The 72,089-nt window shown below is 40.6% G+C and overlaps 3 non-coding genes across 3 annotated transcripts; 1 reads left to right on the forward strand and 2 right to left on the reverse strand.

The window, feature by feature from the left end:
- Nucleotides 1-6,532: 6,532 nt before the first annotated feature.
- LOC130983455 (small nucleolar RNA R71) lies at nt 6,533-6,640 on the reverse strand. Its single transcript, XR_009087444.1, has one exon. It is a non-coding gene; the product is annotated as a small nucleolar RNA R71 (small nucleolar RNA).
- A 12,229-nt stretch (nt 6,641-18,869) lies between these two features.
- Nucleotides 18,870-18,973, reverse strand: LOC130983892 (small nucleolar RNA R71). The gene has a single exon (XR_009087861.1). It is a non-coding gene; the product is annotated as a small nucleolar RNA R71 (small nucleolar RNA).
- A 16,058-nt stretch (nt 18,974-35,031) lies between these two features.
- On the forward strand, nt 35,032-35,139 carry LOC130984099 (small nucleolar RNA R71). Its single transcript, XR_009088055.1, has one exon. It is a non-coding gene; the product is annotated as a small nucleolar RNA R71 (small nucleolar RNA).
- The last annotated feature ends 36,950 nt before the right edge of the window (nt 35,140-72,089 follow it).

The following is a 72,089-nucleotide window of genomic DNA, read 5'->3' on the forward strand; positions in this document are numbered from 1 at the left end:
ATTCTCTTTAATTTCTGCCATTTACTTTTATGAGCATTATCCCAATTCCCTATTTAAGATTCTGCACTTTAATTTCTGCTATTTAATTTCTAGTCATTTAAATTTCTACATCTCAATCTCAATTCTGTTTAGCTCAACTAGCATATTCTTCTAATTAAAGTTGCTTGACCAATCAATCCTTGCGGGATTCAACCTCACTCTATAGTGAGTTTTACTTGAGGATAATTCGGTATACTTGCCGAAGGAAAATTTGTTGAGAGACAAGTTTCCATGCATCAAGTTTATGGCGCCGTTGCCGGGGATTGATTTTGAATTAACAATGATTAAGCTAGAAGATCACTAGATTGAGCAATTTTTTTTATTTTTCGTTATTCTTTTTTGTATTCAGTAATTTACCTTAGTTTGTTTTTAATTTCTTCCTCATCCCCTTTACCCTCTCTATTTTCTGTTCTCTTTTTCTTAGTTTATCATAATTCAGCTCACTAACCCACTAACTGTTTGATAAATTGTATCACTCACACTAACAATCATTCTAACAAAAATAGTCTTCACTATATCTCCTATTGTGCATTCTGTTTGTTGTATGACAGGGAGAAGAGAAGGAATCTCAACATCCTTTGATTCAGAACCTGAAAGAACCCTTTGGAGACGAAAAAGGGATGCAAGAGGAAAAAGAATTATTGGTGCTGAGGAAGAGGAAGAGTATTTTGAACCCAACATGGAAGAGAATTTGGAGAACAATCATGAAGAAGAAGCTCATAATCATGCCAGAGGAGGCCATGCAAACCAGGCTGGGCATGAAAGGAGGGTCTTAGGATCCTATATCAATCCCAATCCAGGAAATTGTGGAAGCAGCATTCAGAAACCCACCATACATGCCAACAATTTCGAGCTAAAACCTCAGCTCATCACTTTAGTGCAAAATAATTGCTCATTTGGAGGATGTGCTCAAGAAGACCCTAACCAACACTTGACCACCTTCTTGAGGATTTGTGACACGGTGAAGTCCAATGGAGTCCACCCCGATGTCTATAGGTTGCTCTTGTTCCCCTTTTCACTCAGGGACAAGGCAACAAAGTGGCTTGAATCCTTCACAAAAGAAAGCCTGACAAATTGGGAGGAGGTAGTAAACAAGTTTTTAGCAAGATTTTATCCTCCTCAAAGGATCAATAGGCTAAGAACTGAGGTGCAGACTTTCAGGCAACAAGATGGTGAGACACTTTATGAAGCATGGGAGAGATTCAAAGACTTGACAAGGAGATGTCCACCAGAGATGTTTAATGAGTGGGTTTAACTTCACATCTTCTATGAAGGTCTTTCCTATAAGGCAAAGAAAGCTGTAGATCATTCATCAGGAGGTTCTTTAAATAAGAAGAAAACCGTTGAAGAAGCCATAGATGTCATTGAAACAGTTGCTGAGAATGATTACTTCTATGCCTCTGAAAGAAGTAACACTAGAGGAGTAATGGAGCTGAACCACATGGATGCACTGTTAGCCCAAAACAAGATGATCACCAAGCAGATAGCAGATCTTACCAAGAAGGTGGAAGAGAACCAAGTTGTAGCAGCCATCACCTCATCACCAACTCATGAAGGAGTAAACATGGGAGAAGAAGATGACTAGGAGCAAGCCAACTATGTGGGAAATTCACCTAGACAAGTCCATGATCCATATTCTAAAACCTACAACTCTGGATGGAGAAATCACCCAAACTTTGGATGGGGAAACCAACAAGACCAAGGACAAGATCAGAGACGTTCCAACTTCAACTCCAACAACAATGCCACTCATCAAAACACTTCACAGAGATATTACCAACATCCATCTAACCAACCTTCTCAACCACCTAATCTCAACCCACCATCATCCACAGATGATAGGCTTTCAAAGATTGAGGCTCTACTTGAAAACATATGCAGAGAAGTCCAAGACAACAAAGTGTTTAAGGAAGAAGTGCGAGCCAACATTAAGAACCAAGGAGAAAACATCAAGAGATTGGAGTCCCAAGTAGGTTATCTATCTCAACAAATTCCCAAACCCACTGATGGATTCCCCAGTGATACAGAAAAGAATCCAAGAGGAGAACCAAAGAAAGTGAGATAGGAAGAATGCAAAATGATAACCACAAGTGATGAGGGAAGTATGAATGAAGTAGAACACCTCCAAAATAACCAAAATGAAAGTCAAGAGGAAGGAAGCTATGCAACTCCACTCACATCCAAGGAAGAGCTAAAGAAGAAGGAGGTATTGAACCCATATGCACCTTTTCCCCACAGGCTTAAAGGTGGTGTAGCAGGGAGAATGTATTCAAGGTTTCTTGATATGTTTGCATCTTTAGATGTAAATATACCATTCATTAAAGCCCTCCAACAGATGCCCTTCTACATTAAGTATATAAAGGAGCTACTAGCCAGAAAAAGTCCATTGAAGGGTGGACAAACAATCAAGATGAACAGAGATTGTAGTGCTCTCATTCAACCAGGACCACCCACAAAGAAGGAGGATCCAGGAAGCTTCCACATTCCTTGTGCCATAGGAGAAACAATGATTGACAAAGGGCTTTGTGACTTGGGAGCAAGCATCAACTTAATGCCTCTCTCTCTCCTGAAGAAGCTCCAAATCAATGAACTAACTCCCACTGATGTAATTATCAGATTAGCTGACAAAACCCAAAAACAAGCAGTAGGAGTAGTTGAAAATGTGCTGGTGAAGGTTGGGAGCTACTATCTTCCCACAGATTTTGTCATTCTGGAAATGGATGAGAATCCTATTTACCCCATCATTCTGGGAAGACCATTTCTAGTCACAGCTAGAGCACTCATAGATGTAGAACGAGGAGAGTTAGTGCTGAGAATTGATGAGCGGATAATTTGTACCCTTTTTGGCATTGTTTTTAGTATGTTTTTAGTATGATCTAGTTAGTTTTTAGTATATTTTTATTAGTTTTTAGTTAAAATTCACTTTTCTGGACTTTACTATGAGTTTGTGTGTTTTTCTGTGATTTCAGGTATTTTCTGGCTGAAATTGAGGGATCTGAGCAAAAATCTGATTCAGAGACTGAAAAGGACTGCAGATGCTGTTGGATTCTGACCTCCCTGCACTCGAAGTGGATTTTCTGGAGCTACAGAAGCCCAATTGGCGCGCTCTCAACGGCGTTGGAAAGTAGACATCCTGGGCTTTCCAGCAATATTTGATAGTCCATACTTTGCCCAAGATTTGATGGCCCAAACCGGCGTTCAAAGTCACCCTCAGGAATTCCAGCGTTAAACGCCGGAACTGGCACCAAAATGGGAGTTAAACGCCCAAACTGGCATAAAAGCTGGCGTTTAACTCCAAGAAGAGTCTCTACACGAAAATGCTTCATTGCTCAGCCCAAGCACACACCAAGTGGGCCCGGAAGTGGATTTTTATGTCATTTACTCATCTTTGTACACCTTAGGCTACTAGTTTTTTATAAGTAGGACCTTTTACTATTGTATTAGACATCTTGGTAGCTATCTTTGAGTTTTATGCTATCTTAGATCATTTGGGAGGCTGGCCATTCGGCCATGCCTAGACCTTGTTCTTATGTATTTTCAACGGTGGAGTTTCTACACACCATAGATTAAGGTGTGGAGCTCTGCTGTACCTCGAAGTATTAATGCAATTACTATTGTTCTTCTATTCAATTCCGCTTGTTCTTTGTCCAAGATATCACTTGTTCTTCAACTTGATGAATGTGATTATCCGTGACACTCATCATCATTCTCACTCATGAACAAAGTGACTGACAACCACTCTTGTTCTACAAGCATACGAGGCTCTAGTGAATATCTCTTGGATTCCTGATACACGATGCATGGTTGATCGCCTGACAACCGAGTGCTCGCCTGACAAACGAGCCAGCCATTCCGTGAGATCAGAGTCTTCATGGTATAGGCGAGAACTGATGGCGGCATTCAAGAGAATCCGGAAGGTCTAACCTTGTCTGTGGTATTCTGAGTAGGATTCAATGATTGAATGACTGTGACATGCTTCAAACTCCTAGCAGGCGGGGCGTTAGTGACAGACGCAAAAGAATCACTGGATTCTATTCCGGCCTGACCGAGAACTGACAGCTGATTAGCCATATGCTGTGACAGAGCATAGGAACATTTTCACTGAGAGGATGGGAGGTAGCCACTGACAACGGTGAAACCCTTGCATAAGCTTGCCATGGAAAGGAGTAAGAAGGATTGGATGAAGATAGTAGGAAAGCAGAGAGACGGAAGGGAAAGCATCTTCATACGCTTATCTGAAGCTCTCACCAATGACATACATAAGTATCTCTATCTTTATCTTTATGTTTTATTCATCATCTATACCCATTTGAGTCTGCCTGACTAAGATTTACAAGGTGACCATAGCTTGCTTCATACCAACAATCTCCGTGGGATCGACCCTTACTCGCGTAAGGTTTATTACTTGGACGACCCAGTGCACTTGCTGGTTAGTTGTGCGAAGTTGTAGTGATCACAATTTCGTGCACCAAGTTTTTGGCGCCGTTGCCGGGGATTGTTCTTGTGTATGGACAACTGACGGTTCATCTTGTTGCTTAGATTAGGTATTTTTCTTCAGAGTTCTTAAGAATAAATTCTAGTGTTTCATGATGATCTGTTGAAGTCTGGCTGGCTGAGAAGCCATGTCTAATCTTTTTGGACCGAGGTTTTAACTTATCATCACAAGAGCTTGTTGATTTCTATCAATCTTGCTATTGGAGCAATGATCTGCTAAGGCTTGGCTGGCCATTGGCCATGTCTAGTGTTTTGGACCGAAGCTTTCTCTGAAAGCTTGGCTGGCTGTGAAGCCATGTCTAATTCCTGGACCGGAGTCTTAGACTAGCATTGCAATGATTCCTGGAATCCAAATTGAGAATTCTAAAACCTTTATTTTCTATTTTCATATAATTTTCGAAAAAAGCACAAAAAAAATTTTCAAAATCATAAAAACCAAAAATATTTTATGTTTCTTGCTTGAGTCTAGTGTCTAATTTTAAGTTTGGTGTCTTGCATGCCTTGTTTATTTGATCTTGGTTCTATTTTCAAGTCAATAGTACAGGGGACTGAAGATTCAGAACATGCAGCAGAGGAATTACACAGAAAAAGCTGGGCGTTCAGAACGCCCAGTGAAGAAGGACAGACTGGCGTTTAAACGCCAGCCATGGTACCTGGTTGGGCGTTTAACGCCCAAAAAGGTAGCATTTTGGGCGTTAAACGCCAGAATGGATACCATTCTGGGCGTTTAACGCCAGGATGGCAAAAGGGGGAAGATTTTGTTTTCAAAATCAATTTTTTTCAAGTTTTCAAAGTTTTTCAAAATCAAATCTTTTTCAAATCATATCTCTTCAATCAAATGTTTTCAAAATCAATTTCTTTCCTTTTTCAAAGATACTTACTAACAATTAATGATTTGATTGAACATCTCAAGTATGTTGCCTTTTCTGTTGAGAAAGGTTTAATGTTTGAATCATATCTTTTCTTGTTAGGCAAGTCATTAATTTTTAAAATCATATCTTTTAAAATTGTTTTCAAATCATATCTTTTAAAATTGTTTTCAAATCATATCTTTTCAATCATATCTTTTTAAAACCATAACTTTTCAATCATATCTTTTTAATCACATCTTTTTCAAAATGAGTTTTCAAATCATATCTTTTTAACTTCTAATCTCAAAATCTTTTCAAAAATTACTTGATATTTTTTCTTTCACTCTTGATTTTCGAAAATCAATTAAAGTTTTTCAAAATATTTTCAAACTTCTTCACTTAATTTTCGAAAATTTCCTTCCCCTCTTCCCACATCCTTCTATTTATGGAGTATCACTCCTTCTCAATGCACAATTCGAACTCTATCTAATTAAGTTCGAATTCTTCTACCTCTTCTTTCTATTTTTCTGTTCCTCTGACACCTCAAGGAATCTCTATACTGTGACATAGAGGATTCCACATTCTCTTGTTCTTTTCTCTTTCATATGAGCAGGAACAAAGACAAAGGCATTCTTGTTGAAGCTGACCCTGAACCTGAAAGGACCTTGAAGCGAAAACTAAGAGAAGCTAAAGCACAATTCTCTGTAAAGGACCTGACCGAATTCTTCAAAGAAGAAGAACACATGGCAGCCGAAAACAACAACAATGCCAACAATGCAAGGAAGGTGCTGGGTGACATTACTGCACCTACTCCCGACTTCTATGGGAGAAGCATCTCTATCCCTGCCATTGGAGCAAACAACTTTGAGCTTAAGCCTCAATTAGTTTCTCTAATGCAACAGAATTGCAAGTTCCATGGACTTCCATTGGAAGATCCTCATCAGTTTTTAGCTGAGTTCTTGCAAATCTGTGACACAGTCAAGACTAATGGGGTTAACCCTGAGGTCTACAGACTGATGCTATTCCCTTTTGCTGTAAGAGACAGAGCTAGAACATGGTTGGACTCACAACCTAAAGAAAGCCTGGACTCATGGGAAAAGCTAGTCAATGCCTTCTTGGCAAAGTTCTTTCCACCTCAAAAATTGAGTAAGCTTAGAGTGGAAGTCCAAACCTTCAGACAAAAGGATGGAGAATCCCTCTATGAAGCTTGGGAAAGATACAAAAAATTAATCAGAAAATGTCCTTCAGACATGCTTTCTGAATGGAGCATCATAGGTACTTTCTATGATGGTCTTTCTGAACTATCCAAGATGTCTTTGGATAGCTCTGCTGGAGGATCTCTTCATCTGAAGAAGACGCCTACAGAGGCTCAAGAACTCATTGAAATGGTTGCAAATAACCAATTCATGTACACTTCTGAAAGGAATCCTGTGAACAATGGGACAAGTCAGAAGAAAGGAGTTCTTGAGATTGATGCTTTGAATGCCATTTTGGCTCAGAACAAGATATTGACTCAACAAGTCAATTTGATCTCTCAAAGTCTGTCTGGAATGCAAAATGCACCAAGCAGTACTAAGGATGCTTCATCTGAAGAAGAAGCTTATGATCCTGAGAACCCTTCAATGGAAGAGGTGAATTACCTAGGAGAACCCTATGGAAACACCTATAATTCTTCATGGAGAAATCACCCAAATTTCTCATGGAAGAATCAAGAGAAACCTCAACAAGGTTTCAACAACAACAATGGTGGAAGAAACAGGTTTAGCAATGGCAAGCCTTTTCCATCATCTTCTCAGCAACAGACAGAGAATTCTAAGCAGAACCCCTCTGACTTAGCAACCATGGTCTCTGAACTAATCAAAACCACTCAAAGTTTCATGACTGAAACAAGGTCCTCTATTAGGAATTTGGAGGCACAAGTGGGACAGCTGAGCAAGAAAGTTACCGAACTCCCTCCTAGTACTCTCCCAAGTAATACAGAAGAAAATCCAAAAGGAGAGTGCAAAGCCATAACCATGGCCGAATCTGGAGAGGAAAGAGAGAAAGTGGACGCCACTGAGGAAGGCCTCAATGGGCGTGCACTAGCCTCCACAGAGTTCCCCAATGAGGAACCATGGGAATCTGAGGCTCAAAATGAGACCATAGAGATCCCACTGGATTTACTTCTGCCATTCATGAACTCTGATGAGTATTCTTCCTCTGAAGAGGATGAGTATGTCACTGAAGAGCAAGTTGCTAAATACCTTGGAGCAATCATGAAGCTAAATGACAAGTTATTTGGAAATGAGACTTGGGAGGATGAACCTCCTTTGCTTACCAAAGAACTGGATGACTTGTCTAGGCAGAAATTACCTCAAAAGAGACAAGATCCTGGGAAGTTTTCAGTACCTTGTACCATAGGCACCATGACCTTCAAGAAGGCTCTGTGTGACTTAGGGTCAAGTGTAAACCTCATGCCTCTCTCTGTAATGGAGAAGCTAAGGATCTTTGAGGTACAAGCTGCAAGAATATCACTAGAGATGGCAGACAACTCAAGAAAACAAGCTTATGGACTTGTAGAGGATGTATTGGTGAAGATTGAAGACCATTACATCCCTACTGATTTCATAGTCCTAGAGACTGGGAAGTGCATGGATGAATCCATCATCCTTGGCAGACCCTTCCTAGCCACAGCAAAGGCTGTGATTGATGTTGATAGAGGTGAACTGATCATTCAAGTGAATGAAGAATCCTTTGTGTTTAAGGCTCAAGGATATCCCTCTGTCACCATGGAGAAGAAGCATGAAGAGCTTCTCTCAAATCAGAGTCAAACAGAGCCCCCACAGTCAAACTCTAAGTTTGGTGTTGGGAGGCCACAACCAAACTCTAAGTTTGGTGTTGAACCCCCACATTCAAACTCTAAGTTTGGTGTTGGGAGGTTCCAACATTGCTCTGAGTATCTGTGAGGCTCCATGAGAGCCCTCTGTCAAGCTGTTGACATTAAAGAAGCGCTTGTTGGGAGGCAACCCAATGTTATGTTTTATCTATTTTCTTTTGTTATTTTTGTTATTTTGTAGGTTGATGATCATAAGAAGACACAAAATCAATTGAAAAAACAAAAACAGAATGAAAAACAGGAAGAAAAACAGCACACCCTGGAGGAAGAACCCACTGGCGTTTAAATGCCAGTGAGGCTAGCAGTTGGGCGTTTAACGCCCAGTCTGGCACCATTCTGGGCGTTTAACGCCAGAAAGGGGCACCAGACTGGCGTTAAACGCCAGAAAAGGGCAAGAACCTGGCGTTAAACGCCAGAAATGGGCACCAGCCCCGCGTTTAACGCCAGAAATGGCTCAAAACGTGATTTTGAATGCCATTTGGTGCAGGGATGACTTTTCCTTGACACCACAGGATCTGTAGATCCCACAGGATCCCCACCAACCATTCATCAATCACCTCAACTCCTCTTCCCCAAAAACCATTCACCTATCAAATCCCATCTTTCTCCTCACCACTCACATCCATCCTTCATAAAACCCCACCTACCTCACCATTCAAATTCAAACCACTTTCCCTCCCAAACCCACCCATACATGACCGAACCATGTGCCCCCCTCTCCTATATTAACCCTTCTTCACCCCTTCATTTTCACACAACCTAAACACCACCTCTCCCCCTCTTTGGCCGAACACAAAGCCATTCCCTTCTTCCTCATTTTCTTCTTCTTCTACTCTCTTCTTTCTTCTTTTGCTCGAGGACGAGCAAACCTTTTAAGTTTGGTGTGGTAAAAGCATTGCTTTTTGTTTTTCCATAACCATTTATGGCATCTAAGGCCGGAGAAACCTCTAGAAAGAGGAAAGGGAAGGCAAAAGCTTCCACCTCCGAGTTATGGGAGATGGATAGATTCATCTCAAGGGTGCATCAAGACCACTTCTATGAAGTTGTGGCCTTGAAGAAGGTAATCCCCGAGGTCCCTTTTTCACTCAAAAAGAGTGAATATCCGGAGATCCGACATGAGATCCGAAGAAGAGGTTGGGAAGTTCTTACCAACCCCATTCAACAAGTCGGAATCTTGATGGTTCAAGAGTTCTATGCCAATGCATGGATCACCAAGAACCATGATCAAAGTGTGAACCCGGATCCAAAGAATTGGCTTACTATGGTTCGGGGGAAATACTTGGATTTTAGTCCGGAAAGTGTAAGGTTGGCGTTCAATTTGCCCATGATGCAAGGGGATGAACATCCTTACACTAGAAGGGTCAACTTTGATCAAAGGTTGGACCAAGTCCTCACAGTCATATGTGAAGAGGGCACACAATGGAAGAGAGATTCAAGAGGGAAGCCAGTTCAATTGAGAAGGCATGACCTCAAACCCGTGGCTAGAGGATGGTTGGAGTTTATCCAACGCTCAATCATTCCCACTAGCAACCGGTCCGAAGTTACTCTAGACCGGGCCATCATGATCCATAGCATCATGATTGGAGAAGAAGTGGAAGTTCATGAGGTTATAGCCCAAGAACTCTATAAGGTGGCGGATAAGTCCTCTACCTTAGCAAGGTTAGCCTTTCCTCATCTCATTTGTCACCTCTGTTATTTAGTTGGAGTTGACATAGAGGGAGACGTCCTTATTGATGAGGACAAGCCCATTACCAAGAAAAGGATGGAGCAAACAAGAGACCCCTCTCATCATGAGATCCTTGAGATGCCTCAAAGGATGCACTTTCCTCCACAAGACTATTGGGAGCAAATTAACACCTCCCTAGGAGAATTGAGTTCCAACATGGGACAACTAAGGGTGGAGCACCAAGAACACTCCATTCTCCTCCATGAAATTAGAGAAGATCAAAGAATCATGAGAGAGGAGCAACAAAGACAAGGAAGAGACATTGAGGAGCTCAAGCACTCCATAAGACCTTCAAGAGGAAGAACAAGCCGCCATCACTAAGGTGGACCCGTTCTTTAATCTCCTTGTTCTTTAATTTTCTGTTTTTCGAATTTTAGTGCTTTATGTTTGTCCATGTTTGTGTCTTGTGATCATTAGTGTCTTAATGTCTATGCCTTAAAGTTATGAATGTCCTATGAATCCATCACCTTTCTTGAATAAACAATGTTCTTAATTGAAAAAGATAAGAATTGCATGAATTTTGAATTTTATAACAGTTTAATTATATTGATGTGGTGGCAACACTTTTGTTCTCTGAATGTATGCTTGAACAGTGCATATGTCTTTTGAATTTGTGGTTCATGAATGTTGGCTCTTGAAAGAATGATGAAAAAGGAGACATGTTACTGAGGATCTGAAAAATCATAAAAATGATTCTTGAAGCAAGAAAAAGCAGTGAATACAAAAAAAAAAAGGAAAAAAAAAAGAGAAAACGAAAAAGAAAGAAATAAAGTTGTGATCCAAGGCAATAAGAGTGTGCTTAAGAACCCTGGACACCTCTAATTGGGGACTTTAGCAAAGCTGAGTCACAATCTGAAAAGGTTCACCCAATTATGTGTCTGTGGCATGTATGTATCCGGTGGTAATACTGGAAGACAGAGTGCTTTGGGCCACGGCCAAGACTCAATAAGTAGCTGTGTTCAAGAATCATCATACTTAACTAGGAGAATCAATGACACTATCTGGATTCTGAGTTCCTAAAGAAGCCAATCATTCTGAATTTCAAAGGATAAAGTGAGATGCCAAAACTGTTCAGAGGCAAAAAGCTAAAAGCCCCGCTCATCTAATTAATACTGATCTTCATTGATGTTTTTGGAGTTCATTGCATATTCTCTTCTTTTTATCCTATTTGATCTTCAGTTGCTTGGGGACAAGCAACAATTTAAGTTTGGTGTTGTGATGAGCGGATAATTTGTACCCTTTTTGGCATTGTTTTTAGTATGTTTTTAGTATGATCTAGTTAGTTTTTAGTATATTTTTATTAGTTTTTAGTTAAAATTCACTTTTCTGGACTTTACTATGAGTTTGTGTATTTTTCTGTGATTTCAGGTATTTTCTGGCTAAAATTGAGGGATCTGAGCAAAAATCTGATTCAGAGACTGAAAAGGACTGCAGATGCTGTTGGATTCTGACCTCCCTGCACTCGAAGTGGATTTTCTGGAGCTACAGAAGCCCAATTGGCGCGCTCTCAACGGCGTTGGAAAGTAGACATCCTGGGCTTTCCAGCAATATATGATAGTCCATACTTTGCCCACGATTTGATGGCCCAAACCGGCGTTCAAAGTCACCCTTAGGAATTCCAGCGTTAAACGCCGGAACTAGCACCAAAATGGGAGTTAAACGCCCAAACTGGCATAAAAGCTGGCGTTTAACTCCAAGAAGAGTCTCTACACGAAAATGCTTCATTGCTCAGCCCAAGCACACACCAAGTGGGCCCGGAAGTGGATTTTTATGTCATTTACTCATCTTTGTACACCTTAGGCTACTAGTTTTCTATAAGTAGGACCTTTTACTATTGTATTAGACATCTTGGTAGCTATCTTTGAGTTTTATGCTATCTTAGATCATTTGGGAGGCTGGCCATTCGGCCATGCCTAGACCTTGTTCTTATGTATTTTCAACGGTGGAGTTTCTACACACCATAGATTAAGGTGTGGAGCTCTGCTGTACCTCGAAGTATTAATGCAATTACTATTGTTCTTCTATTCAATTCCGCTTGTTCTTTGTCCAAGATATCACTTGTTTTTCAACTTGATGAATGTGATGATCCGTGACACTCATCATCATTCTCACTCATGAACAAAGTGACTGACAACCACTCTTGTTCTACAAGCATACGAGGCTCTAGTGAATATCTCTTGGATTCCTGATACACGATGCATGGTTGATCGCCTGACAACCGAGTGCTCGCCTGACAAACGAGCCAGCCATTCCGTGAGATCAGAGTCTTCGTGGTATAGGCGAGAACTGATGACGGCATTCAAGAGAATCCGGAAGGTCTAACCTTGTCTGTGGTATTCTGAGTAGGATTCAATGATTGAATGACTGTGACGTGCTTCAAACTCCTAGCAGGCGGGGCGTTAGTGACAGACGCAAAAGAATCACTGGATTCTATTCCGGCCTGACCGAGAACCGACAGCTGATTAGCCATATGCTGTGACAGATCATAGGAACATTTTCACTGAGAGGATGGGAGGTAGCCACTGACAACGGTGAAACCCTTGCATAAGCTTGCCATGGAAAGGAGTAAGAAGGATTGGATGAAGACAGTAGGAAAGCAGAGAGACGGAAGGGAAAGCATCTTCATACGCTTATCTGAAGCTCTCACCAATGACATACATAAGTATCTCTATCTTTATCTTTATGTTTTATTCATCATCTATACCCATTTGAGTCTGCCTGACTAAGATTTACAAGGTGACCATAGCTTGCTTCATACCAACAATCTCCGTGGGATCGACCCTTACTCGCGTAAGGTTTATTACTTGGACGACCCAGTGCACTTGCTGGTTAGTTGTGCGAAGTTGTAGTGATCACAATTTCGTGCACCAAGAATACATGATGAGCAGCTCGCTTTCAATGTTTACAACCTCTCACAAGGAGCAAATCACGAAGATAATAAGATGATAGAAGAGCGAAACGAGGAAGCACAAAAAACACAATTGAAAGCCCCATTGGTTGGGGAGCCATATAGTCAGGAAGAACCATGTTCAAAGGTGATCCAAGAGGAACCAGAACCACCAAATTCATGCAAGATCAATAACAAGAATCTCCTAGAGAAAGAATCCATAGAAAACAAGAAAACATCAATGGAAACAAGGAAAAGAATTCCAAGGGGATGGAGAAATAAGAAAATTCCTACAGACAATTTCTCACCAGGTGATGAAGTTACTTCTACATACTTTCCATCTATACCACCTCACATAACCACTATTCCATCTCAGTTACCTCCTGTGTATACTATCAATAAAATCTTATCCTTAGAATATCTGGAGCTCGTCAACAAAGCTAACGGATATAGATTCACTGCAAGAGGAGAGGATTTCAAGCACTATCAACCACCTTGACAAAGAACTAATCGTCGAGCTAGCGACGCTAAAAGAGCGCTCTGTTAGGAGGCAACCCAACCTGAGGTAGTTTCCTTTTCATCTTCACTTCAATAAAGATCACAAGTTGTTTCCCCTGTATTGCGAGGAGCTAAGTTTGGTGTTCCACACCAAAACAATCCAAGAGCGAAAGTGTAATTCTAAGTTTGGTGTCCCACCAAAGATATTAGTTAGAATCACACTACACCCCCAAAACACATTGCTAGCTCCAACCAATCAAGGGAACCACTTAGCTGTAGTTTAGTTTCCAGTTAAGATTGTTTTGTTAACAACATGATATAAGGTTCTCTGCATGTATGCAAACTTTTGTACTGGGCAAGGAACTAAGTTTGGTGTTCACACACCAAATTCAGTTCAGAAGTTCACAAGCATACATGCAAGCTAACTATTTCTCAAGTGCTTTGGGAACAAGCATCTTCTAATAACTTTGCAGGAACCTTATGAGGAAATGGTGCACCTTCATCCAAGGAGGTAAAGTATCGAAGACTATGGATGATGACAAAGAAGAGGACAACTAGAAACCATCACCCGAAGGTTGTATTGTTACTTAATTCCATATGCTGAGAATGTTAAAATTGGAAGTCTAAATGCACCTTTGATTAATAGTTGCTCGTTAGTTGCAACCTTTTCAATTCTATCTGAAATTCTCATTGCTTAAGTCTATGTTATTGAGCCTATTGTCTTGAATGTTCACTTGCACCTTTCTTACTTGTATGCTTGTCCCTTTAAGTTAATCAAAAAAAAATGTTATGAAAAGAATGAGAGTGGAGTTATTTTGTAAAGTGCATTCTGAATGTTTGTGGTAGGATGATTAGTAAGCTAAGTTGGTTCACCAAGAAAGGAAAGAAAGCAACTATCCATCCTAAGTCCTAAGTTTGAGACACATTCCTTGAGGCTAGCTAAATAATAAAATCCTAACAAGAAAAGAAAAAGAGTAATACAAGTGAAAATAAGAAAGGAAACACAATAAGAAACAATGCTAGGCACCAAGGGTTTTGAAACTGAGGCATGTGTCTGTGGTGTTTATGTACAAGGGATATACTTGGGTGAATAAGCTCTTAGGGGTGCCTTATCACTTGGTAACTTGGATTAACTAATCCGGGATTATCAGCTGAAAGTCCACTATCAAGAGTAACCCTTGTTACAGAGCACTTAGTAACCCAAAGAGGTGCTGGACACCAAGGTCTCAAGAAAGAAAGAATAACAAACCATGTGCCTGTGGTGTGTATGTATGAGGGAAAGAGACTCGAGGGAGTAAGTCCTTAGGGGTGTCTTAACACCTAGCACCTTAAAACCAACTGGTTTGGGAGTGTTGGCTGAAAGCTTATCATAAAAAATCGCCCTCTTACAAAGCACCTAGCAAAAAAAGAAAAATAAACTTTGAAAAGAAAAAAAGAAGGATCAATAAGAAAGAAGCCTCAAGGGATGCAATCAAGAGAGTGACTAGGGATTTGATAAAGGCTTGAAACCTAAAAGGAAAGAACCTAAGTTGCTATGCATGAAACTCCATGAACCATGAATGCTATTTACCATCTTATCTTCTTGTTCTTTCATTTCATTTTTCTTATGCTTCAGTACTTGCTTAGGGACAAGTGATGAGCGGATAATTTATACGCTTTTTGGCATTGTTTTTATATAGTTTTTAGTAAGTTTAAGCTACTTTTAGGGATGTTTTCCTTAGTTTTTATGTTAAATTCACATTTCTGGGCTTTACTATGAGTTTGTGTGTTTTTCTGTGATTTCAGGTAAATTCTGACTGAAATTGAGGGATTTGAGCAAAACTCTGAAAAAGGCTGACAAAAGGACTGCTGATGCTGTTGGATTCTGACCTCCCTGCACTCGAAATGGATTTTCTGGAGCTACAGAACTCTAAATGGCGCGCTCTCAACGGCGTTGGAAAGTAGACATCCAGGGCTTTCCAGCAATATATAATATTCCATACTTTATTCGAAGAATGACGACGCAAACTGGCGTTGAACGCCAAGTACACGCTCCTTTCTGGAGTTAAACGCCAGAAAAACGTCATAATCCGGAGTTGAACGCCCAAAGCACATCATAACTCGAAATTCAACTCCAAGAGAAGCCTCAGCTCGTGGATAGATCAAGCTCAGCCCAAGCACACACCAAGTGGGCCCCGGAAGTGGATTTATGCATCAATTACTTACTCATGTAAACCCTAGGAGCTAGTTTATTATAAATAGGATGAATTATAGATGTATTAGACATCTTTGGTCTCAGTTTTGTTTTATTCTTCATCTTAGGAGATCATTGATCACGTTTAGGGGGCTGGCCATTCGGCCATGCCTGGACCTCTTGCTTATGTATTTTCAACGGTGGAGTTTCTGCACACCATAGATTAAGGGTGTGGAGCTCTGCTGTACCTCAGAGATTAATGAAGTTCTATTTTCTTTTATTCAATTCTCTATCTTATTCTTATTCCAAGATATTCATTCGTACCCAAGAATATGATGAATGTGATGAGCTAATAACTCTCATCATCATTCTCACTTATGAGCGCGCGTGATTGACAACCACTTACGTTCTACATGCAACACAAGCTTGAATGTGTATCTCTTAGATTCCCCAACAGAATCTTCGTGGTATAAGCTAGATAGATGGCGGCATTCATCTGGATCCGGAAAATCCAACCTTGTCTGTGGTGTTCCGAGTAGGGTCCTGGGAATCCGGAAAGTCTCACCTTGTCTGTGGTATTCCGAGTAGGATTCCGTTCATGAATGACTGTGACGTGCTTCAAACTTTAACCTGCTGGGCGTTAGTGACAAACGCAAAAGAGGGATTCTATTCCAGTAGGAGCGGGAACCAACCGGTGATTGGCCGTACTGTGACAGAGTGCGTGCATTAGCTTTCACTGCGAGGATGGGATGTAGCTATCAACCATGGGTGATGCCTCCAGACTGGTTAGCTGTGCGAGTGACAGCCGTACAGGTTATTTCCCCGAGAGGAATGAAAGTAGCCACAGCTGATAGTGAACCCCTATACAAAGCTTGCCATGGAGAGGAGTAAGAAGGATTGAGTAGAAGCAATGGGATAGCAGGCGTCCGAGAGCTCTACAGCATCTCCATTCCGCTTATCTGAAATTCCTACCAATGAATCTGCATAAGTATCTCTATCCCTTTTATTATTCCTCTTTATTAGAACAATCCAATTATCACTATTACAAATGTTCAATCCGCCTAACTGGGATTTGCAAGGTGACCATAGCTTGCTTCATACCAACAATCTCTGTGGATTCGACCCTTACTCACGTAAGGTTATTACTTGGACGACCCAGTACACTTGCTGGTTAGTTGACGGAGTTGTGAAGAAAATAAACAGTGCCATAAGAGTATACATCCTTTATAAACAAATAACAAGTGATCACAATTTTGTCCACCAAGTTTTTGGCGCCGTTGCCGGGGATTGTTCGAGTATGGACAACTGACGGTTCATCTTGTTGCTCAGATTAGGTAATTTTCTTTTCAAAAATCTTTTTCAAAATTTTTCTTTTTATTTTTCGTTTTTCTTCACATTATTTTCGAAAATAATTAATAAAAATCCAAAAAAATTAGAAAATCATAAAATTCAAAAATATTTTGTGTTTCTTGTTTGAGTCTTGTGTTAATTTTTAAGTTTGGTGTCAATTGCATGCTTTTAAAATTTTTTCTTGCATATTTTTCGAAAATTCATGCATTCATAGTGTTCTTCATGATCTTCAAGTTGTTCTTGATAAGTCCTCTTGTTTGATCTTGATGATTTCTTGTTTTGTGTTGTTTGTTGTTTTTCATGTGCATTTTTGCATTCATATTTTCCATGCATTAAAAATTTCTAAGTTTGGTGTCTTGCATGTTTTATTTGCATCAAAATTTTTCAAAATTATGTTCTTGATGTTCATCATGATCTTCAAAGTGTTCTTGGTGTTCATCTTGACATTCATAGCATTCTTGCATGCATCTTGTGTCTTGATCCAAAATTTTCATGTTTTGGGTCATTGTTGTGTTTTTCTTTAAAAATTCAAAAATCAAAAATATCTTTTCCTTATTTCCCTCCACAATTTCGAAATTTTGGGTTGACTTGGTCAAAAGATTTTTAAAATTAGTTGTTTCTTACAAGTCAAGTCAAAATTTCAATTTTAAAAATCTTATCTTTTCAAAATCTTTTTCAAAATCATATCTTTTTCAAAATTTTTTATTTATTTTCGAAAATTTCAAAAATATTTTTCAAATATTTTCAAAATCTTTTTCTTATCTTTATATGTAATTTTCGAAAATTCACTAATAATTAATGTGAGTGGTTCAAAAATTTGAAGTTTGTTACTTTCTTGTTAAGAAAGGTTCAATCTTTAAGTTCTAGAATCTTATCTTGTAGTTTCTTGTTAGTGAAGTAAATAATTTTTAAATTTTTGAATTAAATCTTTTTATCTTTTATGTTATCTTTTTCAAAAATTTTATCTTTTTTCAAAATTTGATTTTAAAATATCTTATCCAACTTACTATCTTCTTATCTTTTTAAATTTTGATTTCAAATCTTTTTCAATCAACTAACTAACTTTTTGTTTGTTTCTTATCTTTTTCAAAACCACCTAACTACTTTTTCCTCTTCTATTTTCGAAAATATCTCTTTCTTTTTCAAAAAGTTCTTTTTAATTAATTAATTGTTTCATGTTTTAATTTTAATTACATTTTATCTCTAACTTTCGAAAATCACTAACTCCTTTTCAAAATTATTTTCGAAATTTCTCTTCTCTCTTCCTCTTCTATTTAATTATTTAATTACTAACACTTCTCTTCACCTCTCTTCATCCATAAATCCGAACCCATTCTTCATTCTTCTACCCCCCCTTTTTTTTTTCTACTAACATAAAGGAATCTCTATACTGTGACATAGAGGATTCCTTCTTTCTTTTTTTGTGTTCCCTTTTCTTTCATATGAGCAGGAACAGGGACAAAGGCACTCTTGTTGAAGTTGATCCAGAACCTGAAAGGACTCTGAAGAGAAAATTAAAAGAAGCTAAATTACAACAATCCAGAAGCAACCTTTTAGAAAATTTCGAACAAGAGGAAGAGATGGCCGAAAATAATGATAATAATGCAAGGAGAATGCTTGGAGACTTCACAAAGCCAACGTCCAAATTTGATGGAAGAAGCATCTCCATTCCTGCCATTGGAGCCAATAACTTTGAGCTTAAGCCTCAACTAGTTGCTTTAATGCAACAAAACTGCAAGTTTTATGGACTTCCATCTGAAGATCCTTACCAGTTTTTAACTGAGTTCTTGCAGATCTGTGACACTGTAAAGACAAATGGAGTTAATCCTGAAGTCTACAGACTCTTGCTTTTCCCTTTTGCTGTAAGAGACAGAGCTAGAGTATGGTTGGATTCACAACCTAAGGATAGCCTGGACTCATGGGATAAGCTTGTCACTGCATTCTTAGACAAGTTCTTTCCTCCTCAAAAGCTGAGCAAGCTGAGAGTGGATGTTTAAACCTTCAAACAAAAAGATGGTGAATCCCTCTATGAAGCTTGGGAAAGATACAAGCAGCTGACCAAGAGATGTCCATCTGACATGTTTTCAGAATGGACCATATTAGATATATTCTATTATGGTCTCTCTGAATTTTCGAAAATGTCACTGGATCATTCTGCAGGTGGATCTATTCACCTGAAGAAAACGCCTGAAGAGGCTCAAGAACTCATTGACATGGTTGCAAACAACCAGTTTATGTACACCTCTGAGAGGAATTCCGTGAACAATGGGGTACCTCAGAAGAAAGGAGTTCTTGAAATTGATGCTCTGAATGCCATATTGGCTCAGAACAAAATGTTGACTCAACAGGTCAACATGATCTCTCAGAATCTGAATGGATTGCAACATGCATCCAATAGTACTAGAGAGGTAGCTTCTGAAGAAGCTTATGATCCTGAAAACCCTGCCATGGCAGAAGTTAATTACTTAGGTGAACCTTATGGAAACACCTATAACTCATCATGGAGAAATCATCCAAATTTCTCCTGGAAGGATCAACAAAAACCCCATCAAGGTTTTAACAATGGTGGACGTGCAAGGCTGAATAATAGTAAGCCATATCCATCATCTTCTCAGCAACAGACAGAGAACTCTGAACAAAACAATTCTAATTTAGCCAACATAGTCTCTGATCTGTCAAAGGCCACTTTCAGTTTCATGAATGAAACCAGATCTTCCATTAGAAATCTGGAAGCACAAGTGGGCCAGCTGAGTAAGAAAGTTATTGAAACTCCTCCCAGTATTCTCCCAAGCAATACAGAAGAGAATCCAAAAGGAGAGTGCAAGGCCATTGATTTAATCAAAGTGACCGAATGCACTAGGGAGGAGGAGGACGAAAATCCTAAGGAGAAAGACCTCCTGGGACGTCCTTCAAGCATGAAGGAGTCTCCTATTAAGGATCCAGAGGAATCTGAGGCTCATCTAGAGACCATAGAGATCCCATTAAATCTCCTTCTGCCATTCATGAGCTCTGAAAAAAATTCATCCTCTGAAGAGGATGAAGATGTGATTGGAGAGCAAGCTGCTTTATATTTAGGAGCTATCATGAAGCTGAATGCCAAACTGTTTGGTAATGAGACTTGGGAAAGTAAACCTCCCTTACTCATTAGTGAACTAGACACTTGGATTCAGAAAACTCTACCTCAAAAGAAACAAGATCCTGGCAAGTTCTTAATACCTTGTACCATTGGCACCATGAGCTTTGAAAAAGCTCTATGTGATCTGGGGTCAGGGATAAATCTTATGCCACTCTCTGTAATGGAGAAGATGGGGATCATTGAGGTACAACCTGCCTTGTTCTCATTACAATTGGCAGATAAGTCCATAAGACAAGCTTATGGATTAGTAGAGGACGTGCTAGTAAAGGTTGAAGGCCTTTACATCCCTACTGATTTCATAATCCTAGATACTAGGAAGGAAGATGATGAATGCATCATCCTAGGAAGACCTTTCCTAGCCACAGCAGGAGCTGTGATAGATGTCAACAGAGGTGAGTTAGTCCTTCAATTGAATGGCGACTACCTTGTGTTTCAAGCACATGGCCATCCCTCTATGACAAAAGAGAGTAAGCATGAAGAGCTTCTCTCAGTTCAGAGCCAAGGAGAGCCTTCACAGTCAAACTCTAAGTTTGGTGTCGTGAGGCCACAGCCAAACTCTAAGTTTGGTGTTCAAACCCCATATCCAAACTCTAAGTTTGGTGTTGGGAATACCACACTTAAATTGACCTGATCACCTTGTGGTTCCATGAGAACCACTGTCAAGCTATTGACATTAAAGAAGCGCTTGTTGGGAGGCAACCCAATTTTATTTATCTAATTTTATTTTATTTTGTTTCTTTGTTATTTTTGTGTTTTATTAGGTACATGATCATGAGGAGTCACGAAAAAATCAAAAAAATTAAAAACAGAGTCAAAAACAGAAGAAAAAAATTTTTCACCCTGGAGGCGCACGGGCCGGCGTTCAACGCCCAGAAGGAGCATCTTTCTGGCGTTCAACGCCAGAACAGAGCATCTTTCTGGCGTTGAACGCCCAAAACAAGCAACAACCTGGCGTTTAACGCCAGGATGCGCACACAGAGGACAATCTGGCGCTGAACGCCAGAAACAAGCATGAAACTGGCGTTCAACGCCAGAAACATGCATAACATGGGCGTTTAACGCCCAGAACTAGCATCAATGGGCGTTTGAACGCCAGAATGATGCATCAAGGCATGTTACATGCCTATATGGTGAAGGAATGGTACTTGTTTTCACCTCAGGATCTGTGGACCCCACAGGATCCTCACCTCAGGATCTGTGGACCCCACAGGATCCCCACCTACCACATTTCTTTTAATCCTAATCACATTCTTCTAATCCAAATCTCATTCTCAATGTCACACTTCCCAAAAACCTTCACCTATCACCTCAATTCCTCTTCCCAATTACCCCATTCACCACTCACATCATCCTCCTCTTCCCCATACATCCCACCTACCCCCACTACTTTCAAATTCAATTTCCCACCCTTTCCCACCCAACATGGCCGAACCTATACCCTCCCCCCTCCCTATAAATACCCTTCTTTTCTTTTACATTTTCACACAACACAAACCCACATTCTCCCACATAACCGAACCCTCTCTTCTCCCTCTCTCCATATTTTCTTCTTCTTCTTCTACTCTTCTTTTCTTTTTGCTTGGGGACAAGCAAATTTTAAGTTTGGTGTGGTAAAAAGCCTAAGCTTTTTATTTTTTATTCACCATCAATGGCACCCAAGGCCGGAGTTTCCTCAAGAAAAGGAAAAGGGAAGGCAAAAGCTTCCACTTCCGAGTCATGGGAGAAGGAGAGATTCATCTCCAAGAGCCACCAAGACCACTTCTATGATGTTGTGGCAAAGAAGAAAGTGATCCATGAGGTCCCTTTCAAACTCAAAAAGAATGAGTATCCGGAAATCCGACTTGAAATTCAAAGAAGAGGTTGGGAAGTCATAGCCAACCCCATACAACAAGTTGGAATTTTAATGGTTCAAGAGTTCTATGCCAATGCATGGATCACTAGAAACCATAACCAAGGTATGAACCCAAGTCCGAAAAACTATATCACCATGGTTAGGGGGAAATACTTGGATTTTAGTCCGGAGAATGTGAGGTTGGCATTTCATTTGCCTATGATGCAAGGTGATGAACACCCCTACACTAGAAGGGTCAACTTTGATCAGAGGTTGGACCAAGTCCTTAGGGACATTTGTGTGGAAGGCGCCCAATGGAGAGTAGACTCCAAAGGCAAGCCAGTCCAACTAAGAAGACTGGACCTCAAGCCTGTAGCTAGAGGATGGTTGGAGTTCATTCAAAGATCCATCATCCCTACAAGCAACCGATCTGAAGTTACTGTGGATCGGGCCATCATGGTTCATAGCATCATGATTGGTGAAGAAGTAGAGGTTCATGAAGTCATAGCCAATGAACTCTACAAAATAGCTGACAAGCCTTCATACATGGCACGGCTAGCATTCCCTCACCTCATATGCCATCTATGTTATTCAGCTGGAATTATCATAGATGGAGATGTCTCCATTGAAGAAGACAAGCCCATCACCAAGAAAAGGATGGAGCAAACAAGGGAAGTTCCTCACGGCCCTCAAGAAGAACATGAGGAAGTGCATCATCAACAAATGCCTCAAATGCACTTTCCTCCCAACAACTACTGGGAGCAACTTAATACCTCCTTGGAAGATTTGAGCCATAATGTGGAACAACTAAGGGTGGAACACCATGAACACGCCCTCACTCTTCAAGAAATAAGAGAAGATCAAAGAGCAATGAGGGAGGAGCAACAAAGGCAAGGAAGGGACATAGAAGAGTTGAAGAACATCATTGGTCCTTCAAGAAGAAGACGCCACTAGAGGTGGATTCATTCCTTGTTCTTTATTTCTTTCTGTTTTCGGTTTTTAATTATTGTGTTTATCTATGTTTTGTGTCTTTATTTCATGATCATTAGTATGTAACCATGCCTTAAAGATATGAATAAAATCCATTAGTCCTTCACCTCTCTTAAAAGAAAAATGTTTTAAATTCAAAAGAACAAGAAGTACATAATTTTCGAAATTATTACTGAATTCAGTTTAATTATATTGATGTGGTGACAATGCTTTTGTTTTCTGAATGAATGAATGAACAGTGCATATGTCTTTGGATCTTGTTGTTTATGAGTGTTAAAATTGTTGGTTCTTGAAAGAATGAGGAACAAAGAGAAATGTTATTGATGATCTGAAAAATATCATGAAATTGATTCTTGAAGCAAGAAAAAGCAGTGAAAAAAAAAAAAGGCGAAAATTCCAAGGCAAGGATCCAAGGCTTTGAGCATCAATGGGTAGGAGGGCCCAAGGAAATTTAATCCGGGCCTAAGCGGCTAAATCAAGCTGTCCCTAACCATGTGCTTGTGTCATGAAGGTCCAAGTGAAAAGCTTGAGACTGAGTGGTTAAAGTCGTGATCTAAAGCAAAGAGTGTGCTTAAGAGCTCTGGACACCACTAATTGGGGACTTTAGCAAAGCTAAGTCACAATCTGAAAAGGTTCACCCAGTTATGTGTCTGTGGCATTTGTGTATCTGGTGGTAATACTGGAAGACAAAATGCTTAGGGCCACAGCCAAGACTCATGAGTAGCTGTGTTCAAGAATCAACATGCTTAACTAGGAAAGTCAATAACACTATCCGAAATTCTAAGTTCCTAGAGAAGCCAATCATTCATAAACTTCAAAGGAAAAAGTGAGATGCCAAAACTGTTCAGAAGCAAAAAGCTACAAGTCCCGCTCATGCAATTAAATTAATATTCATTGATATTTTGGACTTTATAGTACATTCTCTTCTTTTTATCCTATTTGATTTTCAGTTGCTTGGGGACAAGCAACAATTTAAGTTTGGTGTTGTGATGAGCGGATAATTTATACGCTTTTTGGCATTGTTTTTATATAGTTTTTAGTAAGTTTAAGCTACTTTTAGGGATGTTTTCCTTAGTTTTTATGTTAAATTCACATTTCTGGGCTTTACTATGAGTTTGTGTGTTTTTCTGTGATTTCAGGTAAATTCTGACTGAAATTGAGGGATTTGAGCAAAACTCTGAAAAAGGCTGACAAAAGGACTGCTGATGCTGTTGGATTCTGACCTCCCTGCACTCGAAATGGATTTTCTGGAGCTACAGAACTCTAAATGGCGCGCTCTCAACGGCGTTGGAAAGTAGACATCCAGGGCTTTCCAGCAATATATAATATTCCATACTTTATTCGAAGAATGACGACGCAAACTGGCGTTGAACGCCAAGTACACGCTCCTTTCTGGAGTTAAACGCCAGAAAAACGTCATAATCCGGAGTTGAACGCCCAAAGCACATCATAACTCGAAATTCAACTCCAAGAGAAGCCTCAGCTCGTGGATAGATCAAGCTCAGCCCAAGCACACACCAAGTGGGCCCCGGAAGTGGATTTATGCATCAATTACTTACTCATGTAAACCCTAGGAGCTAGTTTATTATAAATAGGATGAATTATAGATGTATTAGACATCTTTGGTCTCAGTTTTGTTTTATTCTTCATCTTAGGAGATCATTGATCACGTTTAGGGGGCTGGCCATTCGGCCATGCCTGGACCTCTTGCTTATGTATTTCAACGGTGGAGTTTCTGCACACCATAGATTAAGGGTGTGGAGCTCTGCTGTACCTCAGAGATTAATGAAGTTCTATTTTCTTTTATTCAATTCTCTATCTTATTCTTATTCCAAGATATTCATTCGTACCCAAGAATATGATGAATGTGATGAGCTAATAACTCTCATCATCATTCTCACTTATGAGCGCGCGTGATTGACAACCACTTACGTTCTACATGCAACACAAGCTTGAATGTGTATCTCTTAGATTCCCCAACAGAATCTTCGTGGTATAAGCTAGATAGATGGCGGCATTCATCTGGATCCGGAAAGTCCAACCTTGTCTGTGGTGTTCCGAGTAGGGTCCTGGGAATCCGGAAAGTCTCACCTTGTCTGTGGTATTCCGAGTAGGATTCCGTTCATGAATGACTGTGACGTGCTTCAAACTTTAACCTGCTGGGCGTTAGTGACAAACGCAAAAGAGGGATTCTATTCCAGTAGGAGCGGGAACCAACCGGTGATTGGCCGTACTGTGACAGAGTGCGTGCATTAGCTTTCACTGCGAGGATGGGATGTAGCTATCAACCATGGGTGATGCCTCCAGACTGGTTAGTTGTGCGAGTGAAAGCCGTACAGGTTATTTCCCCGAGAGGAATGAAAGTAGCCACAGCTGATAGTGAACCCCTATACAAAGCTTGCCATGGAGAGGAGTAAGAAGGATTGAGTAGAAGCAATGGGATAGCAGGCGTCCGAGAGCTCTACAGCATCTCCATTCCGCTTATCTGAAATTCCTACCAATGAATCTGCATAAGTATCTCTATCCCTTTTATTATTCCTCTTTATTAGAACAATCCAATTATCACTATTACAAATGTTCAATCCGCCTAACTGGGATTTGCAAGGTGACCATAGCTTGCTTCATACCAACAATCTCTGTGGATTCGACCCTTACTCACGTAAGGTTATTACTTGGACGACCCAGTACACTTGCTGGTTAGTTGACGGAGTTGTGAAGAAAATAAACAGTGCCATAAGAGTATACATCCTTTATAAACAAATAACAAGTGATCACAATTTCGTCCACCAACAAGCAAGCTTTAAGTTTGGTGTTGTGATGCCAGGGCATCTAGGCCAGTTTCACTGACCTTTTCTTTACTGTTTTAGGGTAGTTTCATGCATTTTCCTAGTAAATAAAGCAAATTTTGGGTGAAAATACACTTACACCTTCATTTAAGCAACTATTGTGACTTTTGCAGGATTTCATGAGATTTTTGCCAGAATTGCATGATAATCTAATGATGCATAATCTCATGACTTTGGCTAGAGCTTTGATGCACTTTAATTGCTTTGATTTCAGGACAAATGAAGCATGAAAGAATCATGTTAGCATTCACGTTAACTTAGTTAACGTGACTACTAATGTGGGATGGCAAATAGCTTGCAACGTTAATGAGAAAAGTGATCACCAATAACGCCTGCGAAGCCATTCATAGCCTACGTTAAGAGCCACGTTAACTAAGTTAACGTGGTACTTAACGTAGAAGAAAAAGAGGACTCCACATTAATGAGAAACGTGAACTTCAATAACGTTTCTCCTTAACGTTAGTGGTAAAAGTGAACACCACTAACGTTGGGAAACTAGGCAATGCCCCACGTTAAGAGTCACGTTAACTAAGTTAACGTGAACTCTAACGTGGAAGAGGATCAACAATGCCAACATTAGTGACATTCACTTTTGTCACTAACGTTGGATCATTAGCATTGCCTACGTTAACTCTCACGTTAAGATTGTTAACGTGAAAGTTAACGTGGAGTGGGGTTCAAAGAGCCAACGTTAGTGACACTCACTTTGTCACTAATGTTGGGAGATGGTTTCATTTCTACGTTAAGAGCCACGTTAACTTAGTTAACGTGGGTTCTAACATAGGAGCTTAAGGCAATTGGAGCGTTAGTGACAAAGGTGAGTGTCACTAACACTCTCGAAGGTGATAGATGCCCACGTTAAGAGCTACGTTAGCTAAGCTAACGTGAGACTTAACGTAGGGGGGCAAGAGGCAAGCAACGTTAATGGGAAAAGTGATTCCCATTAACATTTGCGAAAAGGGGCACAAGCCAACGTTAATGGGAAAGGTGAGTCCTATTAACGTTGGCCAAGAATTGAGAAGGAACGTTAGAAGTCACGTTAAGACTTCTAACGTTGAGAATAACGTGGGCATATAAGGGTGGAACGTTAGTGGAAAAGGTGAATGCCACTAATGTTCTCGCTCCCAGAAATGTATTCCACGTTAATCTCACTAAATGCCCAAGCCTAATTCATATTTCTCTGCAAGCTGGGCCCACTAAAGATGAGAGTTGCTTCAACTCAAGGTTCAAAGCCCACATCCAAGACTTGAAGAACTCACTAGAAGATCATGAAGAGTAGTATATATAGGAGTAGTTTTGAACTAGATAGGGGGCTTTTTAGGGATTTTTGGGAACTACTCTCTGCATATTTTACTTTTCTGTATTTCTAGCATGGATTCTTCTTTTCTGCCAATTTTGATTCCTAGAGCTATGAACAACTAAACCCCTTTAATTGGGTTAGGGAGCTCTGCTGTAATTTGATGGATCAATATTAGTTTTCATTCTTCTTCTTCTATCTTTTCTCTTGATTTTACTAGAAAGCTTTCAATCTTAATTCAATTGGTTAGTTGTCTTGGAAAAGAAACTCTCCATAATTGGATCTCTTCGGAACCTTGGAAGGGGAATGAAGAGATCATGCTAGAAATGCTTTCTCATGCTGGACCAATTTGGGTTTGGATGGATATGTGACTATAATCCTACCAATACTTGATTTGGGAAATGTATGTGGTATAATCAGTGACCATACCTCATCTCTTCTCATGAGCAATTGACCAAGGAATTGGCTATTGATCAAGATTTGAGAGATTGGATTACCAAGGAATTGGAATCCAATCACTTAAGATTGCCAAGGAGATCAATGAATGCATTGATTGAGGAAGAGATGAGAATGAATTTGATCCGGAGAATTACAACATCTCCTAAACCCAATGATCTCCCCATTTCTGATCTTACCCATTCTCTTTAATTTCTGCCATTTACTTTTATGAGCATTATCCTAATTCCCCATTTAAGATTCTGCACTTTAATTTCTGCTATTTAATTTCTAGTCATTTAAATTTCTGCATCTCAATCTCAATTCTGTTTAGCTCAACTAGCATATTCTTCTAACTAAAGTTGCTTGACCAATCAATCCTTGTGGGATTCGACCTCACTCTATAGTGAGTTTTACTTGACGATAATTCGGTATACTTGCCGAAGGAAAATTTGTTGAGAGACAAGTTTCCATGCATCACATATGAGCAGGAGTAAAGACAAAAGCATTCTTGTTGAGGCTGACCCTGAACCTGAAAGGACCTTGAAGCAAAAGCTAAGAAAAGCTAAAGCACTACTCTCTGTAGAGGACCTAACAGAAATCTTCAAACAAGAAGAAGACATAGCAGCCGAAAACAACAACAATGCCAACAATGCATGGAAGGTGCTGGGTGACTTTACTGTACCTACTCCCGACTTCTATGGGAGAAGCATCTCTATCCCTGCCATTGCAGCAAACAACTTTGAGCTTAATCCTCAATTAGTTTCTCTAATGCAATAGAATTGCAAGTTTCATGGACTTCCATTAGAAGATCCTCATCAGTTTTTAGCTGAATTCTTGCAAATCTGTGACACTATCAAGACCAATGGGGTTGACCCTGAGGTCTATAGACTTATACTATTCCCTTTTGCTGTAAGAGACAGAGCTAGGATATGGTTGGACTCACAACCTAAAGAAAGCCTGAACTCTTGGGAAAAGCTAGTCAATGCCTTCTTGGCAAAGTTCTTTCAACCTCAAAAATTGAGTAAGCTTAGAGTGGAAGTCCAAACCTTCAGACAGAAGGAAGGAGAATCCCTCTATGAAGCTTGGGAAAGATACAAACAGTTGATCAGAAAGTGTCCCTCTGACATGCTTTCTGAATGGAGCATCATAGGTATCTTCTATGATGGTCTGTCTGAACTGTCCAAGATGTTATTGGATAGCTCTACTGGAGGATCTCTTCATCTGAAGAAGACGCCTGCAGAAGCTCAAGAACTCATTGAAATGATTGCAAATAACCAATTCATGTACACTTCTGAAAGGAATCCTGTGAACAATGGGACGAATCAGAAGAAAGGGGTTGGTGCGCGAAATTGTGAACAATACTTTTTCACAACTCAAATAATCCCCGGTAATGGCTCCAAGAACTTGGTGGCTCAATACCATGGCATTACACAACTTCGCACAACTAACCAGCAAGTGCACTGGGTCGTCCAAGTAATAAACCTTACGTGAGTAAGGGTCGATCCCACGGAGATTGTTAGTATTGAAGCAAGCTATGGTCATCTTGTAAATCTTAGTCAGGCAAACTCAGATGTATATGGTGATGAACGAAAATAACATAAAAGATAAGGATAGAGATACTTATGTAATTCATTGGTAGGAACTTCAGATAAACGCATGAAGATGCCTTCCCTTCCGTCTCTCTGCTTTCCTACTGCCTTCATCCAGCCCTTTTTACTCCTTTCCATGGCAAGCTCGTGTAGGGTCTCACTGTTGTCAGCAGCTACCTCCCATCCTCGCAGTGAAAGCTAATGCATACACTCTGTCACAGTGCTGCCAATCACCGGTGTGGTTCCCTCCCCTACCGGAATAGAATAACTCTTTTGCGTCTGTCACTAACGCCCAGTAGGTTACAGGTTTGAAGCACGTCACAGTCATTCAATCATTGAATCCTACTCAGAATACCACAGACAAGGTTAGACCTTCCGGGTTCTCTTGAATGCTGCCATCAGTTCTTGCCTATACCACGAAGACTCTGATCTCACGGAATGGCTGGCTCGTTTGTCAAGCGAGCACTCGGTTGTCAGGCGATCAACCATGCATCGTGCAATCAGAAATCCAAGAGATATTCACTAAGCCTCAAATGCTTGTAGAACAAGAGTGGTTGTCAGTCACCTTGTTCATAGGTGAGAATGATGATGAGTGTCAATCATCACCTTCATCAAGTTGAAGAACAAGTGATATCTTGGTAAAAGAACAAGCGGAATTGAATAGAAGAACTATAGTAATTGCATTAATACTCGAGGTACAGCAGAGCTCCACACCTTAATCTATGGTGTGTAGAAACTCCACCGTTGAAAATACATAAGAACAAGGTCTAGGCATGGCCGTGAGGCCAGCCTCCCCAAGTGATCAAAGGATCTAAAATAATCCCCCGATGATAAATACAATAGTAAAAGGTCCTTCTTATAGAAAACTAGTAGCCTAAGGTGTACAGAAATGAGTAAATGACATAAAAATCCTCTTCCGGGCCCACTTGGTGTGTGCTTGGGCTGAGCAATGAAGCAAATTTCGTGTAGAGACTCTTCTTGGAGTTAAACGCCAGCTTTGGTGCCAGTTTGGGCGTTTAACTCCCATTTGGGTGCCAGTTCCAGCGTTTAACGCTGGGATTTCTTGAGGTGACTTTGAACGCCGGTTTGGGCCATCAAATCTTGGGCAAAGTATGGACTATCATATATTGCTGGAAAGCCCAGGATGTCTACTTTCCAACGCCGTTGAGAGCGCGCCAATTGGGCTTCTGTAGCTCCAGAAAATCCGCTTCGAGTGCAGGGAGGTCAGAATCCAACAGCATCTGCAGTCCTTTTTGGTCTCTGGATCAGATTTTTGCTCAGGTCCCTCAATTTCAGCCAGAAAATACCTGAAATCACAGAAAAACACACAAACTCATAGTAAAGTCCAGAAAAGTGAATTTTAACTAAAAACTAATAAAAATATACTAAAACTAACTAGATCATATCAAAAACATACTAAAAACAATGCCAAAAAAGCATACAAATTATCCGCTCATCACAACACCAAACTTAAATTGTTGCTTGTCCCCAAGCAACTGAAAATCAAATAAGATAAAAGGAAGAGAATATGCAATGAATTCCAAAAACATCTGTGAAGATAAGTATTAATTAGATGAGCGGGGCTTTTAACTTTTTGCCTCTGAACAGTTTTGGCATCTCAATCTATCCTTTGAAATTCAGAATGGTTGGCTTCTTTAGGAACTTAGAATCCAGATAGTGTTAATGATTCTCCTAGTAAAGTATGATGATTCTTGAACATAGCTATTTATTGAGTCTTGGCTGTGGCCGAAAGCACTCTGTCTTTCCAGTATTACCACCGGATACATACATGCCACAGACACATAATTGGGTGAACCTTTTCAGATTGTGACTTAGCTTTGCTAAAGTCCCCAATTAGAGGTGTCCAGGGTTCTTAAGCACACTCTTATTTGCCTTGGATCACAACTCTTATTTTTTTTTTCGTTTTCTTTTTTTCTCTTTTTTTTTCGGTTTTTTTTTTTTTTTGAATAGCAATGCTTTTTCTTGCTTCAAGAATCATTTTATTGATTTTTCAGATCCTCAATAACATGTCTCCTTTTTCATCATTCTTTCAAGAGCCAACATTCATGAACCACAAATTCAAGATACATATGCACTGTTTAAGCATACATTCAGAGAACAAAAATATTGCCACCACATCAAAATAATTAAACTATTATAAAATTCAAAATTCATGCAATTCTTCCTTTTTCAATTAAGCACAATTTTATTCAAGAAAGGTGATGGATTCATAGGACATTCATAACTTTAAGGCATAGACACTAAGACACTAATGATCATAAGACACAAGCATGGATAACATAAAGCACTAAAATTCGAAAAACAAAGGAATAAAGAACAAGGAAATCAAGGAATGGGTCCACCTCAGTGATGGCGGCTCTTCCTTGCTTTTGAAGGTCCTATGGAGTGCTTGAGCTCCTCAATGTCTCTTCCTTGCCTTTGTTGCTCCTCTCTCATGATTCTTTGTTCTTCTCTAATTTCATGGAGGAGAATGGAGTGTTCTTGGTGCTCCACCCTTAGTTGTCCCATATTGGAACTCAACTCTCCTAGGGAGGTGTTTAGTTGCCCCCAATAGTCTTGTGGAGGAAAATTCATCCCTTGAGGAATCTCAGGGATCTCATGATGAGTGGGATCTCTTGTGTACTCCATCCTTTTCTTAGTGATGGGCTTGTCCTCATCAATGGTGATGTCTCCCTCTATGTCAACTCCCACTGAATAACAGAGGTGACAAATGAGGTGAGGAAAGGCTAACCTTGCCAAGGTAGAGGTCTTGTCCGCCACCCTATAGAGTTCTTGGGCTATAACCTCATGAACCTCTATTCTTCTCCAATCATGATGCTATGGATCATGATAGCCCGGTCTATGGTAACTTCGGACCGGTTGCTAGTGGGAATGATTGAGCGTTGTATGAACTCTAACCATCCTCTAGCCACGGGTTTGAGGTCATGCCTTCTCAATTGGACCGGCTTTCCTCTTGAATCTTGCTTCCACTGTACGCCCTCTTCACATATGACTGTGAGGACTTGGTCCAACCTTTGATCAAAGTTGACCCTTCTAGTGTAAGGATGCTCATCTCCTTGCATCATAGGCAAGTTGAACGCCACCCTCACACTTTCCGGACTAAAATCCAAGTATTTCCCCCGAACCATAGTAAGATAATTCTTTGGATCCGGGTTCACACTTTGGTCATGGTTCTTGGTGATCCATGCATTGGCATAGAACTCTTGAACCATCAAGATTCCGACTTGTTGAATGGGGTTGGTAAGTACTTCCCAACCTCTTCTTCGGATCTCATGGCGGATCTCCGGATATTCACCCTTTTTGAGTGAAAAGGGGACTTCGGGGATCACCTTCTTTAAGGCCACAACTTCATAGAAGTGGTCTTGATGCACCCTTGAGAGGAATCTATCCATCTCCCATGACTCGGAGGTGGAAGCCTTTGCCTTCCCTTTCCTCTTTCTAGAGGTTTCTCCGGCCTTGGATGCCATAAATGGTTATGGAAAAACGAAAAAGCAACGCTTTCACCACACCAAACTTAAAATGTTTGCTCGTCCTCGAGCAAAAGAAGAAAGAAGAGAGTAGAAGAAGAAGAAATGAGGAGGAGGGAGATGGTGGTATATTCGGCCAAGGAGGGGGAGAAGTGGTGTTTAGGTAGTGGGAAAATGAAGGGGTAAAGAGGGGTTTATATAGGAAAGAGGGGGATGAGGGTTCGGCCATTTGAGGGTGGGTTTGGGAGGGAAAGTGGTTTGAATTTGAAGGGTGAGGTTGGTGGGGTTTTATGAAGGATGGATGTGAGTGGTGAAGAGAAAGATGGGATTTGATAGGTGAGGGGTTTTTGGGGAAGAGGTGTTGAGGTGATTGGTGAATGGGGGAAGAAGAGAGAGAGTGATGGTAGGGTCCTGTGGGGTCCACAGATCCTGTAGTGTCAAGGAAAAGGCATCCTTGCACCAAATGGCATCAAAATCCACGTTTTGAGCCTTTTCTGGCGTTAAACGCCGGGCTGGTGCCCATTCCTGGCGTTTAACGCCAGGTTTTTGCCCTTTACTGGCGTTTAACGCCAGTCTGGTGCCCCTTTCTGGCGTTAAACGCCCAGAAGGGTGCCAGACTGGGCGTTAAACGCCCAACTGCTAGGCTGACTGGCATTTGAACGCCAGCAGCATCTTCCTCCAGGGTGTGCTGTTTTTCTTCCTGTTTTTCATTTTGTTTTTGCTTTTTTCATTGTTTTTGTGACTTCTTATGATCATCAACCTACAAAAAAGATAAAATAACAAAAGAAAATAATTAATTATAAAACATTGGGTTGCCTCCCAACAAGCGCTTCTTTACTGTCATTAGCTTGACAGAGGACTCTCATGGAGCCTCAGAGATGCTCAGAACCGTGTTGGAACTTCCCAACACCAAACTTAGAGTTTGATTGTGGCCTCCCAACACCAAACTTAGAGTCTGACTGTGGGGGCTCTGTTTGGCTCTGTTTTGAGAGAAGCTCTTCATGCTTCTTCTCCATGATGACAGAGGGATATCCTTGGGCCTTAAACACCAAGGATTCTTCATTCACTTGAATGATCAACTCTCCTCTATCAACATCAATCACAGCCTTTGCTGTGGCTAGGAAGGGTCTGCCAAGGATGATTGATTCATTCATGCACTTCCCAGTCTCTAGGACTATGAAATCAGTAGGAATGTAATGGTCTTCAACCTTAACCAGAACATCCTCTACAAGTCCATAGGCTTGTTTCTTGAGTTGTCTGCCATCTCTAGTGAGATTTTTGCAGCTTGCACCTCAAAGATCCCTAATTTCTCCATTACAGAGAGGGGCATGAGGTTTACACTTGACCCTAAGTCACACAAGGCCTTCTTGAAGGTCATGGTGCCTATGGTACAAGGTATAGAAAACTTCCCAGGATCTTGCCTCTTTTGAGGCAGTTTCTGCCTAGACAAGTCATCCAGTTCTTTGGTGAGCAAGGGAGATTCATCCTCCCAAGTCTCATTTCCAAATAACTTGTCATTTAGCTTCATGATTGCTCCAAGGTATTTAGCAACTTGCTCTTCAGTGACATACTCCTCCTCTTCAGAGGAAGAATACTCATCAGAGCTCATGAAAGGCAGTAGTAAGTCCAAGGGAATCTCTATGGTCTCAGTTTGAGCCTCAGATTCCCAAGGTTCCTCATTGGGGAACTCATTGGAGGCCAGTGGACGTCCAGTGAGGCCTTCCTCAGTGGCGTTCACTGCCTCTTCTTCCTCCCAGAATTCGGCCATATTTATGGCTTTGCACTCTCCTTTTGGATTTTCTTCAGTGTTACTTGGGAGAGTGCTTGGGGGAAGTTCAGTAATTTTCTTGCTCAGCTGACCCACTTGTCCTTCCAAATTCCTAATGGAGGATCTAGTTTCAGTCATGAAACTTTGAGTGGTTTTGATTAGATCAGAGACCATGGTTGCTAAGTCAGAGGTATTCTGCTTAGAGCTCTCTGTCTGTTGCTGAGAAGATGATGGAAAAGGTTTACCATTGTTAAACCTGTTTCTTCCACCATTATTATTGAAACCTTGTTGAGGTCTCTCTTGATTCTTCCATGAGAGATTTGGGTGGTTTCTCCATGAAGAATTATAGGTGTTACCATAGGGTTCTCCCAGGTAATTTACCTCTTCCACTGAAAGGTTCTCAGGATCATAAGCTTCTTCCTCAGATGAAGCATCCTTAGTACTGTTTGGTGCATTTTGCATTCCAGACAGACTTTGAGAAATCAGATTGACTTGTTGAGTCAATATTTTATTCTGAGCCAAAATGGCATTCAGAGTGTCAATTTCAAGAACTCCTTTCTTCTGACTAGTCCCATTGTTCACAGGATTCCTTTCAGAAGTGTACATGAATTGGTTATTTGCAACCATTTCAATCAGTTCTTGAGCCTCAGTAGGCGTCTTCTTCAGATGAAGAGATCCTCCAGCAGAGCTATCCAAAGACATCTGGATAGTTCAGAGAGACCATCATAGAAAATACCTATGATGCTCCATTCAGAAAGCATGTCTGAAGGACATCTTCTGATTAATTGTTTGTATCTTTCCCAAGCTTCATAGAGGGATTCTCCATCCTTCTGTCTGAAGGTTTGGACTTCCACTCTAAGCTTACTCCATCTTTGTGGTGGAAAGAACTTTGCCAAGAAGGCATTGACTAGCTTTTCCCAAGAGTCCAGGCTTTCTTTAGGTTGAGAATCCAACCATATTCTAGCTCTGTCTCTTACAGCAAAAGGGAATAGCATCAGTCTATAGACCTCAGGGTTAACCCCATTAGTCTTGACTGTGTCACAGATTTGCAAGAATTCAGCTAAAAACTGATGAGGATCTTCCATTGGAAGTCCATGGAACTTATAATTCTGTTGCATTAGAGAAACTAATTGAGGCTTAAGCTCAAAGTTGTTTGCTCCAATGGCAGGGATAGAGATGCTTCTCCCATAGAAATCAGGAGTAGGTGCAGTGAAGTCACCCAGCACCTTCCTTGCATTGTTGGCATTGTTGTTGTTTTCGGCTGCCATGTGTTCTTCTTCCTTGAAGAATTCGGTCAGGTCCTCTAAAGAGAGTTGTGCCTTGGCTTCTCTTAGCTTTCGCTTCAAGGTTCTCTCAGGTTCAGGGTCAGCTTCAACAAGAATGCCTTTGTCTCTGCTCCTGCTCATATGAAAGAGAAGAGAAAAAGAAAATGTGGAATCCTCTATGTCACAGTATAGAGATTCCTTGAAATGTCAGAGGAAAAGAGAAATAGAAAGAAGAAGGAGAAGAAGAATTCGAACTTTAGTTAGATAAGGTTCGAATTGTGCATTCAGAAGGAGTGGTACTCCATAAATAGAAGGATGTGGGAAGGAGGGAAGAGAATTTTCAAAAATTCATTTAAAAGATTTTGAAAACATTTTGAAAATTTGATTGATAATTTTCGAAAATTAAAAGTGAAAAAGAAATCAAGTGATTTTTGAAAAAGATTTTGAAATTAGAAATTAAAAAGATTTGATTGAAAACTATTTTGAAAAAGATGTGGTTAAAAAGATTTAATTGAAAAGTTATGGTTTTAAAAAGATGTGATTGAGAAGATATGATTTGAAAACAATTTTAAAAGATATGATTTGAAAACAATTTGAAACGATATGATTTTAAAAATTAATGTTGCCTAACAAGAAAAGATATGATTCAAACATAAAACCTTTCTTAATAGAAAAGGCAAAAAATGTTCAATCAAATCATTAATTGTTGGTAAGTATCTTTGAAAAAGGAAAGAAATTAATTTTGAAAACATTTGATTGAAAAGATATGATTTGAAAAAGATTTGATTTTGAAAAACTTTGAAAACTTGAAAAAAATTGATTTTGAAAACAGAATCTTCCCCCTAGCACCATCCTGGCGTTAAACGCCCAGAATGGTATACATTCTGGCGTTTAACGCCCAAAATGCTACCTCTTTGGGCGTTAAACGCCCAACCAGGTGCCCTGGCTGGCGTTTAAATGCCAGTTTGCCTTCTTCACTGGGCATTTTTGAATGCTCAGCTTTTTCTGTATAATTCCTCTGCAGTATGTTCTGAATCTTCAATTCTTTGTATCATTGACTTGAAAAGACACAAATTAAAAATATTTTTGGGTTTTTTTTTTATAATCAAAATGCAACAAGAATCAATTAACAATGCATGCAAGACACCAAACTTAGCAGTTTGTGTGCCACTGACACTATATGAGACACACAAAATACTTCAAGTCAATAGAATTCAAAGATCAAAACAAAGAAATATATGCATGGATTCGAAAATTATAACAAAAACATGCATTTGACACCAAACTTAGGATGAGACACTAAACTTAAGCAAGAAACATCAAATATTTTTGGTCTTTTTATGATTTTGTAATTTTTTTTTTGTGTTTTTCGAAAATTAAATGGGAAAAGGTATCAAAATTCTTAATGAGAATTCCAGGAATCAGTGCAGTGCTAGTCTAAGACTCCGGTCCAGGAATTAGACATGGCTTCACAACCAGCCAAGCTTTCAAAGAAAGCTTCGGTCCAAAACACTAGACATGGCCAGAGGCCAGCCAAGCCTTAGCAAATCACTGCTCCAAAAGCAAGATTGATAAGAAATCAACAAGTTCTTGTGGTGATAAGTTGAAACCTCGGTCCAATGAGATTAGACATGGCTTCTCAGCCAGCCAGATTTCAACAAATCATCATGAAACTCTAGAATTCATCTTCAAGAATTTCGAAAAAAAAATAATACCTAATCTAAGCAACAAGATGAACCGTCAGTTGTCCAGCCTAAACAATCCCGGGCAATAACACCAAAAACTTGATGTTGTTGCCGGATCTTGGCACTGATGTTACCAAAAGCTTGCTCAAAACTTGAACAATCCCCGGCAACGGCGCCAAAAACTTGGTGCGCGAAATTGTGAACAATACTTTTTCACAACTCAAATAATCCCCGGTAATGGCTCCAAGAACTTGGTGGCTCAATACCATGGCATTACACAACTTCGCACAACTAACCAGCAAGTGCACTGGGTCGTCCAAGTAATAAACCTTACGTGAGTAAGGGTCGATCCCACGGAGATTGTTAGTATTGAAGCAAGCTATGGTCATCTTGTAAATCTTAGTCAGGCAAACTCAGATGTATATGGTGATGAACGAAAATAACATAAAAGATAAGGATAGAGATACTTATGTAATTCATTGGTAGGAACTTCAGATAAATGCATGAAGATGCCTTCCCTTCCGTCTCTCTGCTTTCCTACTGCCTTCATCCAGCCCTTTTTACTCCTTTCCATGGCAAGCTCGTGTAGGGTCTCACTGTTGTCAGCAGCTACCTCCCATCCTCGCAGTGAAAGCTAATGCATACACTCTGTCACAGTGCTGCCAATCACCGGTGTGGTTCCCTCCACTACCGGAATAGAATAACTCTTTTGCGTCTGTCACTAACGCCCAGTAGGTTACAGGTTTGAAGCACGTCACAGTCATTCAATCATTGAATCCTACTCAGAATACCACAGACAAGGTTAGACCTTCCGGGTTCTCTTGAATGCTGCCATCAGTTCTTGCCTATACCACGAAGACTCTGATCTCACGGAATGGCTGGCTCGTTTGTCAGGCGAGCACTCGGTTGTCAGGCGATCAACCATGCATCGTGCAATCAGAAATCCAAGAGATATTCACTAAGCCTCAAATGCTTGTAGAACAAGAGTGGTTGTCAGTCACCTTGTTCATAGGTGAGAATGATGATGAGTGTCAATCATCACCTTCATCAAGTTGAAGAACAAGTGATATCTTGGTAAAAGAACAAGCGGAATTGAATAGAAGAACTATAGTAATTGCATTAATACTCGAGGTACAGCAGAGCTCCACACCTTAATCTATGGTGTGTAGAAACTCCACCGTTGAAAATACATAAGAACAAGGTCTAGGCATGGCCGTGAGGCCAGCCTCCCCAAAGTGATCAAAGGATCTAAAATAATCCCCCGATGATAAATACAATAGTAAAAGGTCCTACTTATAGAAAACTAGTAGCCTAAGGTGTACAGAAATGAGTAAATGACATAAAAATCCTCTTCCGGGCCCACTTGGTGTGTGCTTGGGCTGAGCAATGAAGCAAATTTCGTGTAGAGACTCTTCTTGGAGTTAAACGCCAGCTTTGGTGCCAGTTTGGGCGTTTAACTCCCATTTGGGTGCCAGTTCCAGCGTTTAACGCTGGGATTTCTTGAGGTGACTTTGAACGCCGGTTTGGGCCATCAAATCTTGGGCAAAGTATGGACTATCATATATTGCTGGAAAGCCCAGGATGTCTACTTTCCAACGCCGTTGAGAGCGCGCCAATTGGGCTTCTGTAGCTCCAGAAAATCCGCTTCGAGTGCAGGGAGGTCAGAATCCAATAGCATCTGCAGTCCTTTTTGGTCTCTGGATCAGATTTTTGCTCAGGTTCCTCAATTTCAGCCAGAAAATACCTGAAATCACAGAAAAACACACAAACTCATAGTAAAGTCCAGAAAAGTGAATTTTAACTAAAAACTAATAAAAATATACTAAAAACTAACTAGATCATATCAAAAACATACTAAAAATAATGCCAAAAAGCATACAAATTATCCGCTCATCACAGGTTCTTGAGATTGATACTTTGAATGCCATACTGGCTCAGAACAAAATATTGACTCAGCAAGTCAATATGATTTCTCAAAGTCTGTCTGGAATGCAAGCTGCACCAGGCAGTACTAAGGACGCTTCATCTGAAGAAGAAGCTTATGATCTTGAGAACCCTTCAATGGAAGAGGTGAATTACATGGGAGAACCCTATGGAAACACCTATAATCCTTCATGGAGAAATCATCCAAATCTCTCATGGAAGGATCAACAGAGACCTCAAAAAGGTTTCAACAACAATAATGGTGGAAGAAACAGGTTTGGCAATGGCAAGCCTTTTCCATCATCTTCTCAGCAACAGACAGAGAATTCTAAGCAGAGCCACTCTGACTTAGCAACCATGGTCTCTAATCTAATCAAAACCACTCAAAGTTTCATGACTGAAACAAGGTCCTCCATTAGAAACTTGGAGGCACAAGTGGGTCAGCTGAATAAGAAAGTTACTGAACTCCCTCCTAGTACTCTTCCAAGCAATACAGAAGAGAATCCAAAAGGAGAGTGCAAGGTCATCAACATGGTCAAATTTGGAGAGGAGGAAGAGGCAGTGATCGCCACTGAGGAGGACCTCAATGGACGTCCACTGGTCTCCAATGAGTTCCCTAATGAGGAACCATGGGAATCTGAGGCTCACATTGAGACCATAGAGATTCCATTGGAATTACTTCTGCCATTCATGAGCTCTGATGAGTATTCTTCCTCTGAAGAGGACGAATATGTCACTGAAGAGCAAGTTGCTAAATACCTTGGAGCAATCATGAAGCTAAATGACAAGTTATTTGGTAATGAGACATGGGAGGATGAACCCCCTTTGCTCACCAAAGAACTGAATGACTTGACTAGGCAGAGATTACCTCAAAAGAGACAGGACCCTGGGAAGTTCTCAATACCTTGTACCATAGGCACTATGACCTTTGAGAAGGCTCTGTGTGACCTAGGGTCAAGCGTAAACCTCATGCCTCTCTCTGTAATGGAGAAGCTAGGGATGTTTGAGGTACAAGCTGCAAGAATCTCACTAGAGATGGCAGACAATTCAAGAAAACAAGCTTATGGACTTGTAGAGGATGTTCTGGTAAAGGTTGAAGACCATTACATCCCTGCTAATTTCATAGTCCTAGAGACTGGGAAGTGCATGGATGAATCCATCATCCTTGGCAGACCCTTCCTAGCCACAGCAAAGGCTGTGATTGATGTTGACAGAGGAGAATTGATCATTCAAGTGAATGAAGAATCCCTTGTGTTTAAAGCTTAAGGATATCCCTCTGTAATCATGGAGAGGAAGCATGAAGAGCTTCTTTCAAAACAGAGCCCCCACAGTCAAACTCTAAGTTTGGTGTTGGGAGGCCACAACCAAATTCTAAGTTTGGTGTTGAACCCCCACATTCAAACTCTAAGTTTGGTGTTGGGAGGTTCCAACATTGCTCTGAGCATCTGTGAGGCTCCATGAGAGCCCACTGTCAAGCTACTGACATTAAAGAAGCGCTTGTTGTGGGCAACCCAATGTTATATTTATCTATTTTCCTTTGTTATTTTATGTTTTCTGTAGGTTGATGATCATGTGAAGTCACAAAATCAATTGAAAAAGCAAAAACAGAAAGAAAAATAGCACACCCTGGAGGAAAATTTGCTGGCGTTTAAATGCCAGTGAAGATAGCAAAATGGGCGTTTAACGCCCAGTCTGGTAACGCTAGAAAGGGGCACCAGACTGGCGTTTAACGCCAGGAATGGGCACCAAGTTGGCGTTAAACGCCAGAAATGGGCACCAGCCCGGCGTTTAACGCCAGAATTGGCAGAAGGAGCATTTTTTTTGCTCGCCACTTGGTGCAAGGATAACTTATCCTTGACACCCCAGGATCTGTGGACCCCACAGGATCCCCAACTACCCCACCACTCTCTCTCTTCTTCACCCATTCACCAATCACCTCAACACCTCTTCCCCAAAAACCCCTCACCTATCCAATCCCACCATTCTCTTCACCACTCACATCCATCCTTCATAAAACCCCACCTACCTCACCATTCAAATTCAAACCACTTTCCCTCCCAAACCTACCCATACATGACCGAACCCTACCCCTCTCTCCACCCCTTTATAAACCCATCTTCACCCCCTCATTTTCACACATCATACACACTAATTCTCTCCCTTGGCCAAAACACAAAGCCCCCCTTCAATCTCCTCTATTTCTTCTTCTTCTACTTTCTTCTTTCTTCTTTTGCTCGAGGACGAGCAAGCCTTCTAAGTTTGGTGTGATAAAAGCATTGCTTTTTGTTTTTCCATACCTATTTATGGCACCTAAGGCCGAAGAAACCTCTAGAAAGAGGAAAGGGAAGGCAAAAGCTTCCACCTTCGAGTCATGGGAAATGGAGAGATTCATCTCAAGGGTGCATCAAGACCACTTCTATGAAGTTGTGGCCATGAAGAAGGTGATCCCCGAGGTCCCTTTCAAACTCAAAAAGAGTGAATATCCGGAGATCCGACATGAGATCCAAAGAAGAGCTTGGGAAGTTCTTACCAACCCCATTCAACAAGTCAGAATCTTAATGGTTCAAGAGTTCTATGCCAATGCATGGATCCAAGAACCATGATCAAAGTGTGAACCCGGACCCAAAGAATTGGCTTACAATGGTTCGGGGGAAATGCTTAGATTTTTGTTCGGAAAATGTAAGGTTGGCATTCAATTTGTCCATGATGCAAGGAGATGAACACCCCTACACTAGAAGGGTCAACTTTGATCAAAGGTTGGACCAAGTCCTCAAAGACATTTGTGAAGAGGGCGCTCAATGGAAGAGAGATTCAAGAGGGAAGCCGGTTCAACTAAGAAGGCATGACCTCAAGCCCGTGGCTAGGGGATGGTTGGAGTTTATCCAATGCTCAATCATTCCCACTAGCAACCGGTCCGAAGTTACTATAGACCGGGCTTTCATGATTCATAGCATCATGATTGGAGAGGAAGTAGAAGTTCATGAGGTTATAGCCCAAGAACTCTATAAGGTGGCGGACAAGTCCTCTACCTTGGAGAGGTTAGCCTTTCCTCATCTCATTTGTCACCTCTGTTATTCAGTTAGAATTAACATAGAGGGAGACATCCTCATTGATGAGGACAAGCCCATCAATAAGAAGAGGATGGAGCAAACAAGAGATCCCACTCATCCTGAAATCCCTGAGATGCCTCAAGGGATGCACTTTCCTCCACAAAACTATTGGGATCAAATCAACACCTCCCTAGGAGAATTGAGTTCCAACATGGGACAACTAAGGGTGGAGCACCAAGAACATTCCATCCTCCTCCATGAAATTAGAGAAGATCAAAGAATTATGAGAGAGGAGCAACAAAGGCAAGGAAGAGACATTGAGGAGCTCAAGCACTCCATAAGATCTTCAAGAGGAAGAACAAGCCGCCATCATTAAGGTGGACCTGTTCTTTAATTTCCTTATTCTTTATTTTTCTGTTTTTCGAATTTTCATGCTTATGTTTATCTATGTTTGTGTCTTATGATCATTAGTGTCTTAGTGTCTATGCTTTAAAGTTATGAATGTCCTATGAATCCATCACCTTTCTTAAATGAAAAATGTTCTTAATTGAAAAAGAGAAGAAATTGCATGAATTTTGAATTTTATAACAGATTAATTATTTTGATGTGGTGGTAATACTTTTGGTTTCTGAATGTATGCTTGAATAGTGCATATGTCTTTTGAATTTGTTGTTCATGAATATTGGCTCTTGAAAGAATGATGAAAAAGGAGACATGTTACTGAGGATCTGAAAAATCATAAAAATGATTCTTGAAGCAAGAAAAAGCAGTGAATACAAAAAAAAACGAAAAAAAGAAAAAAGAAAAAGAAAAAAAAATAAAGTCGTGATCCAAGGCAAAAAGAGTGTGCTTAAGAACCCTGGACACCTCTAATTGGGGACTCTAGCAAAGCTGAGTCACAATCTGAAAAGGTTCACCCAATTATGTGTTTGTGGCATGTATGTATCCGGTGGTAATACTGGAAGACAGAGTGCTTTGGGCCACGGCCAAGACTCATAAAGTAGCTGTGTTCAAGAATCATCACACTTAACTAGGAGAATCAATAACACTATCTGGATTTTGAGCTCCTATAGAAGCCAATCATTCTGAATTTCAAAGGATAGAGTAATATGCCAAAACTGTTCAGAGAAAAAAAGCTAAAAGTCCCGCTCATCTAATTAATACTAATCTTCATAGATGTTTTTGGAATTCATTGCATATTCTCTTCTTTTTATCTTATTTGATTTTCAATTGCTTGGGGACAAGCAACAATTTAAGTTTAGTGTTGTGATGAGCGGATAATTTATATGCTTTTTGGCATTGTTTTTAGTTTGTTTTAGTTAGTTTTTATTATATTTCTATTAGTTTTTAGTTAAAATTCACTTTTCTGGACTTTACTATGAGTTTGTGTGTTTTTCTGTGATTTCAGGTATTTTCTGGCTGAAATTGAGGGACCTGAGCAAAAATCTGATTCAGAGGCTGAAAAGGACTGCAGATGCTGTTGGATTCTGACCTCCCTGCACTCGAAGTGGATTTTCTGGAACTACAGAAGCCCAATTGTCGCGCTCTCAATTGCGTTAGAAAGTAGACATCCTGGGCTTCCAGCATTGTATAATAGTCCATACTTTGCCCGAGTTTTGATGGCCTAAACAGGCGTTCCAAGTCAGCTCAAGAATTCTGGCGTTTAACGCCGGAATTGGCACAAGAATGGGAGTTAAACGCCCAAACTGGCACAAAAGCTGGCGTTTAACTCCAAGAAGAGTCTCTGCACATGAAAGCTTCTAGTTCTCTACAAATAGGACCTTTTGCTATTGTATTTTCATCTTGGTAGCTATCTTGGAGAGTTCTATGCTATCTTAGATCACGTTTTGGGGGCTGGCCTCTCAGCCATGCCTAGACCTTGTTCTTATGTATTTTCAACGGTGGAGTTTCTACACACCATAGAATAAGGTGTGGAGCTCTACTGTACCTCGAGTATCAATGCAATTACTATTGTTCTTTTATTCAATTCGGCTTATTCTTGTTCTAAGATATCACTTGTTCCTCAACTTGATGAATGTGATGATCCGTGACACTCATCATCATTTTCACCTATGAATGTGTGCCTGACAACCACCTCCGTTCTACCTTAGATTGAGTGGATATCTCTTGGATTCCTTAATCAGAATCTTCGTGGTATAAGCTAGAATTGATGGCAGCATTCAAGAGAATCCGGAAGGTCTAAACCTTGTCTGTGGTATTCTGAGTAGGATTCAAGGATTGAATGACTGTGACGAGCTTCAAACTTGCGATTGTGGGGCGTTAGTGACAGACGCAAAAGAATCACTGGATTCTATTCCGACATGATCGAGAACCGACAGCTGAATAGCCGTGCTGTGATAGAGCGCGTTGAACATTTTCATTGAGAGGACGGGACTGTAGCCACTGACAATGGTGATGCCCAACATACAGCTTGCCATGGAAAGGAGTAAGAAGGATTGGATGAAGACAGTAGGAAAGCAGAAAGACGGAAGGGACAAAGCATCTCCATATGCTTATCTGAAATTCTCACCAATGAATTACATAAGTATCTCTATCTTTATTTTATGCTTTATTCATAAATCATCCATAACCATTTGAATCTACCTGACTGAGATTTACAAGATGACCATAGCTTGCTTCATACCAACAATCTCCATGGGATCGACCCTTACTCGCATAAGGTTTATTACTTGGACGACCCAGTGCAGTTGCTGGTTAGTTGTGCGAAGTTGTGATAAAGAGTTGAGATTGCAATTGAGCGTACCATGTTGATGGCGCCATTGATGATCATAATTTCGTGCACCAATAACCTTTAATTATCAATTAATCTAGAGAGTAATCCAACAATAATGGGGCTTCCAACTAATCAACTCCCAGTCAAGGCTTTTATTTACATTATTCAAATTCTCCAATTTAATTTCCTGTTTACTCAACTCAAACCTTTTTGAAAACATCTGATTAATAAAATAGCACACTTTTCTGCAACTCGTTGGGAGACGACCTGGGATTCATACTCCCAGTATTTTAATTTTAAATTTTTGTGACACCTTTCTAAATTGATAAGTGGATTTCTGGCGAGTTAAGAACTATACTTGCAACGTATATATTTTAATAATTTTTAATTCGCCAATTTCTACCCGCATCACTCGCCAACTGCACACCCTTGCCCATCAAATGCTGGAACTACAAGAGGCTTTGCAAGATACTCAGGCTTCTAACAGGAATGTGGAAGCACAGCTGAGTCAAACAAGGCAGCAATTATCTAAGCAAATAACAGACGAATGCTAGGCCATTCAACTGAGGGGTGGAAAAAGCTTGAATACCCAACCTCAGAACAGCAGAAGGTCAGGAAAAGAACAACTGATAGAGGATAACTAGGTCTCTGAACATGATGACTCTGGGCATTCAAACGCCCAGGGAAGTGTCACATTTAGCATTGAATGCCAAGAAAGGACAGAGACCGGGCGTTCAAAAACCCAACCAGGTAAGGGTAGAGATTGGGCGTTCAAACGCCCAAGGAGACAGCACCCTTGGCGTTGAACGCCCACAAGGGGATGATGCCCCTGGCGTCATACGCCAGGAAGGGTGCAGTAGGATGGGCATTGAACGCCCAAGCAAGGGAGGTCAGTCACTCACTGATAACAACCCTTCTAAGCAAGCTATTAACCCCCCATCCAACACATATAGCACTCGGCCTTCATGAACTAAGATTGATGAATACAAGGCTAAGATGCCATTTCCTCAGAAACTCTGTTATGAGGGAAGGGATAATTAGTTTGCACGTGTTGCGGAGTATCTCAAAACATTAGAGATCAAGATCCCTTTTGCAGAGGCTCTTAAACAAATACCTTCTTATGCTAAGTTCATGAAGGACGTCTTAAGTTATAAGAAGGATTGGAGAGAGACAAAAATAGTCCTCCTCACTGAAGAGTGCAATACAATCATTCAGAACAGCTTACCAAACTTAATGATCCTGGAAGCTTTATGATACCATACACTCTAGGTGATACTTGTACAAGGACAGCTCTATGTGACCTTGGAGTAAGTATCAACCTAATACCTGCTTCTTTAATAAAGAAGCTTTGTCTGACTAATGAAGTCAAGCTAACCCGCATATGCCTTCAACTGGCTGATGGGTCTGTTAAGATACCATCAGGAGTAATTGAAGACGTGATTGTCAGGGTTGGACCCTTTTGCTTTTCCCACTGACTTTGTGGTGTTGGACATGGAAGGGCACTAGAGTGCATCCCATATTCTAAGGAGACCCTTCCTAATTACAAGATGGACCCTCATTGATGTTGAAAAAGGGGAAGTAACCCTGAGAGTCAATGAGAAAAAGTTCGTACTGAATGCTGTCAAGGCTATTTAGCATCCAGACATCCATGAGGAACGTATGAGCATTGACCTCATTGATTCCCTGGTGGAAGAGGTCAACATGGCCGAAAGCCTCAAGGAAGGGCTAGATAATATCCTTGTTGATACTCAGCCTGATTCAGAGGAACTTTTGGAAACCTCTGAGGAAAAGGAGAAGCCTCCAAAGCTTGAGCTTAAGCCATTACCATCTTCCCTAAAATATGCATTTCTGGGAGATAGAGACAACTATCCTGTAATCATAAACTCTGCCTTAGAGCCACAGTAAGAGGAAGCACTAATTCAAGTACAAAAAACACATAGGACCACTATTGGGTGGCCTATAAGTGATCTTAAGGGCATTAGCCCAGCCCGATGCATGTATAAAATTCTACTGGAAGATAATGCCAAACCAGGGGTACAACCACAACGGTGATTAAATCCAGCTATGAAGGAAGTAGTACAAAAAGAAGTCACTAAGCTCTATGAGGCCGAGATCATTTATCCCATTTCTGATAGCCCCTGGGTGAGCCTTGTCCAAGTTGTTCCTAAGAAGGGAAGCATGACAGTGGTGCATAATGAAAAGAATGAGCTGATCCCTAAAAGGATCGTTACAGGGTGGCGTATGTGCATTGACTACAGAAGACTCAATGATGCCACCAGGAAAGATCACTTTTCTTCACCCTTTATTGACCAAATGCTAGAAAGACTAGCAGGTCATGCTTTTTATTGTTTTCTGGATGGATATTTCGGGTACAATCAAATAGCAGTGGATCCATAGGATTAACAGAAGATAGCATTCACATGTCCATCTGGCGTATTCGCCTATAGATGAATGCCATTTGGCCTGTGTAATGCGCCTGCCACTTTTCAGAGATGTATGCTATCCATCTTCTCTGATATGGTAGAGAAATTCCTTGAAGTATTCATGGATGACTTCTCTGTTTTCAGAGACTCATTTGACTCCAGCCTTGATCATTTGACCCGAGTTCTGAAAAGATGCTAAGAGACAAACCTAGTTCTAAACTGGAAAAAATACCATTTCATGGTAATTGAAGGCATCGTTCTTGGATATCGAATCTCAAATAAAGGGATAGAAGTGGATTAAGCTATGGTGGATTGATGCACCACTATTTCGTGGTACATTTTGTGCTTAATTCGGTGAATTTTATCCACTAATCTCATACTTATTCACAAAATCCGCATGTTCTACACTTTCCTTCCTAATTTTGTGCTATGGTTGAAAACATGCTTCTTTGGCCTTTAATTCACTATTTTTAATCCTCTTTTATTACCATTCGATGTCGTGATACATGTGTTAAGTGTTTTCAGGTTTTATAGGGCAGGAATGGCTTAGAGGATGGAAAGGAAGCATGAAAAAGTGGAAGGAATACAAGAAGCCGAAGGAACTGCAAAGCTGTCAGCCCTGACCTCTTCGCACTCAATCGATCATAACTTGAGCCATAGAGGTTCAAATGAGTCGGTTCCAATTGCGTTGGAAAGCTAACGTCTGAGGCTTCAAAATGATATATAATTTTCCATAGTGGCCATACAGCTAGGCGATGCGCACGCATGCATCTGCAAAAATTTAGCGTATGAGAATTTGCCCCCAACAATTTCTGGGCTATTTTTGACCCAGTTCTCGGCCCAGAAAAGACAGATTAGAGGATGTAGAGTCGAGGAATCAGGGAAATTTCTCATTATTCACAATTTAGGTTTTAGATGTAGTTTTTTAGAGAGAGATGCTCTCTCTTGGTTTTAGGATTTCTCTTAGTTTTAGGTTTATTTCTTCCCAATTCTAGGTTTAATGTTCCTTTAATTTAGTTTCTCTTCTACTTTTATTTGTCCTAGCATTCTAGTTTATTTATTCCTCTTGTTGATTCGCTTATTTTCCAATTTGGTTTATAAACTCCATGTTAGATTTGATTTTCTATTTAATGCAATTTGAGGTATTTCATATTTGTGATTACTTTTCTATGATTTTGTGTTGTGCCTTCCAAGTGTTTGTTAAAATGCTTGGGAGGGTTTTAAGTTAGATTTTTATCCTTTTGGCCTTGGTTGAGTAATTGGTGACACTTGAGTTATTAAACTCCTTTGTTGATTGATAATTGAAAGTTTCTGATTGATTTGGATTCCACTAAAGCTAGTCTTTCCTTAAGAATTGACTAGGACTTGAGGAATCAAATTGATTCGTCCACTTGACTTTCCTTCATAATTAGAGGGTTAACTAAGTAGAGTGATGAACAATTCTCATCATAATTGATAAGGATAAATGGGATAGGATTTCCAGTTCTCATACCTTGCCAAGAGCATTTACTATTCTTGCTTCTTATCTTAAAAAAACCCAAAACACACTTTTCCGTAACCAATTATAAGCACACTTCCCTGAAATTCCTTGAGAGACGACCCGAGGTTAAAATACTTTGGTTATTAGTATTATCAGGGGTTTGTACTTGTGACAACCAAATTTTTTGTATGAAAGGATTTTAGTTGGTTTAGAAGCTATACTTGCAACGAGAGTTTATTTGTGAATTCTAAACCACACAAAAGTCCGTTCATCAAAAATGGCGCCGTTGACGGAGAGTTGCAAACGTGTGCCTTATTATTGGTTATTGTGAATATTTTATTTTTGCTTGTTTGATAGTTTTTGTTAGTTTTAGGACTTAGTTGCTTATTTTTTATTAGTTTTTGTTTTTATTTACTACTATGAAGTCTCACCCCTTTGACTACGAGTTTAGTTCAAACTATGTTGTAGAAAATGGAAGCTATGATGCGAACATGCATCACGGTTGGGACAATCAAAGATGGGAGGAGCCACAAGGATTTGATCAACCCTCTTGGCAACAACCCCCTCCAATGCACTATGACCAATAACCATTCCATGACGCATACCAAGACAATAGTTATGGTGGACCTCTTCATGACAACCAACCTCCACCAAATTACTATGGTCAAGAGCCATTCCAGGGTGCGTACCAAGACGATAGATATGGTGGACCCCCTTGTAGCTACCAACAAGCACAACCATATGCCTATGAACCCCTTCCTCAACATAGCTTTGAACCACCGCACTCACAAGCCCCTTTTCACCATTCACCTCCATATGACCCTAACCCATATCCACCATACCAACCACCTTATGAGCCGAATGAACCATACTTAGAACCACCCCTATTCCAGTACAATTACTCCCAAGAACCACCACCTCAATATACACCATCTCCTTATCCTTATCAAGAAGAATCACCTTCCTATCATGAACCATTCTTTCCAACAAATGAACCCTCCTATCCACCCCAATCTTTATTGGATAACAACACACTTATCTCTAATCTCATTGGTCTCTCCTCTAAACTCCAATATCTTATATCCTGCAGGGACCAACCCTCCACCTCCAATATTCAACCCTCAAGCTTCAGTGCACCACCACCCTCCATGCAAGAATAACCATACCCATCAATCCAAGAGCAACATGATCCCAATGATGCTATTGACATGGAACAAGAGAGAAGGGATCGTCTTAGGGACGCAATGGATCGGTTACACGCGGCCTTATTTCCAGAGGAGCAAGAGGAGGCCCAAAATGTGGAGGTAGGAGAGACCCTTAAAGATGAAGGAGTAGTTGAAGGGAGTTGTCGTGGAAAGAAAATCATCAAGGAGGAGTACAATTTTATACTAAAACAACTAGACGAAGCTACAATAGTTAAAGAGGAAGTGGTTGGAGACTCAGGAGATGCGAAACCTCCATGGGATAGTCCAGTCATAGAGCCTCCTTCCAAGATATTTGATGTTGATGTTGAGGAGGGTGTACAACCTCCAAGGTATATCATGGTAGAATACTTGAAAGAGGTTGATCAAAAGTGGAGATTAAAGAAGAAGAAGCACAACCTCCCGTGACCTTGGTAAGCAATGAAGAAGAGATTGAATTGGAAGAAAGCTACCAAGAGGTAGAGGTTGAAATTGAAGAAGTTTACAAAGAGGTGGAAGTTATCAAGAAAGAACACACGGGAGTGAAGCTTGAAATCACCTTGCCAAAGTTGTTGGAGACCCCTCTACCTAAGTCGCCATCATCCTTCACAACATTCAAGTGGGTAAAATTCATATCCCTTAGCTTTCTCATTCCACTTGAATATAGTTTCCTTGAGACAGATGGTCAGCTTAGAGCTCTTTGTGGCATTAAGAGTAAGAGGAAGATGGTCAGTAGGAGGAATTGTCAAGCAAGGTTCAATATGGTTGTATGCTCCAAGTTGAAATGCAAAGGTTGGTGTAAAGCTCGATTGAATGGGTCTAGGAAGTTGTTTGGCCGCTTCAGTGAGAATTCAGATTACTTGCCACCCGATTGGAACAATGGTGATTGTTCATACCCTGGGTCAAGCTGTCCGACCCGGGATGTTTAGCGACAAGCCGACCGACCTCTTCTAGCCAAATGCCCGACCTCTTCAGGCCAAATGCCCGACCTCTTCAGGCCAAATGCCCGACCTCTTCAGGCCAAATGCCCGACCTCTTCTCAAAAGAGCTCGGCTAAATGCCCGACCTCTTCTCAAAAGAGCTCGGCTAAATGCCCGACCTCTTCTCAAAGAGCTCGGCCAAATGCCCGACCTCTTCTCAAAGAGCTCGGCCAAATCACCAAAGGAGCCCAAAGCAGGCCCAAAACGAAGGAACACAGCCCAATCTAAAGGCAACAAAGCCCAGAAAGATAAAGGCGGTTCCCTTGAAGATAAGATGACCTCACTTAAAGATAAGATAAAGATAAGATAAGATAACTAACTTATCTTATCCACAGGAGGCCACATCTCACCATTATAAATACACTGGAGCACCCAGGTATAACTCATACTCTAATTCTACTTGATATCTGCTTGGACCCATGCTAACTTAAGCATCGGAGTGTCATTGCAGGTACAACCCCCCGCCGTTCAGCACAACCAGCTCGGGTCTCAGACCCACCACCTCGGGCCTTGCTAGACGACCGAGCTACACGTTTCAGGTAACCCTCGGAACATTGGCGCCGTTGCCGGGGAACCTGGAAGTCATCCCATCACCATGGCGGACAACCATGACAACGACCATGATTCAGATCTAGAGGATAGAACACCGCACAAAGACGCGGATACTACACCAAAAGATACTCTTCAACCCACCAAAGGCGAGAATTCGCCAATAGAGGAGGCTATGGAGGCACTTCAAGATCGCTTAAAGCAACTCAAAAAAAAGGGTGGAACATCAACAAGAAGCTGAGAGAGACCTACGAAGGGAAGTTAGGTGATGCCACGAGTTAAAGGACAAGCTCCTAAAACTCGAAGCAGACCTCAAGGCCAAAACAACTCGATCCGGTCACGAAGACAGCCCCTACAAATATCAAGACCCATTCACCAAAGATATCATGAAAGCTAAAGTCCCAAAGGACTTCAAGGCTCCAGACATGATCCCGTACGGCGGCACATTGGATCCAAGCCATCATCTCAGTAATTTCAGAAGAATGTACCTCACCGACACATCGGACGCCATTCGATGCAAAGTCTTCCCAACTACTCTAACGAAGACAGCAATATGGTGCTTCGACAGTTTGTCTCCAAGATCCATCACAAGTTTGACGACCTTGTTAAGAAGATTCCTCGCCAGGTTCTCCATCCAGAAGGATAAAGCCAAACACACTTCAAGCTTGCTGGGAATTAAACAAAGAGATCAGAAAAGCCTTCACGGCTACATGGAAAGATTCAACAACGCATGCCTTGACATACAAAGTCTTCCAACAAAAGCGGCCATCATGGAACTCATCAATGGCCTAAGAGAAGGACCTCTCAGCCACTCAATATCCAAGAAGCACCCAACATCTCTGAACGAGGTACAAGAATGGGAACAGAAATACATCAACATGGAAGAGAACTATCGACTAGGAGAAAGCTAAAAAACCGAATTCTCCTAACCCACCACGGGACAAGGATAAAGAGTCCAAGAAAAGAGAAGATCAATCGGAGAAGATCCCACCACCTCACCCAATCAAAAGCAAAAAGGAGAAAGAGGTCAGACGAGTTGAAGGCCCACCTCACAACAAAGAGGTCGGACGAGTTGAAGGTCCACCTCACACGGAAGAGGTCGGGCGAATTAAGGTCCACCTCACGACAAAGAGGTCGGACAAGGTGAAGGTCCACCTCACACCGAAGATGTCGGGCGAGTTTAAGGTCCACCTCACACCAAAGAGGTCGGACAAGTTGAAAGTCCACCTCACACGGAAGAGGTCGGGCGAATTAAGGTCCACCTCACAACAAAGAGGTCGGACAAGGTGAAGGTCCACCTCACACCGAAGAGGTCGGGCGAGTTAAGGTCTACCTCACACCAGAGAGGTCGGACGAGTTGAAAGTCCACCTCACACCAAAGAGGTCGGACAAAGTTGAAGGTCCACCCCACACCAAAGAGGTCGGACAAGTTGAAAGTCCACCTCACACCGAAGATGTCGGGCGAGTTTAAGGTCCACCTCACACCAAAGAGGTCGGACAAGTTGAAGGTCCACCTCACACCAGAGAGGTCGGACGAGTTGAAAGTCCACCTCACACCAAAGAGGTCGGACAAAGTTGAAGGTCCACCCCACACCAAAGAGGTCGGACAAGTTGAAAGTCCACCTCACACCGAAGATGTCGGGCGAGTTTAAGGTCCACCTCACACCAAAGAGGTCGGACAAGTTGAAGGTCCACCTCACACCGAAGATATCGGACGGATTGAAGGCCCACCGCACACCGAAGATGTCGGACAAGTTGAAGGTCCACCTCACACCGAAGATGTCGGGCGAGTTTAAGGTCCACCTCACACCAAAGAGGTCGGACAAGTTGAAGGTCCACCTCACACCGAAGATATCAGACGGATTGAAGGCCCACCGCACACCAAAGAGGTTGGACGAGTTGAAGGTCCACCTCACACCAAAGAGGTCGGACGAGTTAAACATCTACCTCACACCAAAGAGATCGGACGAGTTGAACGTCCACCTCACAACAAAGAGGTCGGACGAGTTGAAAAAGTTTGCCTACACCCTCATACTCACCTCTCGATGACTCCACCCATACTTTCAAGCTCACACTATCAGAGTTCGGACCAACCAGCCCATAAAAGGCATCCTACAGAAAACAAACTTAGCTGGAATAATCCTACAAGAGGATAGCTCAGATAATTTGGGGGACCCTGGACAAAACCAGAGAACATCTCGGACAATTCGAGGGACCCTGGACAAAAATAGAAAACAGCTCAGACAATTCGGGGATATGAGGTCCGACATATACCTCGGGAGCAGAACGCCCGAGATGATGCACTTTCAAAACCAGCCAGCACCAACAGCTCGGACAATTCGGGGATATGAGGTCCGACACATACCTCGGGAGCAGAACGCCCGAGCTGATGTATTTTCTAGCCAACACCAAACCAGGGGGCAACAACAGAAACCTCATCCAGGCTACATTACAAGACCACAACAAGTCAATCTTGAAGGCGGTATAAGGGATGTACTCAGGGTCATCCAGCCAATCAGGAATGCCGTCCGGGATCTTAGTATATATCTCAAAGACATAGGTCAACTATGGGGTTACTACCAAACAACTCGGGCAAATAAGGAAACAACTCGGACAATAACAGCAAAACATCAAGTGACAGACGTGGCAGTAAAAAGGGAAACCCCAGGATTCACACAAAAGTCCAGGGGCACCCTTTGGAGGCAACAACAGAGTAAAAACCCAAATACAAAGGAAAGAACTCGACCTACTTCCAAAAGTCCGAGAGAGAGCTCCGATCAAGGAAGAGGCATTAAAAGGTCAAATGGCCTCAAGATACAATCAGAAGGTAGTACAGCAAAAGCTTTTCCAAACAAACAATCTCATCCTAATCCAAAATGATATCGGAACAACTCGACTTGGAGAGGGAAAGCTTGCATCCAACTGACCATACCAAGTTGTTTAGAAGAACTGGGGAAAAGGTTGCTACAGACTGTCCGAACTCGAAGGGCAAGAGCTACCAAGGTCATGGCATGCCTGCAATCTAAAAAAGGGCGCCAAGCCGAGATCCAAAAAAGATTGCCCGACCTAGAAAGATAAGTACTAACATGTACACACTCTTATTTTTATTATTGTTTAAAAGATTGCAGATTCCCTAAAAAGTTTTCTACCAAGACACCTGACTACGGCAGGTCGACAAAGTGAAAATCAAAATTCACTGCTCAACCAAGACACATTAATCTGAAGTATTCATCGTCCGATTATAAAGCAACAGATCGACAGAAAGTAAAAAACAGATTCACTGTACGATCTCGATAAGAATGATTGTCCGACAAAGGTAAAAACGCGATCCACCTAAAGGACGATCAAACCGGGACAGAAACCACCATCTACAAATCGGCAAAAATGAACACATAATAATGCAACAAGTTATAAAAGTAATCCCTGAAAGAGACCTGACAAAGGTCCAAGAAAGAGGATTACAAAAATAACTTAGAAGAGGACGACATAAAGAAGTCGGCCTCCTACAAGCGAAGTTATAAAAGTAATCCCTGAAAGAGACCTGACAAAGGTCCAAGAAAGAGGATTACAAAAATAACTTAGAAGAGGACGACATAAAGAAGTCGGCCTCCTACAAGCGAAGTTATAAAAGTAATCCCTGAAAGAGACCTGACAAAGGTCCAAGAAAGAGGATTACAAAAATAACTTAGAAGAGGACGACATAAAGAAGTCGGCCTCCTACAAGCGAAGTTATAAAAGTAATCCCTGAAAGAGACCTGACAAAGGTCCAAGAAAGAGGATTACAAAAATAACTTAGAAGAGGACGACATAAAGAAGTCGGCCTCCTACAAGCGAAGTTATAAAAGTAATCCCTGAAAGAGACCTGACAAAGGTCCAAGAAAGAGGATTACAAAAATAACTTAGAGGACGACATAAAGAAGTCGGCCTCCTACAAGCGAAGTTATAAAAGTAATCCCTGAAAGAGACCTGACAAAGGTCCAAGAAAGAGGATTACAAAAATAACTTAGAAGAGGACGACATAAAGAAGTCGGCCTCCTACAAGCGAAGTTATAAAAGTAATCCCTGAAAGAGACCTGACAAAGGTCCGAGAAAGAGGATTACAAAAATAACTTAGAAGAGGATGACATAAAGAAGTCGGCCTCCTACAAGCGAAGTTATAAAAGTAATCCCTGAAAGAGACCTGACAAAGGTCCAAGAAAGAGGATTACAAAAATAACTTAGAAGAGGACGACATAAAGAAGTCGGCCTCCTACAAGCGAAGTTATAAAAGTAATCCCTGAAAGAGACCTGACAAAGGTCCAAGAAAGAGGATTACAAAAATAACTTAGAGGACGACATAAAGAAGTCGGCCTCCTACAAGCGAAGTTATAAAAGTAATCCCTGAAAGAGACCTGACAAAGGTCCAAGAAAGAGGATTACAAAAATAACTTAGAAGAGGACGACATAAAGAAGTCGGCCTCCTACAAGCGAAGTTATAAAAGTAATCCCTGAAAGAGACCTGACAAAGGTCCAAGAAAGAGGATTACAAAAATAACTTAGAAGAGGACGACATAAAGAAGTCGGCCTCCTACAAGCGAAGTTATAAAAGTAATCCCTGAAAGAGACCTGACAAAGGTCCAAGAAAGAGGATTACAAAAATAACTTAGAGGACGACATAAAGAAGTCGGCCTCCTACAAGCAAAGTTATAAAAGTAATCCCTGAAAGAGACCTGACAAAGGTCCAAGAAAGAGGATTACAAAAATAACTTAGAAGAGGACGACATAAAGAAGTCGGCCTCCTACAAGCGAAGTTATAAAAGTAATCCCTGAAAGAGACCTGACAAAGGTCCAAGAAAGAGGATTACAAAAATAACTTAGAAGAGGACGACATAAAGAAGTTGGCCTCCTACAAGCGAAGTTATAAAAGTAATCCCTGAAAGAGACCTGACAAAGGTCCAAAAAAGAGGATTACAAAAATAACTTAGAAGCGACCGACAAGAAGAAGTCGGACCAACGAAAAGCGTGCGCTAAAAGGGACATAGCTTTGCCCAAAAAGCCACGGTTCCACGACAAGGCTATCAAAATTGTTCAGACCAACTAAGAAGGTTCTACCAAAGAACACTAAAAAGTTGTCAGACAAGTTAGCCCCAAAGGACCACCTCGACCAAGCAGAAAGTGAACAAAACCAGAAGTGATCAAGAGAAGTCGGACAACAAAGTACCGACACTCTACAAAAATCCACAAAAGGGGCAAAGACATCTCGCAAACGGCCAAGGAAAGGTCAAAAGACCAAAGCCAAAAATGCTTCGCTGAAAAATACGAAAGTCTTGAAAAAAGACACTACTTAAAAAGGGAAAAGCACGACCTCAAAGACAGAGCTAAAAAGTCATCCAAAACAAACTGTAAAAAGGTTCCCAATCGGAACACTACCTAAAAAGTTGTTGGATTATGACTAAAAAGCCGGAACAGCGAAGACAACCAAGTCGGAAGAAGGCTGAAAAGTCCCCTCAACAAAGTAAAAGGGGCAATATCAGACTCGCACAAAGGAGAAACTATTCAAAGATCGACCAAAAGTCAGGACGCTTGAGCACGACTTCCCCGAAGAGATCGAAACTCTGAAAGCACGGCCTCACGGAAAAGACCGAACTCAAGCAGGGGCAAAGTAATACAGGTCGACGTCAGTAAAGAAGAGGTGCAAGTATGATCTCAAAAAAGAACAAAGCCATAAAGGTTCGAAAACAACCTAAGGCTCAAATATGCTCAGCCAAAAGGGATACAACTCCACTCAAAGAAGGCACAATCTCAAACAGGGCTACGAACGTCATCCGAGACTAAAAAAACGTTCTACATAAAGAACACTAAAAAAGTCATTGGAGAAATCACTAAAAGTCCGGATATCAAGCCGCAAAGACAAACTTCGCCAAAGCAGAGGGTTGTCGACACAAACTTAAAGCAAGGCGTGATCCAGAAAAGCAAGGGTAGAAAACCCACGCTACCACTCAAAAGAGGTTGGACTGTGAAGTACCAAACCTCTAGAAAATCTACAAAGATTGCAAAGCAATGAAGAAACAAGCCAGACAGATGCTTGAGCACGACTTCCAAAGAGATTGAAGCTCTGAAAAGCATGATCTCATGGAAGGATCGAACTCAAGCAGGGGCACTGTTCATACCCTGGGTCAAGCTGTCCGACCCGGGATGTTTAGCGACAAGCCGACCGACCTCTTCTAGCCAAATGCCCGACCTCTTCAGGCCAAATGCCCGACCTCTTCAGGCCAAATGCCCGACCTCTTCAGGCCAAATGCCCGACCTCTTCTCAAAAGAGCTCGGCTAAATGCCCGACCTCTTCTCAAAAGAGCTCGGCTAAATGCCCGACCTCTTCTCAAAGAGCTCGGCCAAATGCCCGACCTCTTCTCAAAGAGCTCGGCCAAATCACCAAAGGAGCCCAAAGCAGGCCCAAAACGAAGGAACACAGCCCAATCTAAAGGCAACAAAGCCCAGAAAGATAAAGGCGGTTCCCTTGAAGATAAGATGACCTCACTTAAAGATAAGATAAAGATAAGATAAGATAACTAACTTATCTTATCCACAGGAGGCCACATCTCACCATTATAAATACACTGGAGCACCCAGGTATAACTCATACTCTAATTCTACTTGATATCTGCTTGGACCCATGCTAACTTAAGCATCGGAGTGTCATTGCAGGTACAACCCCCCGCCGTTCAGCACAACCAGCTCGGGTCTCAGACCCACCACCTCGGGCCTTGCTAGACGACCGAGCTACACGTTTCAGGTAACCCTCGGAACAGTGATCAACACAAAGACGGTTGCAAGAGCAAGGTTTGGGACCCTAGAATTCATTCTAGCAATCAACACTCTTGTGACCTTGTCACTTGCTTCAACTTGTTTGAAGGCGTTATGCGCCTAGTTTGGGATCCCGGAGGCTATTGGAATTGCAAGAATTGGTGGGGATTCCTGGAAGAGTTCTAGCATAAGCCGCCCTTACAAGGAGCTCACCAAATGTCTAACTTAAGGACTTTAACTAAAAGTGCTAGGTGGGAGACAACCCACCATGGTATGATCTTTCATTTTTATCCTTAATTTTATTTTATTCTATTTTTATTAGTATCCAGTCATAATGTCTGCATCAGCATTTGCATTCTGCATTCTGCTTCATGAAAAAAAAAGTGTTCGACGCGCAAGCGTCACTGACATGTATGCGTCATGCGTGAATTCGCAACACCAAGGAAGTAAACAGAGAGTTGGGCGGGCATAGCGCTGGAAGTGTGCTTTGTGCACAAGCAAGCCCACGCGTACGTGTCCCTCACGCGTGCGTGTCACTTGCGCTTTCAGCGGACCACGCGTAAGCGTCCCTGATGCGTACGCGTGACCCAGGAAATCGGCGTAAATAGTGTACTGCACAGAGAGTTGTGTGGGAGCGAGGCGGCCTTCGTGCAAATTGCACAACCTAAGTTAACCATGCGTGTGCCATACGCTTACACGTCACTTGGATTTTACGCGACCCACGCATACGCGTGCTGTACGCGTACGTGTCGCATGCGACGCACAATTGACACAGTCCACCGCCATATTTCAATTCTATCCCTCCCCCAATCCTAATTTCTTCTTCTTCCCCCTTTCTTCCTACTTTTCTCAATCACACTCTCCTTTACCTCCCTATTTTCATCTTTTTCTTTAAGATTCTTTTTTTTCTCTCTTACTAATTATCTATTTTTGCATTCTTCTGATTGGTATTAGACATTTATTTGGGTGATTATTTTCTTCTATATTTGCTTGTGGATATCTTGCGGAGTGATTTGACAATAGACATTATTAATTTTGGGTTGCATACATGCTTTGATCAACTACTTTACTCCACATGTTTTACATGCATACCAAGTGTTTGTGAAAAAGCCCTTATAGCATTACGAATTCTCAATTATTTTATTCTTCTACTTTAATGCCTATTTTTCACAAACACCTTGCAATCCTTTACATATTAAGCTTAATTGTCAACATAAACGTGATTATTATTTTGACATATGATATTCATTCTTGCTATTGATGCTTGATCCATGCTTCTCATGCCTTTGCTTGCATGCTTTTTAACCTCTTACATCTTGTTACCCTAATATACCTTTATTGACTTCAATTGATGTCCTAATTGCATGTAGTCGCAACCATACATTTAAGACATTCTCTTTTACCTTAGCATTGATTATCACTTGGACTTTTCTCCTCCCGATTCTAGCTACTTGAATTACATGTCCCTTTCCTTTCTCCCTTTTTCAAGATGGCCACCAAGAGAGAAAAGGAAAAGTTTCTAACTGGAGCAACCGACAAGTCCATCTGCACAACCTTCGGTGAAAAGCAACAGTTGTAGCAACCCGTCCACTTGCACATCTAAGCATGAACCGAGAATGCTGCAATCTTTAAGTGTGGGGAGGTCGATACCGAATTTCATGGGTTAGTTAATCCCCTGTCTTAACACCAATGTTTAGTTTTCTTTGTAGTTAGTTGTTGCATTTGCATGTTTGATTGCATGTTTGTTACATTTTGTGCATATTTTACCACCACTTGGTTGAAGTAATAATTTCTTTTTCAAGAAACCTTTTTATAGTATTTCAATAATTTGAATTAAAATTTTGTTAAACTTGCTTGAAGAAATTGATTTTGGAACATGGTTTAGAGCTTGAACACACAAAACCAGTGAGATTTTGAGCCTATTTGATTGGTTGCATTTTATCAAGCAATATTTTATTTTGGTGTGTGTTGTTCTCTCTAAAATTGTGATCTATATCTTGCTTGATTCTATATTTCCATGGTTTAATGTATGCATATACTTATATGATTGAGGCATTGTTTCACTTAGCTTACATACCCATATGGTCTTACCCTTTCATTATCCTTTGCAAACCAAAGTTGAGCCTATTTTACCCCTTTGTTCTTTACTTTAGCACATCACTAACTCTAAACAGAAAATAATAATGTCTTCAATTTGAATCCGTAGTTAGCTTAGACTAGTGAAAGTGTTCTTGATTTAAGTGTGGGGAAGCTGGGTTTGAAAATATTTGGTTTGAGAAATAGGTGCTGTGTATTCTTGAGAAAATATGAACAAGAATGTCAAGCACACGTTTATGCATGCAATACCTTAATCATATGCATTGATAAAGGCAAAATAAAAGAAAAATAGAAAAAATAGACAAAACGAAAAGAAAAAGAGCAAATAAATAAAAAGGAGACAAAATGCCCCAAAGTAAATGGTTAAAGTAATGCATATGAGTTGTACTAAAACTGGGATGCATGAATATGTGGCAAAACATAGTTAATGGGTAGTTAGGCTCTATATATATGATTACATGGATTGTCCTAAGTTAGGTAGGAAGTTTAGGCTAATTAAGGATTCAGATTTTAGTCCACTTGACCAAATACAATCCTACCTTGACCCTAACCCCATTACAACCCTCAAAAGACCTCTTGATATGTGTATCTGTGCATTAATTATTTGTTGACTGGTAGAAGAAGAGCAAGCCTTAGAAAGCAAGATTAGTTGAGAATTGAGAGAATCGAACCTTAAACACTTGAGTAATTAAAGTGTATACACCTCCCGTGAGGGTTCCATGATCGATTCCTTGTTCCCATCTTTCATGAGCTATTTTCTTTTGCAAGTTTACTTGTACCTTATTTAATGATTTGAATTAGTGAGATCCAGTTTATATTTCTTCTTGAAGGATTTGTTTACTTTTAACCAAGTAGGTAGAAACATTTTTTGCATGTAGTTGCATTCATATAGATAGGTTGCATTACATAAGTTCTACCATTTTGCCTTCACTCTTATAGCTTCTCTTGAGCTTAGCATGAGGACATGCTAATGTTTAAGTGTGGGGAGATTTGATGCACCGCTATTTTGTGGTACATTTTGTGCTTAATTCGATGAATTTTATCCACTAATCTCACACTTATTCACAAAATCCGCATGTTCTACACTTTCCTTCCTGATTTTGTGCTATGATTGAAAACATGCTTCTTTGGCCTTTAATTCACTATTTTTAATCCTCTTTTATTACTATTCGATGCCGTGATATGTGTGTTAAGTGTTTTCAGGTTTTATAGGGCAGAAATGGCTTAGAGGATGGAAAGGAAGCATGCAAAAGTGGAAGGAATACAAGAAGCCGAAGGAACTGCAAAGCTGTCAACCCTGACCTCTTTGCACTCAATCGATCATAACTAGAGCTACATAAGTCCAAATGAGGCGGTTTTAATTGTGTTGGAAAGCTAACTTTTGTGGCTTCGAAATGATATATAATTTCTTAAAGTGGCCATACAGCTAGGCGACGCGTACACGTGCATCACGCGCATGCATGCATCTGCGAAAATTCAGCGTATCAGAAATTACCCCCAGCGATTTCTAGGCTATTTTTGACCTAATTCTCGGTCCAGAAAATACAGATTAGAGGCTGCAGAGTGGAGGAATTAGGGAAACTTCTCATTATTCACAATTTAAGTTTTAGATGTAGTTTTCTAGAGAGAGAGTCTCTCTCCTCTCTCTCCTCTCTCTAGGTTTTAGGATTTCTCTTAGTTTTAGGTTTATTTCTTCCCAATTCTAGGTTTAATGTTCCTTTAATTTAGTTTTTCTTCTACTCTTATTTGTCTTAGCATTCTAGTTTATTTATTCCTCTTGTTGATTCGCTTCTTTTCCAATTTGGTTTATGAACTCCATGTTAGATTTGATTTTCTATTTAATGGAATTTGAGATATTTTATATTTGTGATTGCTTTTCTATGCTTTTGTGTTGTGACTTCCAAGTGTTTGATAAAATGCTTGGGAGGGTTTTAAGTTAGATTTTTTTCCTTTTAGCCTTGGTTGAGTAATTGGTGACACTTGAGTTATCAAACTCCTTTGTTGATTGATAATTGAAAGTTGCTGATTGATTTGGATTCCACTAAAGCTAGTCTTTCCTTAGGAGTTGACTAGGACTTGAGGAATCAAATTGATTCGTCTACTTGACTTTCCTTCATAATTAGAGGGTTAACTAAGTGGGAGCGATGAATAATTCTCATCACAATTGATAAGTATAACTGGGATAGGATTTTCAGTTCTCACACCTTGCCAAGAGCATTTATTAGTTGTTAGTTTATTTTATTGCCATTTACTATTCTTGCTTCTTATCTTAAAAAAACCCCAAAATACACTTTTCCATAACCAATTATAAGCACACTTCCCTGCAATTCCTTGAGAGACGACCCGAGGTTTAAATACTTCGGTTATTAGTTTTATTAGGGGTTTGTACTTGTGACAACCAAATTTTTGTATGAAAGGATTCTTGTTGGTTTAGAAGCTAAACTTTCAACGAGAATTTATTTGTTAAATTCTAGACCACAAAAATCCGTTCATCATGGATGTGATTGAACGCTTACCTCCACCTACTAGTGTCAAGGCAATCAGAAGTTTCCTAGGACATGCAGGATTTTACACGCGACTCATAAAAGATTTTTCTAAAATCGTAAAACTCCAGTGTAATCTCTTGGCCACTGATGTTCCATTCGTCTTTGACCAAGAATGCATGCATGCCTTTGAAACTCTGAAAGCCAAGCTTGTCACTGCTCCTATATTCTCTACACCCATCTGGGACTTACCATTTGAGCTAATGTGTGATGCCGGTGATCATGCAATTGGCGCAGTCCTAGGGCAGAGAGATGACAAGCTTATGCATGTCATTTATTATACTAGTCACGTACTAAATGATGCATAGAAGAATTACACTACTACAGAAAAGGAGTTACTTGCAGTGGTTTATGCCATTGACAAGTTCATATCCTATCTAGTAGGATCTAAGTTCATTATTTATACTGACCATGCTATTCTAAAATATCTACTCACTAAGCAGGATTCTAAACACAGACTTATAAGATGGGTATTACTCCTGCAAGAGTTTGATATAGAAATTAGAGACAGAAAAGGGACAGAAAATCAGGTGGCTGATCACTTGTCACGGATTGAGCCAATAGCAGGGACTTCTTCTCCCTCCACTGACATATCCGAATCTTTTCCAGATGAGAAACTCTATGCCATCTGAACAGTATCTTAATTTGCAGACATTGCAAATTACAAGGCTATAAAGTTCATTCCCAAGGAATTTACTAGGTAGCAAGCCTGAAAACTCATGCATGATGCAAAGTATTACCTATGGGATGAACCATATCTCTTTAAGAGATGCTCGGATGGAATAATCCTACAATGTATGTCTGAAGAAGAGGCACAGAGAATTCTATAGTACTACCATGGCTCAGACTATGGAGGATACTTTGGAGGTAAGCGGACAGCCACCAAGATTCTCCAAAGTGGATTTTACTGGCCTACTCTCTTTGAGGATTCTAGAGAGTTCGTTCGTAACTGTGATAGTTGTCAAAGGGCTGGCAATCTCTCCCATGGTCACAGCATGCCTCAACAAGGAATCATAGAGATTGAGTTGTTTGACGTATGGGACATAGATTTCATGGAACTCTTCACGCCTTCATACTTAAACACCTACATCCATATGGGAGTAGATTCTGTGTCTAAATGGGTTAAAGCAATAGCAAAACCCACAAATGACACAAGAGTAGTAATGAAGTTTCTCCAAAAGAACATCTTTAGCAGATTTGGTGTCCCCAGGACACTGATTAGTGATGGAGGTACTCATTTCTGCAACAGACAGATGGATTCTGTCTTAAGCTGTTACGGAGTTCGCCATAGAGTAGCAACACCATATCATCCCCAAACAAATAGGCAAGCTGAAGTCTCAAATAGGGAACTAAAGCGAATCCTAAAGAGGACAGTAAGTGCCTCTAGAAAGGATTGGGCTAGAAAGCTTGATGATGCTCTATAGGCATATAGAACAACTTTTAAAACCACTATGGGAACATCACCATACCAGTTGGTGTATGGGAAATCCTATCATTTTCCAGAGAAACTAGAAACTAGAACATAAAGCCTATTATGCTACCAGATTTCTCAACCTTGATGCTAAAGCAGCAGGAGAGAAACGGCTGCTCCAACTAAATGAGTTGGATGAATTCCGCTTAGATGCATTTGAAAATGCAAAGATCTATAAGGAAAAGGCAAAGAGGTGGCATGATAGGAAGATAGTTTCCAGAGTCTTTGAACCAGGACAGAAAGTCCTACTCTTCAACTCAAGGCTCAAATTATTCCTTGGGAAACTCAAATCCCGCTAGAAGGGACCGTATGTGATTACAAGAGTATCACCTTATGGACACATAGAACTTCAAGGTGAAGATCTTGACAATAGGTTCACTGTCAATGGATAGAGAGTTAAGAATTATCTTGAAGAAGATATAGAGCGAGGAGGCTTAACACTGTTACTAAGCTAAGTACAACGAAGTCCAGCTAAAGACATTAGAAAAGCGCTTGTTGGGACGTAACTCAATGATTCCTTATATGTTATTAATTCTCTAATTACTTCTATTTTAATTATTTTTCTTTTTAATTAGTTTTTGATTATGTTTTAAGTTAATTTTAGTGTTACTGATCATTAACAGTGCTTAAACAGAGACAGAATGGTGCAGAACAGCAAACAAACTACCCTAGAGTAAGGATCTTTCTGGCGTTAAACACCAGAAAGGGTAGGCAATTGGGCGTTCAAACGCCCATGGAGGCAGCAATCCTAGCGTTAAAAGCTAGCTAGAGAGCCCTGGCTAGACGTTTAACACCCTAAAAGGAGTACAAGACTGGCGTTAAACACTAGCCAGGAGGCCCTGGCTGGGCGTTTAACGCCCTAGAATGAGCATTAGTCTGGCGTTAAATGCCAACCAGGGAGCCCTGGCTGGGCGTTTAACGCCCAAAAGATAGGACCATCCTGGCGTTAAATGCCAGAATGCTAGCATTCTGGGCGTTTAAACGCCAGCAAGGTAGCATGGAGGTAACTTCAAAATTCTAATCTCCTCTTGATTCAACTCATCTTTTTCCAATTCAATTTCACATATTCTTTTATTTTTACATCAAATCTTGTTAAAATATTTCAATTTAATTTATTTCAATTCTAAAATATTTTTTTCAAAAACCTTTCAAATCTTTTTCAAAATTTCATACATTTTCCAACTTGTTTTCAAAATTCTTTCAAAATCCTTTCTTATCTTATTAAACTTTCATATCTTTTTCATAATTCTTATCATATCTTTTTAAAATCTTTTCTTATCTTTCAAGTTTAACAACTTATCTTTTTCTATCTTTTTTCAAAAATCTTTATCTTTCTATTATGATTATTTTCGAAAATCCCTCACACCTTGCTATATATATGCATGCCCGTGCCCCTCTCCTTCACTCACCACCTCTCATTCAAATTTTCTCCTCTTTTTCTTCTTCTATTCTCTATTTTACTTCTTCCTTTCTCACTCTTTTCTTGAAGACGAGCAAATTTTTAAGTTTGGTGTGGCAGGAGCTCTGTTGTCTCATCAAGAATTCAATCCCATGGCTCCAAAAGGTGGCAAGACCACCCCAAAAAATAAGAAAGAAGACAACTTAACAGTTGTTTTCAAACCTGTTCGATTCTTTACCAAGCAACAAGAAGAACATTATCACAAGATAATGAGCAAAAGGCCAATAATCCCTGAGGTGGGATTCAAGCTAGGAGAAGAAGAATGCCCTGAGATCCAAGAGCAGATTCGAAGTAGTGGCTGGGAGATTCTAAGTAATCCCGAATTAAATGTTGGATACAACATGATCCATGAATTCTATGTAAATTTGTGGATGACAGATAAGCAAAAGAAAGATGGAACAACATTCCATACTTTTCGCACTATGGTCAGAGGGAAGATCATGTACTTTCATCTGGATAGGGTGAGAGAGATCTTCAAATTACCCTTGCAATGGGATGACCCTGAATCATACAACAGAAGGGTTATAGCCAACCAAAAGATGGATCAAGTCTTAGAGGACATATGCTTGCCTGGAACTCAATGGGTTGAGAATAAGAAAAGGGAACCATGCCAGCTAAAAGGGCGAACCTCAAGCCAGTTGCTAGAGGATGACTAGACTTCATTGGGCGTTCTATACTCCCCACAAGTAACCACTCTGAAGTCAATATTCTAAGAGTTGTGATGATTCATTGCATCATGATGGGGAATGAGGTGGAAGTCCACCAAATAATCCCCTATGAGATTTACAAGCTGGCAAGCAGGGTGTCTACTAACGCCATGCTGGCTTATCCAAATCTCATCTTTCGCCTATGCCAAGAGGCTAATGTTATGATCCCATCGGATAACTTTATTCCAGTGGAAAAATCAATCACTAAGCAGGTGATGGAGAGCTTCAAGATAGAAGATGATCAACCCAAAAGAAAAGCACCTGAGCCTTCCCAAGAGATCCCTCTAATGAAGTATTGGGACCAGCTGAAGGCGTCTGTAATACACTTGTAGAGCACTTTAGATAAGCTCAGAGAGGAGCAAAAAGATCAGACTAGCATAATTTGCAAATTGATCATGGAGCAAGAGAAGCAAGGGCGTGTGATGGAGGAGTTGAAGTGCCAGAAGCTTTCATCTGAAGAGCCCAATGCCACTCAAGTTAAAGAGCCATGCGTCCTTCCACCTAAAGAGCCCAGCATCCCTCAAGCGGAAGGTTGTTGAGTTTCAACTCTATGGCTATTCTAATTCCTGTTTTTCATATTTTTGTTATTTTAATTCCTATATCTTACATTTAAGTTTACATGATCACTAGTAGTAATTAAGTTTTTTTTATTTATTTTATGTCTTTTAATTTTTAGGATTATATAAGCATTAGTAGTAATTAATTAATTTATATTTTTCCAATTAGCTATAAATTATTCCTCTTATCATCATTAAACAATGAATAAAATAGTGATTTTTTTAGAAGAATTAAAGATGTATGAATTTTCAATTTTTACAGTGAAAAATAATCAATTATTTTGATGTGGTGGCATTGCTTTAGTTTTCTGAATGTATGAATAAAAAGTGTATATTTGAAGTTAGAATTTTAGGATGTTGGTTCTTGAAAGAATAAAGAAAAAGGAAAAATATTATTGATGATCTGAAAAATCCAAAATTTGATTCTTGAAGCAAGAAAAAGCAAAAAAAAAAAAAAAATTGGCGAAAACGAGAAAGAGAATAGAAAAAGAAAGAAAAAGCCATTAGCTCTTTAAACTAAAAGGCAAGAGCAAAAGCCTACAGCTCTTCAATTCAAAAGGCAAGAGTAAAAATGATCCAAGACTTTGAGCATCAGTGGTTATGAGGGCCTAAAAGAAACAAAATCCTGGCCTAAACGGCTCAACTAAGTTGTCCCTAACCATGTGTTGTGGCGTGAAGGTGTCAAGTGAAAAGCTAGAGACTGAGTGGTTAAAGTCATGATCCAAAGCAAAAAGAGTGTGCTTAAGAACTCTAGACACCTCTATATGGGGATTCTAGCAAAGCTGAATCACAATCCGAAAGGGTTCACCCAGGTAAAGTGTCTATGACATTTATGTATCTGGTGGTAATATTGGAAAACAAAGTGCTTAGAGCCACGACCAAGACTCTAAAAAGCTATGTTCAAGAATAAAAAAGAGATAAACTAGGAGAATCAATAATATCATCTGGATTCTAAGTTCCTAAAGATGTCAGCCATTCTGATTTTCAATGGATAGTGAGATGCCAAGACTATTTAGAAGCAAAAAGCTACTAAGTCCCGCTCACCAATTCAATTAGTGAGTTGATTAGGACTTTTGGATTGAGATTAGCTAGTCTTATTTGACTTTCTCTCGCATGAAGATAACTTTGTACCTTCTTCCAATGCTAGAGTTAACTAGATAAGATAAATTCTTGTTAATTATTGTTATTAGTGACTAGGATAGAAAGTATCTATATTCTCAATTCCTTCCTATGAATGTATCTCTCTCTATTAATTGATTTCTATAATTGCTTACTTGATTTACTTTTCTTGCCCATTTAATTTCTTGCCCTTTTATAAATCAAACCCATTGTTCCTTCATAGCCAATAATTGACCACTTTATTGCAATTCCTTTTGAGACGACCCGAGGTTTAAATACTTCGGTAAATTTTTATTGGGGTTTGTACTTGTGACAAAACCAAATTAAATTTGATGTGAGAGTTGTTTGTTGGTTTGGAGCTATGCTTATAACGAATTTCTTTTATCTATTAAGAGAAATTCTATACTGACAATAATTCTTGTATCAAATTTATGGCGCCGTTGCCGGGGAGTTGCAATGGTGCTATGTTATTGGCTATTGTGAATATGTGAATATGTTTGCCTTTTTGCTTGCATGTTAGTTTTTGTTAGGTTTAAGACTTTGTTGCTTATTTTTGTTATCTTTGTTTTTATGTTCTATCATGAATTCTCATCCTTTTGGCTATGAGTTTGGCTCAAATTATGTTGTAGGGAATGGAAGCTACAACGATAACATGCATCAAGGATGGAACAATCACAGGTGGAGGGAGCCTCAAAGGATTGATCACCCTTCTTGGCAACAATCTCCTCTGGTCTCTTATAGGTATAATTCCACTTCTAATGCATATCAATCTAATGGATGTGGTGACCCTCATTGTGGTTGTCAACAACCACCACCACATGCCTATGAACCACCTCCTCAACACGATTTTGAACCATCATACTCACAAGCCCCATACCACCAAACACCTCCGTATGACCCTAATCCTTATCCACCATACCAACCACCTTATGAGCCATATGAACCATACGTAGAACCACAACAATTCCAAAACAACTACTCCCAAGAACCACTTCCATATACACCATCTCCATACCCTTACCAATATGAACCACCTTCCAACCACAATACCTTTTCCTCAAACAATGAACCCTCTCTTCCACCACCACCTCCCAATGAAGCCCTCATGTTAGAACTAAGAGATCTTGACTCTCATATCCAAAGACAACAAGAGGGGATGGAAAAAGAGTTTAAGATGATAGAAGCCAAGTTGGCCACTATTAATGAAGCCGTTAGCCGAATAACCTCCCACCTAAGCTCATGCATTCCAAGTACTCCCATTGTTGAATGTGGAGGATCAACCAAGGGGCCTAGTGAAGGAGTGAATTTGGAGCTTTAAGGTGGAGAAGAGGAACAAAAGCAAGATTTGCATCAAGAGGAGGGAGTTGAAGTTATTGATGTTGAGGAAGTGGATGCAGAGTTAAAGGAAACTGATCAAGAAGTGGATTCTATCATTAGTGATTTTTTTGTCTACATTGATCAATTCCCTTGATGATCTTTGTGAGCCCTCTTCCATTGGACTAGAAAGCGGTGCTAAGAAAGATATGCAACCTCCAAGGCATATGTTAAGCGATGAAGGATTGGAAGAGGTTGAGCAAATGACAAGTCTTGTTATTGAAGATAATTTCGCACTAACCAATGTGTCATTGAAAGAAGAGGTTGGTGAACAAGGAATTGAATTTAAAGATGCTTGTCAAGAGGTGGAGGAAGTTAAAGAAGAGCACAAGGGAGAAGACCTTGCATTGTCTAAGTGCGGGGAGGTCCCCCTTCCTAAGTCACCATCCTACACAACATTCAAGTGGGTAAATTCCTACCCCTAAGTTTTGCCTTCTCACTTGAATATGGTTTGATTGAAAATGATGGTCAACTTAGAGCTCTTTGTGGAGTTAAAAGTAGGAGAGAATTATGTAGTGGTTGGAAACATCACTCTAAATTCATGATGGTTGCATGCTCAAAGATGAATAGCATTGGTTGGTGTAGAACCAAATTGCATGGGTCTAGGAGAATGCTTGGTTGCTTAATTGAGAATTCACAAGCCTTGTCACCCAGATTTAACTATGACAATCAACAAGAAGATGGATGCAAGAACAAGGTTTGAGACCCCGTAATCTATTTCAACAATCAAAACTCTTGGGGCCTTGTCATTTACTTAAGATTACTTGAAGGCTTTATGCGCCTAATTTGGGACCCCGGTGGACATTGGAGATGCAAACATTGGTGGGGATTCAAGGATGGATTCAAGCATAAGCCACCATAGCAAGGACCTCATCAATGGTCCAACTTAAGGACTTGAAATAAAAGTGCTAGGTGGGAGATATAATCAATGAATGAATTGAGTTGCCATTGTAAGTAGTTTGCTTTAATTTTCATACTCTTTACATTACTTTGATTGGTAGGTCATTTGTTGGTTTTATACTGTGAATAAGGATGATTCTTTGAATTTGAGTTTTTGCTTGAATTGCAAGTTTCCTCAAATTTTGGAAAAAATCCTCAAAAATTTAAAAAAGGTGTTGATTTGTATTTTGGTTGGTTTTGAGTTGTACATGGTGTTAGTATTTTGGTACACTCTGTTTTGATGTTTAAAAAAAGAGAATATGGGCAGTCACGCATACGCGAGACAGATGCGCACGCGTCGATGCGTCAACACAAGTCCCATACATCTACCCGAGAGTTGTGCGAGTTTGGCGCGAGAATTGTGCTCCTAGCACAATTTTCAGTCCACGCGTATGCGTGATACGCGTGCATCACGTGTACGCGTCGCCATGAACTCTCCCATTCACGCGTTTGCATCGAGGACGCTTTCGCGTACATTCCCTTTCTATCCCCCACGCGCACACGTGAGCTACACGTACGCGTGGATTCAAAATCACTAACACCCCCAGACGCACAAGCCCTAACCAGCAACGTTCTTCTACCCTCCCTCCCAACATTCCATTTCTTCGTCTTGCTCCAAAAATCCACCATAACCACCCACCTTCAAGCTTATGCCTTCACTACCTCCGGCGACCACCACTGCTGACCACCCAACTCTTCCCCCTCTCTTTCCTTCTTCCTTCTCATTCTTCCCTTCTTTTCTCTTCCTTCGGCCGTTTCCTTCCCGCCACCAACCACCGCCGCAGCTACACCTGTTGTCGCCAGTGATCTACTAACTGATGACATGTCACCATGTCATGTTTTTCTATGCTTTTTCATACAATAAATTGATGATTAGTGCTTAAATATTGCATTCTTTTGTGCTTAATTGGAATATTTCCTTGATCTTTTAATTTTATAATTCTTGTAGAAAATAAAAAGAAAAAGAAGCAAAGAAGCACAAAATAAACAAATAAAAAGAGAAAAAAGAGCTTTGAGGAACACTTTGAAGTTGGGGCACACTTTGGAGCTTTAGGCCACGCTTTTAAAAGCGTGGCCCATGACCAAATCAAATGAGGAAGCGTGGCATAAAGATGGAGGGAAGCCACAATGCTCTCCCCAAGAGCTCAGTGCTCTCCAAAGGAGCACAACAACGGACCAAGGAAGGAGCGCGCAACACTTGACATGGCCAGGGAGCAAGACATGCGCACAAGGCCTCAATGCTCAGCTCAACTTGTAAGCAGAGCATTCCCCTGGAGCTTCTCCCAGCAAGGCACGCAAGAAGGATCCCCACACTAAGCCTCAATGCTCTGCTCCCCACTTGAGCTGAGCATCCTCCTGGGAGCAATTTTCACATGGGCCAAAAATTCAATAAAAATCCAAATTAATTCAATTCTTTTCCAAAATTGAATCAAGGCCAACCAAACCCATTTTTCCTCAAATCCAAAGCAAGCAAAACCCACATCATCACTCAAA

This window comes from Arachis stenosperma, chromosome 5 (genome assembly GCF_014773155.1).
Source record: "Arachis stenosperma cultivar V10309 chromosome 5, arast.V10309.gnm1.PFL2, whole genome shotgun sequence".
Classification (NCBI taxonomy): domain Eukaryota; kingdom Viridiplantae; phylum Streptophyta; class Magnoliopsida; order Fabales; family Fabaceae; genus Arachis; species Arachis stenosperma.